At 38.4% G+C, this 60,948-nt stretch overlaps 1 pseudogene; it reads right to left on the bottom strand.

Moving 5' to 3' along the window:
• Window positions 1-811: 811 nt before the first annotated feature.
• LOC116584672 lies at window positions 812-32,860 on the bottom strand (annotated as a pseudogene).
• Window positions 32,861-60,948: the final 28,088 nt, after the last annotated feature.

Here is a 60,948-nt window from a genome sequence, read left to right as displayed (position 1 = left end):
AAACTGAGGGTTGCTGGAAGGAGGGGGTTTGGGAGAAGGGGGTGGGATTATGGACATTGGGGAGGGTATGTGCTTTGGTGAGTGCTGTGAAGTGTGTAAACCTGGTGATTCACAGACCTGTACCCCTGGGGATAGAGTATTACGCCTCCATCAGAAAGGATGAATACCCAACTTTTGTAGCAACATGGACGGGACTGGAAGAGATTATGCTGAGTGAAATAAGTCAAGCAGAGAGAGTCAACTATCATATGGTTTCACTTATTTGTGGAGCATAACAAATAGCATGGAGGACATGGGGACTTAGAGTGGAGAAGGGAGTTGGGGGAAATTGGAAGGGGAGGTGAACCATGAGAGACTATGGACTCTGAAAAACAATCTGAGGGTTTTGAAGGGACAGGGGGTGGGAGGTTGGGGTACCAGGTGGTGGGTATTATAGAGGGCACGGATTGCATAGAGCACGGGGTGTGGTGCAAAAATAATGAATACTGTTATGCTGGAAATAAAAAAAAAAAAAAAAGATTTTCCAAGTTTAAAACATGCACTTTTTATTAAAATAAATACAAATTTGACTAGAAAACTGGTAGACGTGCTTCTCTGAGGTATGTGCTATTTGCATATTTATGGGCAAAATAAATTTGAAGAAGTAATAAAGTATTAAAAATTTAAAAAAAAAAAAAAGAAAGTAGCATTTACTTTGTTGGAAATTTAAAAAAATTAAAATCTGCTAATTTTATAAAATATTTGAAACTAATTTTGTTTTCATAATTAAATGATGTTTACCTTTTTTAAAGTTCTAATTATCATTCTTGCTGTTAAAAAAAATCAAAGTGATATCAACCTTTAGGGATAACCTTTGGGCTATTTAAAATAACGTTTGGAAAACTGAACATTTTTAATTGCCAGCATTATGCTTTGTTCTTGGTAGAATCATCTTTGTTTCTTCTTTTAATATCCCAATTATAAACCCCGGCCATACTTACTTCTGTGGTAGTTAATTGATCTTGAAGAAAGTCAAGGTCTTCCTCAAGAGAATCAAGATTCTTCATGGTAGTCAATAAATTCTTTCCCAACAACGTCTCATCTTAATCAATATCACAATATCACATTCAAGCATTACATTAACCCCCAACCACAGACACATTTTATGAGTAGGAGGTTTGCAATACAAGTTATCCACTAGTAAGAATCTGGTCTCCAGTGCACTGGTGGGCTCTTTTTTTTTTCTCCTACACATATTTTAGAATTTCAAAGTCTGCTTAATTTCAGGAATCTGACCTTTCAGCCTCCTTTTCTTTTGAGCAAGTTTGAGTTCCATAAACTTATACTTCTGGTACTGTTCATCCAGCTTCTTTTGTACTGCTTCTGCAGTCTCATTCTCAGGCTGTTTCATGAAGGAATCCACATCTCCCACAAACATGGCCTCAGCAGTCCCTAGGTGGAGCTGCTTTCGGTTCCCTGCCGCCACTTCTCCTGAGCCATGGCTATCCTTGGCGGCCACCATCTTGGGGAAGCATTAACCATGTATTTTTTCACTTGAAGCCACCTGTTCCAGTCACAAAGGGAAAATTAAAATATTCCTAATTTTAGCATATTTTCTATACAATATGTTTGATAAAATGTTTTGTCATGTCACTTGTTTTAAATGTTTCATCAAGGGGCACCTGGGTGGCTCTGCCTTATGCCCAGGTCATGATCTTGGGGTCCTGAGATCGAGCCCCACATCCGGCTCTCTGCTCAGCAGGGCGCCTGCTTCCCCCTCTCTCTCTGCCTGCCTTTCTGCCTACTTGTCATCTCTGTCTGTCAAATAAATAAAATCTTTAAAAAAAAATAATAAACGTTTCATCAAAATCTTAGAGCTGCAGGTTAAACTTGCTTATAGAAAATGTCCGCTTTGAACCTGATTACAAGGTTATGTTTCATTGTTACCCCAAGTTAGCCAAATCAGATTGATTTTCTGTTAAAGAAGTAACAAGTCTTACATTTTTTAAATTCAAATGAATGTGTTCAAATGCATATTGAGGGGTAACACCACTGAAAAATAAATCATAAAGAAGTATTAAAAAGTAGGGGCACCTGGGTGGCTCAGTAAGTTAAAGCCTCTGCCTTCGCTCGGGTCATGATCCCAGGGTCCTGGGATTGAGCCCCGCATCAGGCTCTCTGCTCAGCAGGGAGCCTGCTTCCCCCTCTCTCTCTGTCTGCCTCTCTGTCTACTTGTGATCTCTGTCTGTCAAATAAATTAAAAAATTTTTTTAAAAAGTATTAAAAAGTAAAGACATTAAGATTAAAGTCATATAGTCTAATATAATTTTTTTTCATTTTCATAATAAGCTAAAGCCAAGGAATAAGTTTTATGCTAGCTTTCAATATTAAACTTAGAATAATATAACGTAGTGGTTAACCCAAATTATAAGTTATTTATATTATATAAATCATGGAGCAAAATTAGAAAAAGAGAGAGAAACATGGCATATGTTCTATACTGGGCTCCCAGAAAGCAGAACCAAAGGCAGAGGTTTAAGAGCAAATGCTGGGTCTGGAAATAAAGGAGAAGAAAAGCAGAGATGGAAATGAAGATGTTACAAAAGTTGGCTAGCTCTGATCAGTTGCTGTAAGAAATGTGCCTTGACCCCTAGGGTTTATAGCAGCATTATCTACAATAACCAAAATATGGATAAAACCCAAATGTCCACTGACTGTTGAATGGATAAAGAAGATGTGATATGTATATGTAATATGTAATGGAATATTACTCAGCCATAAAAAGTAATGAAATTTTGCCATTTACAATGATGTGGATGCAGCTAAAGAGTATTAAGCTAAGTGAAATAAGTCAAGCAGAGAAACACAAATACCATATGATTTCACACATATGTGGAATTTAAGAAACAAAACAAATGAACATGGAGGAAAAGAAGAGAGGAAAACCAAGGAACAGACTCTTACCTATAGTGAACGAACTGATGGTTACCAGAGGGGAGATCGGTTGGGGGATGAGTGAAATAAGTGATGGGGATTAAGGAGGGCACTTGTAATGAACACCAGTGTTGTATGTAATTGTTGAATCACTAAATTCTACACCTGAAACTAATAGGACACAGTATGTTACCTGACTGGAATTTAAATAAAAACTTGAAAAAAAAAAAAAGAAGAAAAGAAAGAAAGAAATGCTCTTAGGGGCCATCCATCTGGAGGAGAAATGGGGAATAATTTTTCTTTCTTGCCAGGTAGTGAAAACTAAGATTTTATTGTGGATCTTCCAGATTCTAAATTCCAGTTTGCCACAAGTAAGTAAGTGCCTGGGGGCAGGATTTTCAGAATGGTGAAGTGATGAAGTAAGGAGCTGAGCAGACCCTCTCCTCAGTCAAACAATGTTTTAATTGGTGAAAATTATGAAAGTCAATCATTCAAAGTCTGGAAATTGTACTAAGGACACAGACCAAATGAGCAAATATTCTTTCAAGAAGTTATGGTAAATCATGGGTAAGAACAGTGAGCAACTGGGACACCTGAACCATGATCCACTCTTTTACATACTCCTTCAGTTCCACATTATGGAAGTTCTACCTCTTGGTTGGAATTTGCAACCAAGAATGAGCTTCCTCTCCCCCCCAGCTCCCAGTCTGGGGCTATGATGACAACAAGAAGGGTAGGCTGGTGGTGTTTCATCTTCTTCAGGTCCATGTTACAGGAGCTCTATTACTGAAATAGTAGCACATGGGGTCTCTCTTGTTATACACAGCTTCTCCTCAAGACAGAACCCTACCCTTAGGTATGGCAAGCTGAAAAAACTAAGGTTCCATCCCCATCCCCACCTAGCTGGAAGGGAGGAGGTTCCAGGCTGGGAGAAGCAAGCTGAGAAGACCAGGGTCTGCCCTGACCCCAGTGAGTAGCCACTGGCAGTGGGTAAAGGATGAGCAGTTTCTTGCCAGAGATCTAGTATAGTGGCACATGGGTTCTATCCAGGAGGAAAGGCAGCCACAAGGACAAAGGGCTCCAGCAATGCCTAAAAGGCCTGCCTTTATTTGGAACATAGAGTGGAGGACTCTATGCTTAAGAATGTTATTGAAAATAACATAACATAACATAACATAACATAACATAACATAACATAACTGAGATCTTGGTGGAGAACAATTAAGAAAAGGCTATTGTTCTCATACACAATTGGATAGCAGGCAGGAGTTTAATGGAAAGAACCAGGGAAAGAGGCAGTCAAGAAAGCCTTCTTGAGATCATAGACATCTCTGGGGTCAGAAAGATGTGTACATATGCTAGGCTGCAACTACTGAGAAGCAACCAAAGCAAGACATGGGGCAGACTTGAAATCATTCTCCAAGTTGCACACAGCTTATCAACACAGAGTTGATCCAGATGCTGGAATTATCAGCTATCAAATTTTGAATAACTGTGATTAACATCTCAAGGGGTCTAATGGAAACAGTAGACAACATTAAAGAAAATGTGGGTCTATAAAAAGAGAGTGTGAAGTCTAAGAAAAAATCAAAAGGAAACTCAAGAAATCCAAAATTCAGAAATGAAGAAAGCCTTTCATGGTCCATCAGTAAAGTACAGGTAACCAAAGAAAGAATCAGTGAGCTTAAAGATATATAAATACAAACTTCGCAAATTGAAATGCAAAGAGAAAAAAAAGTAAAAACAGGCAAATAAAACAAAACATCCAAGAACTGTGGAACAATTATGGCAGCATTACTTAAAATAGCTAATTTATGTAATTTATAATAGCTAAAATATGTAAGCAACCCAAGTGTTAATCAATAGATAAGTGGATACAGAAACCTTGAAATATGGGATATATGTTTGCATATATATATATATACACACACACAGAAATATATTGTACATTACATATAACATGTGTATATATGTACACATATACACACACAAATATACACAATATATATTTATGAGTAGTATATATAATAAATGTATATTTAATATATATTTATATTATATTTTATTTATATTATTTATATAACATTTAAATAATATAAATTTATTATATTATAAATATTTACATTTATAATTTATAAATATTTAAATATATTTATAAATATAAATATATATAGATATAAAATTATAATTTATAAATTATATTTATAATTTATATTACAATATAAATCATATTATATTATAAATAATACAAATATATATAAATAATATATATTTGTATAATATATAAATAATATAAATAAAATATTATATAAATATATATTATTTATATATTATATAAATATATATAATAAATATATATAATATATAATAAATATATATAATATGTGTGTGTGTACATATATATGTATATACACATATATTACTCAGCCATAAAAAAGAATCAAATCTTGCAACAATATGGTTGGAGCTAGAGGGTACTATGCTAAGTGAAATAAATCTGACAGAGAAAGACAAATACCATGTGATTTCACTCATATATGGAATCTAAAAAACAAAAGGAACAAACAAAAAACCCCAAAACAGAAATAGACTCATTTTTGGTGAGTAAATATGCAAACTAAAATTATAAATCTCCTAAATTTGACATAAGTTTTCTATGATTTCTTTTTATAAGAATTCAAATTCTGACTGACCAGGAAGGTGAGCAACAGTAAAAGATGCCCAACCTCTTCACTTAAATGTCATAGGAAAAATATATTTCAGTTAAGGTACATATAGTCAATGTTATTATTCTGGGGCTAAAATTTTTCTCTGTTCCAATCAAGTTTAAATGTTGGACATCCTGCCTTTGAATTACTGTTCTAAAATTGCTTAAATTTCTCAGCAATAAGTATAATACTCAATAGCAATTTTTATGATACCTCCTTAATAATGTCAAGGTCACAAATCAAAGTGTCAGCATTTTCATTAGGACAAAATATTGTAATTTATTTACCTATTACTTTATGCCAAGGATATAATTCTCCAATATAAACACTTTTGTTAAACTATAATCATATTTTCTTTTCCATAAATTCCCACTTCAATAACATGTAACTGAATTATTCCCCATTCACACAGCTGTTACAAGCAGCCCACTGCTACTTTTTTCTCCAAGCTATAATGGTAATTCTTATAAAAAAAAAAAACCACCAATTATAACATGACTCATCTCAGATTATATAAGCTAATTGTGTCCCTAGCAGCGGACACAAATATTGGTTGATACTGAAATCAGGTTATGTGCTCTCAGGTCCAAAAATGCCTTGCAAGTCCCTCTCTCTTGTGTTAAGAAAGGTATCAGATTTGAGAAGAATTTGAATGAAAGAAAAACTTTAAAAGTATGTAAATATGGAGGTTATACATGATTTTAGTGTCTTTGAAGAGCATGTTTTTAATATTCAGAAAAAGAAAGCTAGAGTGGTGACCCCGAACAGTGTAGACATGAAGAACAGAATTGGGTATGGAATTTCCCATGGAACAGACACACACAGTTGGTGTGGTTGTATTTTTTTTTAAAGACTTTATTTATTTATTTATTTGAGACACTGGGGATGGGGGGCGGTGAAGCACACAAATGGGAGGGGAGAGGAGCTGAGGGAGGAGAAAAGCAGGCTCCACACTCAGCTCAGAGCCCTACACAGGGCTCCATCCCACAACTGTGAGATCATGACCTGAGCAGAAACCATGAGTCAGAGGCTCAACCAACTGAGTCACTCAGGCACCCCCACACACACTGTTTTGTTTTGTTTTGTTTTGTTTTTTAAAGATTTTATTTGTTTATTTGACAGAGAGATAGAGAGCACAAGTAAGCAGTGCAGCAGGCAGAGTGAGAGGGAGAAGCAGGCTCTCTGATGAGCAGGGAGCCCGATGTGGGACTTGATCCCAGGACCCTGGGATCATGACCTGAGCCGAACTCCACACACAGTAGTTTTAAAGTGTTTTACAAACAGGAACCTACTATAAAAATTAGTGATGTAGATTTCTTTTTTTTTTTACAGTGTGTAAATGCTATTCTATACCTTCAGTAACCGATTTCAGCTAGAACTGTAACAGAAAATAGGACACCATTAACAAAACCAGCAAGAACTAGGAAATAAGTAAAGAATGTATGAACCTTAACGAATAAAAAATTTAAGAATATAAATGATCTGAGTAAGTGAAGAGATAGCTATGCTCATAATTCAGTTTAGCCATATGAATTTTAGTGAATATATAAATATTCAGTGCAATCCCTCCCAATAAATTAAATTCAAATATAAATAACTGGACAAACTCATAAATTTCATACTGATGCTAGAAGCCTAAATACCTAAATCAATTTAAATAAACAAAAGGAAAGCACTGGGGCATGTCTTACTAGCTATTAAGACTAAATTAAAGCTTTACTAGTAAAAACAGTATGAGGCAGAGCAGGAACAAATAAGCCAGTGAAACAGAACAGATTGTGTGTGTGTGTGTGTGCGCGTGTGTGTGTGTGTGTGTGTGTGTAAATTGATATGTGAAACTCATACCCCAAAACAATGGAAAAGTGAAAGCACTTATTATCAGGTGCATTAGAATAATTAATTTAGTAGATAAAGAAATATACAACTCTATCCTTATCTTATCCTTATAAATAATAGACTATAAGTAAGCAATAGCACTAATGGAAGAAAATATAGGGGAATATATTTGTGGTATACGGTTGCAGACAATCTTCCTAAACAGGATCCTAAAGGCAAACAGTAAGGTGAAAAATAGATGTTGACTGCATTAAAATTAAAGAAAAAATTAACATTTACGGTAAGACACAACAAGTAGTATTAGTAGACAGGTGACTAAGAAAAGTATTTGCATTATTTAAAACCAATGAACCATTAATACCAAAAACAAAACAAAGGGATGAAAAAACAAAGTGAAGGTATAACTGAAATGGGGGATAGGAGGGCACCCAAGTGGCTCTGTTGGTTAAGCATCTGCCTTCGGCTCAGGTCATGATCCCAGGGTCCTGGGATGGAGCCCCACTTTGGGCTCTCTGTGTGTGTGTGTCAAATAAATAAAAAATCTTTTAATAAGGGGGGGATATAATTGAAAAATGGGCATAGGACACGAATAAGCATTCTCAGAAGAAAAAACCCAATACATACTAAAAGTTTCCCAAATTCACTAGCAACCAGAGAAGTAGAAATTTTAACAATGTCATGTTAATCTCTCATGTTACTTAAATTATAAAAATGAATAAATCCAAAGTTTGGTAAGTAATGGTATACTGCTGGTGGGGGTTCCATTCTGGAAACTATGAGCATGCCCAAAATAGTTAGATTTAGATCGCTTAGACCTCTAAGACCCACTGACCCTATCCTAATATATCCCAGAGAAATCTTTTTACAGTCCTTGATGAGCTATTTTGGAAGATAGAGTGACATTGTCAGGGATCAGGGCGAGCTGGAGGCTAGAGAAACGGGTGTATAAAATATGATGCGTACCTTGTACTAATTCACACCAAATAGAGGTTACGTTTATGTACGGTAACTTGATAGGTATCAAAAATAAGAAAAAGTTAAGGAAAGAAGGGGATTTATACCAAATGCATAGCACTGCATCTAGTACCACATACTTTACAATGATAAATGCATAGTTAGGAACATTTATCCTTGTATTTGTTTTTAACTAGAAAGGGAACCTAAGGTAAGAGAAAAGTATGAGTAAGGATATGGACAGATATTGATAATGCACTAAAAGCTAAGGAGTAAGACTAAACCAACTCTCCTCTTGGCACCTGAAAAGGGAAGAAAATTCAATAAATACTACAAAAGCACAAGTAGACATAGGGATAGTTCATTCTTTGTTTTTTTTTTTTTTAAGATTTTTTTTTTTCTATGACAGAGAGAGAGAGCACAAATAGGCAGAGAGGCAGACAGAGAGAGGGGGAAGAAGGCTCCCTGCTGAGCAGGGACCCTGAGACCAAGACCTGCGCTGAAGGCAGAGGCTCAACCCACTGAGCTACCCAGACGCATCAGGCATAGTTCATTCTTTTTTTTTTTTAAAGAATTATTTATTTATTTATTTATTTGACAGACGGAGATCACAAATAGGCAGAGAAGCAGGCAGAGAGAGAGAGGAGGAAGCAGGCTCCCTGCTGAGCAGAGAGCCCGATGCGGGGCTCCATCCCAGCATCCTGGGATCCCAACCTGAGCTGAAGGCAGAGGCTTTTTTTTTTTTAATTAAATTTATTTATTTTCAGCATAACAGTATTCATTATTTTTTCACCACACCCAGTGCTCCATGCACTCTGTGCCCTCTATAATACCCACGACCTGGTATCCCGACCTCCCACCCCCCGCCACTTCAAACCCCTCAGATTGTTTTTCAGAGTCCATAGTCTCTCATGATTCACCCCCCCTTCCAATTTCCCCCAACTCCCTTCTCCTCTCTAACTCCCCATGTCCTCCATGCTATTTGTTATGCTCCACAAATAAGTGAAACCATATGATAATTGACTCTCTCTGCTTGACTTATTTCACTCAGCATAATCTCTTCCAGTCCCATCCATGTTGCTACAAAAGTTGGGTATTCATCCTTTCTGATGGAGATGTAATACTCCATAGTGTATATGGAGCACATCTTCCTTATCCATTCGTCCATTGAAGGGCATCTTGGTTCTTTCCACAGTTTGGCAACTGTGCTGCTATAAACATTGGGGTAGAGATGGCCCTTCTTTTCACTACATCTGTATCTTTGGGGTAAATACCCAGGAGTGCAATGGCAGAGGCTTTAACCCACTGAGCCACCCAGGCGCCCCAGGCATAGTTCGTTCTTATGTATAAGAGTTACACTGCTCATCTGATAAAAATACTTTTGGGTTGTTCTGTGAGCTCCAGCAGGCCTATATGGACAACCGCATAAGAAAATTACTTTGTTTAAAAAAATGCAACTTGGCTTCCTAGTACCATTTTTGTAAATACTATCCTGGGTGATTCTTCTCACACTGAGTTGCACAGTTTTCAAAAGAGAATCCCGTTTTTTGCTCAAGATCTCTGAAAAACAAGCTGCTCTAGTACCATCTTTGGTAGAGGGAATCTAAATCCAGTTCTTGACCTAGCTGAGGGTATTGTATGTGGGTTACATGAGCCAGATAAGGATTGTACTGAATGACCTGCAAGGCTCCTTCCAACTCTAACCATCCCACGGTTTTGCTCTTCCTCCTGTGAGTTTCTGACTCTACTGTATTGATTTATGCTCCAGTGAGAAAAATAATAAATTAAAAGAAACAACTCAGTTGGATGTTTTCCTCTGAATAAAACTAAAATTATTTAAATCAGACATTCTTTAGACAGCAGTGAAAGAGTTTGCAAAAACCATAATTAAGATACATGGGTGTGAGACAAAAGTGATGAATTTTTTCAGTCCTGAGAACAAGTGGAGCTCTTATTTTCAAAATCTCTTCCTGCCTAATGGTGGCCTCTTCTTGTTAAAGAAAAAAATACAACTTTTATCCCTCTCGTTTTATTTTTAATACCTTCACTAGCACGACAAACTATGATTCCACTTAGAACCCTGTGTTTCAAGAACGATTACATAGAGAACTATAGTATATGTGGAAACATTTGCCTTGCAAAGGTCTGCCTCATCTCTGATTAGCAATGTGATGCCAGAGGTGAAAGGAAAGGAAGCAGAAACAGTAAAGCAAAAGAAAAAGAGGAAGAACATATGATGTTAGAACTCTGCAACCCAGAGCGCTGAAGACCGGTGGATCTCTTTTCTCATTTCAACGAGGAGAACTCTGGCATCCTTTGTCATCCCACCTATAAATATGAACGTTAGGAAAAGTATCTCAAGACAGGGTCCCAGCTCAAATTTGAAAGGAAACTCATCAAGAACAAGGAACGCTGAGCTATTGGTATGTGCTACGTGTATCCCAAAGACCTGGCTGACAGATCTTTTTTCTCTGCATTGGTATGGAAAGTTATTCCGTACAACACCAAAGGAATACGGTTGAGCCAGTGTGTAAATATGTAAGAATATTTCTCCCAAGAAAAGCGCAGAAAACAAATGAGATAGTTGCTGGGGTGAGTTTTTAATTTTCCTAAAAAGGAGTCTGTCTCTTCATAAACCGGTAGCAGAGCAGAAAATACTAACAGCGATGACAGCAATACAAAGAGTGGAGTCCATGGCTGTCCCAAGAATAGGCAAACACAGAGGCTTACCTGTTGACTGCACAATGGTTTGCTGAGAAAGAGATGTTGATAATGAGAAAATGTTGATTCAACAGGAAGAAAGTAACATAGATGCTAAATGTTCCATACTTTCTTTCCTGTTTGGAGAAAGCTTTACATGTTTACAAAACTTAATTCTATAGTTAACAAGGGCTTAGTAAATGCTGGCTTTTCAATAACTTGTCTCCAATATCCAGTTCATGCACTGCCCACATCTCAGTGATGAAGTTTTAGAATGTAAGTGAGATTCAGTGGGGTGAAGTCCCAAGCTGACGACCAAGAAATAATTCTTGAGACGTCTTTGGTGCAAAATGGTGGTTTATTAAAGCATGGGGACAGGACCCGTGGGTAGAAAGAGCTGCTGCTCTGGGGTTGTGAGGAGTGGTCCATTATCTACTTGCAAGTAGGGAGGAGGTCAGGGATAGCGTAAGTCTCTAAGGAATTTTGGAAGCAAGGTTTCCAGGACCTTGAGGGGCTAGCTGTTGTTGGGAAAAAGGTCATTTATTATGATCTAATAAAGCCTTAGTCAGGAGACTCTTCAGATGTATATCGGTGGGGCATATGCTTGGGGATGATTGCCAGCATGAATCTTGGAGGGTTCAGAGATAAAGGAAGTTTCCAAAGGAATTTTTGTATGTCAAAGTAGACTTACAGGATCTTGGTTGGGGCGTGGGGGAAAGGGGTCAGGCTAGGATTGCCTTTTGCCCTTCGCAAAGAATTAAGGTGGACAGTCGAGTCCCTAGAGGAATGTCACTCTGCCTGTCTCAAGGACTTGTCAGTGGGCTCTAGGTAGTAAGGAAATTTAATAACTTTTCTTCTGGTTTTGTTTCCCACATCATCAGGGCTTATCTTTGGGGTTCATGAGAGAAAGAACTTGCTACCAGATCTTCTGGTGGCATTATGATTGGAACTGTGACTTTCTTAGAGAAAAGCCAAGAGGCAAACTGAAGTCCCAAGGTGACCTTAGTTCAGGGCTCTTTCCCAGGGACATGCAGCAGGTTTATATGTTTGAAAGTGTCTGTGTATCATTTCCCTGCAATCACATAAACAGGTAGCAGAGCAGAAAATACTAACAGCGATGACAGCATAAAACTTCTTCACTCTCTTTTCTTTCCCTCTTCCCTCCATTATCCCCATTCTCCTGACCTAAACTTCACATTCTGCCTGAGAAGATGGTTTAAGTTTGGGGGAGAGTCTTCATAAAATCATTTCTGCACAACACTTTCCTTCTAGCTACGGAAAGTTCTATTGTACCACATATGCAGCTTCTCCAAGTCTATCTCTTTATCTTCCCAGCATTCACTGGGACAGTCATAAGCTTTTCCTCCGTGTCAAACATATGTTTTGCAGCCTTGTCTATATTATGCACTGCTGTTCCTAATTTTTTTTTGTCTTTTAAAACCACTTTATTTTGTGTATCAGTAACAATCAGTTTTGCAAAAAAATCAGTTTTGCAGTGTGTTTGAATATACGACATTACTTTTGAAAACTTTGTGCCCCCCCAAAAGGTCTATTTTTAAATAAATTCAAACTTATAGAGAAGTTGAATAGTAAAACTAGTACTCCTTTATCTTGCAACCTGATGTACCCATCATTAACATTATGGCCCTTTATCTCACAGGATACTTCATTCGTAAATACTTCAGTAAGTCCTAATGAATAAGTACATTCTGCTACATAATCACAATACCATTATTATACCTAAGAGGCATAACACTAACATAGTATTTTTATCTAGTATGCCATCCAATACTCAGTTTTCTCCAATTGTCCCCAAAATGTGCCTTCTACTTGTTTTTTGTTTTGCTTTTGCTTTTGTTTTTGATCCAATGTCCAATCAAGGGTCACATATTGCACTTGGTTGTCATAACTCTTCAAACGTCTTTAATATAGAAGAGCTCCCTGACTTTTTAGTTTGCTTTCAATGACTGGCATTTTGGAAAGCTTGTTTTATTGTGGTTTGTCCCATAATCTGACTATTTCCTTGTGGGCTTTTTGTTTTTGTTTTTGTTTTTTTACATTTTATTTATTTATTTGACCAAGAGTGAGAACACAAGCTGAGAGACAGAGGGAGGAGAAGCAGTCTCCCGGCTGAGCAAGGAGACGGATGTAGGGCTCAATCCCACAGCCCTGGGGTCATGACTTGAGAAGATGGCAGACCGTTAACAGACTGAGCCACTCAGGAGTCCCTCCTTGGGTTTAGTTTCAACAAGAATCTATGCAAGCTATGCAAGAGCCTAGCCTAGGTACTGTCATATCTTTCTAAGTACATCACAAATAGAAGCAAAAAAATACCTGTTGCATTTGTTATAAAGCTAAGTTTCATCTCTTGGTTATAATAGTGTCCACCATATTTGTCCATTATAAAACTCTATCTTTTCTCCTTGTAATGAATAATTAATCTGTGGTATGACATTTGAAAACTCAGTGAATATCCTGTTCTCTATAGGTTGTTGCATTCATGAATGATCTCCACCTATGTGTCAAATGATTGCAAATGGTGATTTTCTTATCATTTCTACTGCATCTCTTATTCTTTTGTAGATAAGGGATATCCCTTCTCTCTCCTCCCTCCTACTTTTTTTAAAAAAAGAACTTTACAGACTTATAACTGTCTTTTTATTTGATGTGTCATAATTCATTAACATCATTATTTAACTTGATGCCCAGAGAATCCCAAGTTTTTGGTGGGAACTCCTTTAAGTGGGATCCTGTGAGCTTTTGAGCACTTTTTTTGCTTTGCTAGTAATGAAAATATATTCTAGGCTTGCCTTGTACTTTTCCTGTCCCAGATCTGGAATCCATCTCCCTAAGGAGCCCTGCTTTCTTTTAATGGAGTTCGGTATTTTAAAAACCAAGATTTAGGAACGAGATGTACTCATTGCTACTGAAGTACTATTGCTTCCAGGTCAGTGCAGTGGCTAGTGATTGGAAATTAACATATCATACTGACACTCATGCCTGTTGTGCCAGTACTTAGGTGGGCACTGACAAAGACTGGTGGACATTAAATGGTGAAATCATTTGGTCTACTTGGTTGTCCTCAAAATGATATTATTTTTCCTATTATTTTACCACTAAAAATCACAATACTGAAATCAAGGTAAAAGTCAGCAATACAGCAGAATGTAAATATGCACAGAGGTCACTAGACTGACTAGGGACAAGTGCTGAGTTTGATGAGGCCCCTGTAACTCCAGTGGGAACGCGACCCCTCTGCCAGGAACACGCAGACTCCTATGGAGGACATAGTGGGAGCTCTCTGGTGGGATTAAGATATGATATGAAAATCCTCACACCTGTGTGCACCTCCATAGGTCCATCCACATGCCTCTATCCCAGACCTCCTTGTCACTGATCTTGGCCAAGCCATTGCCCATAAGACCTTTCCCCATTAAGATAAGCTTTTCCTGATTACTGCCAAGGCCACTCCTGAATGAGGCTATAGTGCAGCTGACTTACTTGTCACCTTGCTCCCACAATATAGAGCTGACTCATCTACAAACCAAGGTCAGACTTTTTCCTCCTCCTTCACCTAAGAGAGGGCATGAGTGTAACAGGAGTGTGTATCATGGGAGTTACCTGTACCTGCAGCTTGCTTTGTGCCCTCTGGCCCTCATCGTGCCCAAACCTGGATGTACCACTTCTGTCTTATGAGAGATTATTGCTGGCTATTCAATCTTACAAGAAGTCTGTGAGTTCTCATGAAATATACTTCCTTTCTCATAATAGGGCATATAAGATACAGTAATTTGTCTTTTCCTTTGGAGGGGCTATCCCAACACAACCCTGACTACTGAAACTTCAAATATTTTACAGATGTAACATGTTCCTGAAACTCTATAGGGTTTATCTTCCACCCTCTGCAACACACAGGTGTCTTACTAAGGCCTCCAACACACGAACCAGTTCTTGTTTATGTGGCTTTATCAATATAAGGTCATCAATGTAATGAATTAGTGTGATATTCTGTGGACTGTCTAGATGGTCTGGATGGCTTCAGGCTATATTATGACAGAGGATAAGAAAGCTAACAGAGATCTGGGACAAAACTGCTCCATGCCATTCTTTTTCCTGACTGGCATAGAAAGGAATATATTCATTAACTCAGTGACTGCATCCCACATATATGAGGCCATATTAATCTTTTCTAGCAAAGATAGTGCATCTGACCTGGTGGCTGTGAGCAGGGGTGCTAGTTGGTTGAGTTAATGGTTATTCTCTAGGATTCACCCAGTTTCTTCAGGTGCCAGACTAGTGAATTAAATGGCTGGAGCCTACCACTGCCGCATCTTTTAGAGTCTTAAGTGCAGCACTAATTTCTGCTGCCCCGAGGAGGCATTTCTGTATTGTATACCCATTATCTTGGTAGGGGCTTCTGGGGAGGTAGTCTAGAGGCTTCCATTTGGTCTTGTCTACTGTTACTTTACTGACCAAGAAGCCAATGTGAAGGTTATACCAACCACGAAGATATCAATCTCAATTCAGGGATGGGAGATATGAACAATGGGTATGAACATGGACTTGGAGAACCCAGTGTAAGCCCGGTCTTGTCTCACCTAGACACTGGATCCATCACTACTTAAATGTCTAGATATTTCCTTTACCTCGGTGCATAATTACCCATATAAACGGCCATAAGTCTTCTTGCGGAAGGACTAGGAAAATCACCAACCCTGTTTACTTATCATGGTGTTGCAGAGTTCTTCCTTTCAGGGATCCTGCCACTTTTTAAGTCAAAGAATTTTTCCTTTGAAAGTTGTCTCAGGTACAGAACTGGGTAAGAGATCACACCACTCACCCCTCGGTCATCTATCTCATTCCTTCTGCCAGTATAAGCTAAATAGTTCCCATGTTGGCTGCCAATCCACTTTATCCCTGGGGAAGTTGTATATCACTAATAATCTCTGTAACTTTGTGTGGTTCTGACTCCACTGGCTTCCCCTCTGACCTTGGGGGTCATTACAATAATTACTATCTCCTGGCTTCTGGCACTTACACGCCACCCCAAACCTTCTATTATTTTGGGATTCTATCATCCCCCTTTCTCTCAGTAAGCCAAGTTCTGTAACAGACTCTCCTCTATCAGCCCTGACCCCATTAGAAATTTTAATTGATGCTGGTGTTCCTCTTACCAGTTTGTTCTCCTAGCCTGTAAATGGTATACCTTCTGGGCCTCCCTGTGGAACATAATCTTCTGTGGGGTCTTCTCATTGTAGTAGTATATCCATTCAAGCATACTCCCTTTCCTGAGCTTTTTAATCCCTTGCTCTGCCGTCTACCACAGCAACATCAGCATTCTAATTTTGCTCAGTGTGTGCCATGATGTGGGTATCATGTGGGCAGCCCATTTCCATGCCTCGAGGATTCATTCCAGGAAGAAGGTCACACCATCTTCTGGAGTCTATGCAAGGCTAATAAATATTGTAACTTGATACAGTCAGTAAACTCTTCCCTTGACCCCGTCAGCGCAGACTTCCTCAGCTCCCAATACCTGTTAGCACAATCTTGAGGTTGCTCTAGGATAAGGTTTCTTTTCTCCCTTATTAGGCCCAGCTCATTCCTAGCTGTGTGTTTGGATTTTGGTTTTTGGTTTTATTTGTTTGTTTTTTCTGGAACTCTGACTATTTAACCCAAATAGAAGGGAAGAAAGGAGAAGGGAAATGTGGAGGCAAATTTTGAGGCAGGCATTTGTTGCCTTATAGGAAAGAGGCCTCTGTGATTACCGTCTGGACTGGCTGGAGTACTCACTTTCAGTAGGGAGGAGTGGAGCACTCCCACAGGCTCAGAAGGTTCAGGGGACTCTGGGGAGTCAAAATCTTCAGATGCATCCATCCAGCATCTCCATCCCTGAATCAGCTGCCCAGTTTTTCTCCCCCAGCGTACTGAGCTTAGCATAACTAACCTGATATTGTTGCACTTTAACTTGATCCTCAACTTCCTCTGCTCTCCTAGTAAAGGGGATGAGCTTATTTGTATATAAACAAAGAGAGAGGCCTTTTGATTTCCAGAACCCCCCTCCTTTTTAAAAAGATTTATTTATTTACCCCAGCAAGGGAATGAAAGGGTGGGGGCAGAGGGAGAGAATCTCTAGCAGGCTCCACACTCAGCTCAGAGCCCCATGTGAGGCTTGATCCTACCACCCATAAGATCATGACATGAGCTGAAACCAAGAGTCCGATGCCTAACCCACTGAGCCACCGAGGCACCCCAAGACGCCTTTTTAATTGTCTACTAACTGGCCCTCAGCTGCTCACTGTCTTTTTGCAAGGCATCAGTGCAGTTTGGCAATGCTGTCATTTCCTGTGTACTTCTCAGACAGGAGTTACAGAGCACCAATTAGTGCATTTCCCTCCACTGGTTTACCCTTCCAACTCACCACCAGTGAGCAATTGGACCATCACCTTGTGCCAGCGGCTGCTGTGCTCCACCTGCCACCAGTGAAGGGGTCCTTATTAGCAGCCAGGTTATGAGTAATCCAGCTCTTGGCTGCAGCTACGGCAGGCAGGGTTCTTTAGAAACATGCCGAGCTGGAGTTTGGGGTGCAAGGTGTTTATTAGAGATCAATATCTGCAAGAGAAGAGAAACAGGGTTTGGGAAAAGGGAGAAGACAGACTGTGATATAGGCCAAACAACGCTTCAGCCAACCTGGCAGGAGTTCTGGAATATTATCCAGCATTGCACCTTTCTGCCCCTGCTTTGCTCAGTCACAGGATGTGGTTGGCCCAGGAAGGGTGTGACTTTGCCTGAGGCGGTTCATCTGCAGCTGAGGCAAGCCCTCAGGGAGCTGACCGTGGCAGTCTGGCTGCTGTCTGCATTTCTCAGTGCAGGGCAACCCTTAACAGAGGATCTGGGTAGCAGATTTCAATATCTATCCCATTGTTTTAATTTTATGCTTGGAATTATTGAAAAATATTTAAATAGCATAAGTGTCAAAGTTATGTGACAAGCTATATGCAAGGAAGTCTCATTCCTATCTCAATCTCTTCCATTCCATAGGAAAACATTTTTCTAGTTCCTGCTATTTTTTGCCTGCATTTTTTTGCAAAAACAAGCAAATGTGTGTGTGCTCGCTCATCCACATACACACAAACACACTCTTATTTCCCCTTCCTTCTTACTTAGAAATTAGCAGTTTATTTATATTATTTTCCCCTTGCTTTTCATTTAACAAAATATCCTATAAATCATTCCATATCAGTATAAGGAAATCTTCCTTTAAAAAAAAAAAAGCTGCTCAGAACTCTACCGTGTGCATGTACTGGAGTGTCCTAACTGATATCCTATGGATAAGCTTTTTTTTTTTTTTGCTTCCAACATTTTGCTATTACAAATAATGCTACAAAGGAGAATTCTTTGTGTTTTTCATATTTATAAAGGTACAACTTTGGGGTAAATTCCTTGAATTGGGGCTGCTTGATCAAGCACCAGAGATATTTGAAAGTCCTTGTTTTCACATAGCCTTACCACAAAGTACATAGTCAGTTCTTGGAATATTTTGGTTTTTTTTCTATTGTAATTTTGAAGTAGTGATGGGTAAGCATTATTTTGAGTTATCTACAGCAACTATAATAAAATATAAAAGTACCTGTGACTTCTTTAAGATTTTACTTATTTATTTGAGAGAGAGAGTGAGAGGGAGAGAGCATGAGCACTGGAGAGGAAGTAGAGGGAGAGGGAGAAGTAGACTCTGCACTAAGCAGAGAACCTGATAGAGGACTCGATCCCAGGACCCTGGGATCATGACCTGAACCAAAGGCAGACACTTAACCAACTGAGCTACCCAGACACTCATATCTGTGATTTCTATTGGAGATAAATTCATATGCACAGCTGATGCTTTTCTGGCTTGTTGTCTATATTAATAACTAAAGAAATTAATAGTTCCAGTTAGAGATACTAAAATAAAATGTATTTTCCCATCCATGTAGATGAATCCCAAATTAAGAATCCCAGTTTGCAAAACAATCATTATTATGAGTTTATGCTTCAGATTTTGGGGTCCCTCACCATCATTATTTTTTTTTAATCTATGAAGTGCCTAATTGTATCTAGTGTTTTGCATGACTGATGTGACAGTTACATAGACTCAGTCCCTGATTTCCTGGAATTTAGAACGTAAGACAGTTGGATATGGACATAGAACAGAATAAGGTCATTAAACCAATGCATGAATCAGTAAGTCATCCATCCAAAGATAGGTGTCTTTTAGGAGGATGGAATAAGAATACATGTTAGGGTCCTATGGGACAGGTTCTCATTCGGATTGCATAAGGATCAGGAAGCAGTTGGGAGTGGGAGGAAGTAGTCAGACTTATCTAAGAACAGAGCAATGTCCTTTCTCTTTCCAAATGAACCTACTGTTTTGGCAGATCGGACTGAAGAGAATGCATTAATCACACACTGCCCTTTTCTTAACACACCAGGGTATCTAAGATTCTCTTGGATTTGCACAGTCTTGCCATTTGAGAAGAGACTGGAACCCCAGAGTGCCATCATCCAGCTACAATTTCCATACACGGAGTGCCCTCCCTCCAAATAGTATCAGAATTCCAGGAACTCTCTCTAGATTTCCCTTCACATCTTTTCTCTGCACAAGATACCTTTCCTGTTACCTAGAAGTGATTCATTCACTGAGTGCCTCCTACGTGCCTGGAACAATTCTAGACAATGGGGATTCATCACTGAACAACCAAAAATGCCTCTGGTAACAGGTGGAAGGTAGGCATTAAGGAGATAAGCAGAATGGTGAAAACCAGCAAACTAGTGAAAACCAAAAGGATACTATGGCACTCTGCAGACTAGTGAACATCTGTGATACACAAAGAGTATTCATTGCTCTTATCTCCCAGGCTATGCTCTGATAAAAGTACTACAATCCATGGTGGTGGTCTGAAGCAGTTATGAACTGTCGGTGATTCAGACCTGCCCTAAATAAGGCCATTTCCATCTTGGCCCAACTGCTAAGTGCCAAGAATCCTGAGATAGAGCTGATACTGGTTGGTTTGTACTCGTGTGATGAAGGATTGTTAAATATGTTGAAAAATGTTCGTAAAAAGTTGGTAAATAGCTAGCTAAAGTCCTGAGCCTCCTGCAATCCTCAGGGTCTCCCCGCAGTCCAGTGACCAAATGATTAATACCTGGTTTGTCAGGCAGCCTAGATGCCCCCACTTCTGCAGTTGGGCTGGAGTCCCTGCTAACTGATCAAGTTGTATGCCATATTAACCATCAAATATATTTAATATCACCTCAAACCAAAATTATATGTCAATGGAGGCCACAGGGAAAATGATAGGCTAAAGTCCAAAAATGTGTTGAAGGAATGACAGCTTTGCTGTGAACCTCCTTCTGGTCAGGAGAAAAAGCATCAAGAGGACCTCAGGAGTATTTAGAGGCTCTCATCTTCTCAGAGCTAGAAATTTAGCTTGTAAGTAGCTGACCAGTATGAGATATTAAGTAATTGGCATACTGAGGGTATATTTGTAATTACTTAATTGCCTTTCTTGTTGATAACTTAAAGGGACACTTTGGGTAGCCACTGGGAAACTCACCTGCAGATGGAGTCTAGCTCATGCCTGATTTCATCCTTGCACTCTACTCCTACAGAAGTCCTGGTTATTCAGTCCAGAGAAGATTTTCCAGTGGTTTATGGCAAGTGTAACCTTTTCAGGCTAGTTCCTCAGCTTTCTTTTTCTTTCTTTTAAAAAGTTATTTTATTTGGGACGCCTGGGTGGCTCAGTTGGTTGGACGACTGCCTTAGGCTCAGGTCATGATCCCGGAGTCCCGGGATCGAGTCCCGCATCATGCTCCCAGCTCCATGGGGAGTCTGCTTCTCCCTCTGACCTTCTCCTCACTCATGCTCTCTCTCACTGTCTCTCTCTCAAATAAATAAATAAAATCTTTAAAAAAAAGTTATTTTATTTGAATGTTAATAACTTGATTTTTTAAAGATTTTATTAGAGAGAGAGGGAGAAAGCGTGAGCAGGGAGAGGGTCAGAGGGAGAGAGAGAAGCAGACTCTCCACTGAGCAGGGGCTGAGACGTGGGGCTCGATCCCAGAACCCTGAGATCGTGACCTGAGCCAAAGTCAGATGCTTAAGCAACTGAGTGACCAGGCACTCCAATAATTTAATTCTGTTTAAAAGATTTACAGACACATGGCTTTAAAAGTCAAGTTTCTTTATAAGGCCAAAAATGGAAAATAGCAGCATCACTCTCCTTAATCTTGATTCCTTCTCCTCAGTGTACTTGATTTTGTGTCTTAGCTATAGTATCTGGTTGTTTGTGCCCATATTTCTAAATAACATGCATATTCAGCTGCTATGTGAGTTTTTAGTTTTAGATACTGTCTATGGGCTTCTGATTACGGAAATGAGGATCAGTTCTCTTATATCTATGCCCCCCCGCTACTATCTTTCTAATATAGTTACATGATTTAAAAAAGCATTTTATTATGGAAAATTTCAAACAATCCACAAAAAGGATATTACTAAATGAACCCTGGTGTACCCATGACCCACCACCAACCATTAACCTGTGGCTAGTCCTGCTTCATCCATCCGCCACCTACTTCCCCCACAATCTCATACTATTTTGAAGCAAATCCAAGGATCTAGTTTTATCACTGTTTCTTACTAGATCAATATTCAGTGTTAACATTATTTTTTTAAAGATTTTATTTATTTATTTGACAGAGATCACAAGTAGGCAGAGAGAGATGGGGAGGCAGGGCTCCCTGCTGAGCAGAGAGCCCGACACGGGGCTCCATCCCAGGACCCCGAGATCATGACCTGAACTGAAGGCAGAGGCTTTAACCCAGTGAGACACCGAGGTGCCCCCAGTGTTAAAATTATTTTAACCATGATATTTGCAATTGAACTATATGGTAGACTATGATTACCTTTCTTTTATAATTTTATATCTTTTCTAAAGATTTTAATTTACTTATTTATTTATTTGAGAGAGCAAGAGAGAGGGGAGTATGAGGGGGGAGAGGCAGAGAGAGAGCAAGAAGCAGACTCCCCACTGAGTGGGGAGTCTGATGTGGGACTTGATCCCAGGACTCTGAGATCATGACCTGAGCTGAATGCTGATGCTTAACCGACTGAGCCACCCAGCCACCTTATATAACTTTATGTTACCTGGTTAATAATTAACTTAATTTCCACTTGCTTTTTTATGTGTCTATCACCAATTTATCCCCCCAAATCTCTATACATATATCCATATGTATAAACATTCTCCACTCTTTGGAGTCCTCACTCCTGGAATCCTCCATCCTCCTACCCTATCCTCCATGAGCTGATGGCTGTCTAGGTCTGCTGCATGGCTTTATCCTGGGATCTTCTTTTATCCTTATCCTGGGAATTCATCCCAGTGTTCTCCTATACTGGATACATTGTTTTCTAATCCCTATGCTTTCCACGTGCTTGGTTTATTTTCTTTTTTGGTATAGTATAGTATAGTATAGTATATGCCATAGAGTCTTCCTTAAAAAGGTATAACAAGTGAATACTTTTTGAGATCACACATTTCTGAAAATTGCCATTTTAATTTCATAGTTACTTTTTTCTATTGGCAAGATTTAATTTTTTTAATTAAATTTTTAAATTAATTCAATCTAAAGTTTCTCTCACTTCTCCTTAATATAGATAATATTTCCAAATACAGGGTTTCCAGATGCTATATTTCATGAGATTTTATGTTATGTTCACATTGTTCATTTAACTGAATGTTTGTTTCCAATATTAAAAATTTTAAAAATTAAATTATTTGAACTAAATCATGTATTCCCTCCTGGAATTCTGATAAGGAGAATATATTCCAATACACATAAATTTCATTTTCCCTACCCCATGTAAACTCACTGATTCTCTAACCCCTTCATCTTAATGTCCTGTTTACCTGAGTGAAGTGACCCTATTCCTCTGTAGGACCCACCCATGGCCTCTGTAGTTTTGTTGTTTTGGTTGACCAGCTTCCTAAAATCATTCCTATTTAGGAGGAATCCAATGGCAGGTGAGAAACTGCCTAATTTCTTTTTATAAAAACTTTTTTTATAAAAAAAATTATTTAATAAAAAAGTGGAGAATGTTTATAATTTCTTTTTATAAAAAATCTACCCAAAGGAGGGGTAGATATTTCTCTCTTCATTGTCCTGGCAGCCAGAGCCTGGACAGCTGACTTGAAAGTGTCTAATTGGATGCTTCTGTCTAGAACTCTGGATCACAAAGAATTGACCTGAAGGTTGAGGGTCAGTAAAAGAGTTCCGGGTGGCTGTTGTGGAGTCTAGAAGCCAGTGTCTGGTGGAAGGTACTGAGAGGCAGTGGTGTCAGAGGTGAAGTCCCAAGTGGCCATGAATGAAGCTGATCTTGGCCTTGTCTTACCATGTTTAGGACCAGTCCGATCCTGTTGTTCAGCTTTCTCATGACACTATTAGCATCTCTTACCTGTTTCAATAATTTATTTTTACTGTTTAAGTTAACTGGAGTTCATTTCTGATGCAATGAAAATTTTAAGTATGTTTCTAATTTTAGAACTTCTCTCAATCACCACAAAGATATTGTGGTTCAAAAGCCTGTGAAGAATAATTGAGTGCAAGAAGATATTCTGAAGGCAGGATTCTTGACAAGATTTCTATCACACTGGTGTAGAAATAATGTAACAAAACTCTTCTCCTAAGATACAAGTGATATCTGGGACATTCTGCAATCCAGGTGCAAACTAAACTGGCATCAGAATAGAAAGAGAATCTTTACTGTGTTAGTGCACGGCAGCTCCCACTTCTGGAGAAAAAGGAAAATAAAGTCATAAAATTAATGTGGATTTTTTTTTTCCTAATCATAGTGGTAGTTTGTTAAAATAAAAACTGGATTGAAATGATTTTTTAAAAGATTTTACTTATTTATTTGAGAGAGAGAGAGAGAGAGAGCATGAGAGGGGAGAAGGTCAGAGGGAGAAGCAGACTCCCCATGGAGCTGGGAGCCCGATGTGAGACTCGATTCTGGGACTCTGGGATCATGACCTGAGCCGAAGGCAGTTGCTTAACCAATTGAGCCACCCAGGTGGCCCCTGAAATGATTTTTATATATTGCAAACATGAAATACTGTATCAGATACGTTTGGTTGGGCTATCTATCTATCTATATAACAACTTCTTCTTTGATTGATATATTTTGGGTGTTGTGGCTGATTAACAGTTATCCTACAATAATGTTTACTTCCTCCTTCCAAATGGATAGAATTCATCAGTGCCCTTGGCCACCCAGAATAAAGACTGCATTTCCCAGACTCCCCTGTGTGGCCATGTGACTAGGTTCTGGCCAACTGGATATAAACAAAGAGTTACTTAGAATCTTCCAAGAATGTTCCTTAAAGGACAGCTGGCATGCTGTTCACCTCAACTTCTCTATTTCTTTTTTCAGTCTGCAGCCTGGAATGTAGATGTGGTGGTGGACATCTTGGACCAGGAGGACAAGGATCATACCCTGAAAATAGCATCCTGGTCAGCTGAAAGGAACAGAACCACTGCTGGGTAGATTGGTCTGCAAAAGTGAACCCTACTATTCTACTCCTTGAATCCATTAGCTTGCAATGTGACTGAAGCTATACTCATCAATAAGTTCAGTGTAGTACCTAAAGGAGTTAAAAAAACCCCAGCAAACAAAATGTAAAACCAGCAGAAGAAAGGAAATAGTAAAGATTAGAACAGAAATTGATGATATATGAAGAAAATAAAACAAAACAAAAACAAGAGACCATGCCAATGACACAGATGCTGGTTCTTTGAAAAGATAACAAAATTGGGGGCACCTGGTGGCTCAGTCAGTTAAACATCCGACTGTTGATCTCAGCGCAGGTCTTGATTTCTGGGTAGTGAATGTAAGTCCCCTGTTTAAAAAAAATGAACAAATAAAAGAAAAAGAAAAGATTGGCAAAATTGATAAACCTCTAACCAGACTTATAATAGAGAGAGAGAGAGAAGACTCAAATAAACAAAATCACCAATGAAAGAGAATAACCAACACCACAAAAATATAAGCAATTGTAAGAAAATGTTATGAAAATTATATGCCAACAAATTAGACAACCTAGAAGAAATGGATAAATTCCTAGACACATATAACTTCCCAAACTGAGGCAGGAAGAAATGGGAAATTTGAACAAGCCAATTACCAACAAGGATATTGAATTGGTAATTAAAAAGCTTCCAACAAACAAAAGTCCAGAACCAGATGGCTGCACAGGCAAATTCTACCAATCATTTAAAGAAGAGTTAATACCCATTCTACTAAATTATTTAAAAAAATAGAAGGAAAGCCTCCAAATTCATTCTATGAGGTCAGCATTACCCTGATAGCAAAACCAGATAAAGACACCAGTGAAAACGAGAACTATAGGCCAATATCTCTGATGAACATAGATGTAAAAATCTTCAACAAAATACTAGCAAGCAGAATCCAACTATATGTTAAAAAAATCATTTACCACAATCAAGTGGGACTTATTCCCAGGATGCAAGGGTGGTTCAATATTTGTAGGTAAATCAACATGACACATAATATCGCATCAATAAGAGGAAAAAAACTGTATGATAATCTTGATAGATGCAAATCATTTGACAAAGTACAACATCAATTCATGACAAAAACCCTCAACAAAGTAGGCTTAAATGGAACATGACTCAACATAATAAAGCCATATATGAAAAACCCACATGAACATCATATTCAATGAGGAAAACTGAAAGCTTTTCCCCTAAGGTCAGGAAGAGGACAAGGATGTCCACTCTCACCACTTTTATTCAAAAGAGTACTGGAAGTCATAGCTGCAGCAATCAGACAAGAAAGAAATAATAGGCATCCAAATTGGTAAGAAAGAAGTAAAACTTTCACTATTTGCAGGTGACATAGAAAACCTGAAAGACTCCACCAAAAAACTACTAGAACTGGTGAATGAATTCAGTAAAATCACAGGATACAAAACCAATGTGCAGAAATCTGCTGCATTTCTACACACTAATAATGAAGCATCAGAAAGAGAAATTAAGAAAACAATCCCTTTTAGGGCACATGCACCCGAATGTTTATAGCAGCAATGTCTACAATAGCCAAACTATGGAAAAAACCTAGATGTCCAACAACAGATGAATGGATCAAGAAGATGTGGTACATATACACAATGGAATACTATGCAGCCATCAAAAGAAATGAAATCCTGCCATTTGCCATGACGAGGATGAAACTAGAGGGTATCATGCTTAGTGAAATAAGTCAGTCGGAGAAGGACAACTATCATATGATCTCCCGGATATGAGGAAGTGGAGATGCAATGTGGGGGGTAGGGGGGTAGGAGAAGAATAAATGAAACAAGATGGGATCGGGAGGGAGATAAACCATAAGTGACTCTTAATCTCACAAAACAAACTGAGGGTTGCTGGGGGGAGGGGAGTTGGGAGAGGAGAGTGGGGTTATGGACATTGGGGAGGGTATATGCTATGGAGAGTGCTGTGAAGTGTGTAAACCTGGCGATTCGCAGACCTGTACCCCTGGGGATAAAAATACATTATATGTTTATAAAAAAATAAAAATAAATAAATATTTGAAAAAAGAAAACAATCCCTTTTACAATTGTACTGAACAGAGTAAGATACCTAGTAATAAATCTAACCAAAGAAATGAAAGACCTATACTCTGAAAACTATAAAATACTGATGAAAGAAATTGAAGATGACTCAAAGAAATGCAAAGAATTCCATGTTCACAGATTAGAAAAACAAATATTGTTAAAATGTCTATTTTCCTAAAGCTACCTACAGATTAATACAATTCCTATCAAAATACCAATAGCATTTTTCACAGAACTAGAACAAAAAAAAAATCCTAAAATTTTATGGAACCACAAAAGATCTCGAATAACCAAAGCAATCTTGAAAAAGAAAAACCTCAAGGCACCACAATTTCAGGCTTCATGTTATATTACAAAGCTATAGTAATCAAAACAGTATGGTACTAGCACAAAAACTGACACATAGATCAATAGAACAGAAATAGGAAAACCAGAAATAAACCCACATTTATATGGTCAGTCACTCTTTGACAAAGCGGGAAAGAGTATCTAATGGGAAAATGTCTCTTCAACAAATGGTGCTGGGAAAACTGGACAGCAACATGCAAAAAATGGAACTGAGCCATTTTCTTTCACCATACACAAAAACAAATTTAAAATGGATTAAAGACCTAAGTGTGAGACCTAAAACCATAAAAATCCTAGAACAGAACACAAGCAGTAATTTATCTAACATTGGCCATAGCAACATTTTTCTAGATCTGCCTCTTGAGACAAGGGAAATAAAAGCAAAAATAAGCTATTGGGACATCAAAATAAAAAGCTTCTGCGCAGTGAAGGAAACAATCAACAAAACTAAAAAGCCACTGATGGAATGGGAGAAGATAATTACAAATGACATATCCAACAAAGGGTTAGTATCCAAAATATATAAATAACTTATAAAACTCAACTCCCCCCCAAATAAATAATCCAATTAAAAATGGGCAGAAGAAGGCGCCTTGGGTGGACCTGTCATTAAGTGTCTGCCTTTGGTCAGGTCAGGAACTTGGGTTCCTCAGGTGGAGCCCCATGTTGGGCTCTCTGTTCAGCAGAGAGCCTGCTTCTTCCTCTCCCTCTGCCTGCTGCTCTCCCTCTCTCTGTAAAATAAGTAAATAAAACATAAAAAAAACCCTAAAATGATAGAAACTCACACATGTTGGAATGGGTAAAATCAGCAACACAAGAAACAGTAAGTGCTGATGAGAATGTAGAGAAAGGGGAACCCTGTTACATGGTTGATGGGAATGCAAATTGGTGCAGCCAGTGGGGGAAACAGTATGGAGGTTCCTCAAAGAGTTAGAAATAGAATTACCATATGATCCAATAATTGCACTACTGGGTATTTACCCAAAGAATACAAAAACATGAATTCAAAGGGATATGTGCATCCCTTTGTTTCTAGCAACATTATCTACAATAGCCAAATTATAGAAGCATCCCAAGTATCCATCGAGAGATGTGTGGATAAAGATTACATAATCCTTATATAATAATATATAATTATTACATATTATGATAATATATATGTAATAGAATATTACTCAGCCATTAAAAAGAATGAAATGTTGCCATTTGCAATGACATGGATAGAGCTAGAGAGTATATCTAATTCTAAATGAAATCAGCCAGCCAGAGGAAGACAAATACCTTGTGATTTTCTCATGTGGAATTTAAGAAACAAACAAACAAAAGACCAAGGGAAAATAGAGAGATAAACCAAGAAACAGACTCTTAAATACAGAGAAGAAACAGATGTTTACCAGAAGGGAGGTGGGTGGGGAGATGGGTACAATAGGCGATGGGGATTAGGAGTGCACTTGTGATGAGCACTGGGTAATGTATAAAATTGTTGAGTCACTACTGTGCATCTGAAACTAATATAACACTGTATGTTAACTATACTGGAATTTGAAGTAAAATTAAATTAAAAAAAAAAGAAGTGGAGTATATTTTCCACATACCTTATATCTGGGCTGGCCTTCTGAGTAGCTCTGGTCAATAGAATGCAGAAGTGACTCCGTGCCAGTTTCATGCCTGAATCTCAAACACCCTTGCATGCTTCTACTTTCTCCCTTGGACCCCTGCTTCCACCATGAGCACAAACTCAGGCTAGCCTGCTGGAGAAGGGAGACTACGAGGAGGAAAGCTGAGGGGGTCTAGCCAATAGCCTTCCAAACTCCAGAAGCAGAGTGACCTAGCCATCACACAGCTGCATGTAAACAGATGAAGGAGCCCAGGTGAAACCAGCCTGAAGTGCTGTTTGCAGGCTCTTAAACTAAAGAAATGGCTGTTTTAAACCATTACATTCTGGGGAGCTTATGCTATTCTAGGAAGATATACATATTTCTGATTGCTCTTGCCTGTGCATGGGAACAGTCCTGGACTACTTTACTTCAGGCTGAGAGACAATGTGAAACAGATCTGAGGCAGCCTAATTGGCACAGCTGAGGTCCCAGATATATGGGAAATCATCCTGCCAACAACAAATCCTACCTGTGGCTGCATACCCACTAACAGGAGATCCTAAAGTCCAGCTGAGACTGCAGAACAAATCAGATGACCCTCAGAATCATTGCCAAATGTTTTTTGTTTTACGACACAGAGTGGGAATAAATATTTTGTACCTAGTCTAGGATTGCTCACCTTTCAGTTTTTTTTTTTTTTAAAGATTTTATTTATTTATTTGACAGAGAGAAATCACAAGTAGATGGAGAGGCAGGCAGAGAGAGAGAGAGGGAAGCAGGCTCTCTGCCGAGCAGAGAGCCCGATGCGGGACCCGATCCCAGGACCCTGAGATCATGACCTGAGCCGAAGGCAGCGGCTTAAACCACTGAGCCACCCAGGCGCCCCCACCTTTCAGTTTTTATGGGAGTGATTTCCTTTCTTATTTAAGTCTCAGTTATTTGGGATCTCCCTACAACCAAACCTATTATTAACTGATATAGTTGTCCATCTTTCCAGCATGAGCCAAAGTCTTAAATTATGATTAGTTCTAAATTAATCATTGGGTTATATTTGTCTTGCCAGTGATTGGTTTAACAGTAGTCATATGACCCAGTTCCTAAAGAAAGGAATGTAGGGGGCTCCTGGGAAATGTTTCCTCCTCTTAGAAAGAGATGCATGGGAAGAGATGGCCACATTATCCAGCAGAGTTTGACATATCTACTCATGATTCCTGGGACATGGTAGCCATCTTACAAACTTGAGGGGAGCTGGCTTCTAAGCAAAAGCTGATATTCTGAGGATAGTATAATGGAAAGATTTTGGGTCTTTGATAATGTGATTGAGCCACTTTTTAAAAATATTTATTTATTCTAGAGAAAGAGAGAGAGCATGAGCAGGGGAGGGACAGAGACACCCAGATGACTGAGCCACCCAAGAACCCAATGATTGAACCACTTGATAACTTCCCTTAACTCTGGACTATTGGTTGTATAAGATAATACATATCTCTAAGGCTTGAGCAGGTTGAAATGAGTTTCCCATTAATTCCAGCTGAAAGCATCCCAAATGATACAAAAATTTTCTGATTATTTAATATGTTACCAGCTGGAGAAGGTCTTTAAGTCAGTGAACAAAATGTGTAGTCATTGCCCTCTAGGACTTTACAATCTAGACATTATGATAATAAAACAGATTGAGTGTAATAAATTACTCATTAGTTACTCAATTAGAAGTTATTCCTTCAATATCAAAAGGGAGTTCTGGGTCACTATTGAATTTGTTAAATATGACTTTAAAAAAAATTTCCCCCCAGAGGAATCTGATCCTTATGTAAAATAATCTCTTTTGAGCATACATAAGATTAAGTGCTACTTATAGGCTTACACTTTTTATTTTCATTCTTTGTTCAATTCAGAGTAATCTTGCCTTAGTGGCTCTACACTTGAAAAGTAATATAATGATGATATAATATGATTTGTTAATCACCCATAGACATACCAAGTCACAAATTACTCTGAACTTAAAACGTTAGTCTAGAAATAAATGCCTTATTTTTAGATTGGGGACTGAATTAGGATTACTCATCTTCCTCATCCAGTTTTACGTACTCAAGTGATTTTGAGGTGGACTTGGTAACCTTGGCCGAGTAGTTCTTGGAGACTGATAGAAGCAGGAGGACTTTTGGTTGCACTGAGAGGGATTTGTGAGCACCAGGAGATGGGGCAAGTTGTGGCAAAACTTACTTCGGGATTCAAACTTTAAACTTCTTCCATGGGTTCACTATTTCAGCCCCAGAGGTTTTTCTGTGGCAGTTAAGCGCTCTGCTCATGAGACGTTTGTGTTCTCTGTGGTTTTTAAAAGTTGTTTCTCAAAGACATCCTTTTTTCTTCCAGTTTTTAATAGCCGTTCACATGCTGTGTCCATTGTGTACATCACAACAGGAACTGTTGCTTCAATTCCTCACAGTTTGAAGTATTTTTATGTTGTTAGTTCCCTGCTGTGATTTGTTTCTAATTCTCAGGAATATCCATTTTCAGTTCCATCTTTTGAAGCCCTTGTTGCATTCTGGCAAAAATGGAGTGAGACACGGGGGCAAGTGAGGACTCAGACCTGTGCACGTCACTCAGTAACAGCTCTGTCAACCAGTGTAGGCAGTTCTCATCCAGGACAGACTCATAGAATCAAGGAATGTCAGCGGGAGAGATCAAATGACTTCAGGATGAAGATGGATTCCGGGGGGAGGAGGGTGAAAGCAGTAAGTGACGCTACTATTAAATATGGAGATTGGCTCTAACACTCTGATTTTGTCTGCCTGTCAGATAGTCACATGTCAGGTCTGGTACAGGATGGATCCTGAGGAGAGGGTAGGATTATTAGGGGGTTGGTAGGAAGTCATGTTAACTTTGTGTTCACATGCTTTCAGCATGTGCAAAGTTCAGTTTGTGTGTGCACAAATGAAATGGCTTTATAGATTGTATCATCTAGCTTTAACTTGTCTTCATAAAACAGACAGGTGTCCTCAAGAATATTCCTGTAAGAAAATCTCAGAGCAAAGGTAGAAACAATACACTAATACAACTAAATGAAAGGAAAATGGCACAGATAAATCTTTTATTCATAGCACAAGCTTTCTTGGGCCACTTTAAGAGGTTAAATAATTACATCTAATCATACCTGACTACCATTTACTTAAAATTTTTTTTATCCGTCTTGCAAAGAAAAGGTGATGTTTGAAAAAACTGAATGAGAAAATGATTCTTTTCAAGTGAGAATTTTGAAAACATATGAAGAAGTGTTGTCATTGTTATATCATCTTTATAACCAAAAATGGTATGACTGTCTCCTCCTTAAAAATCTTGTAACTGACCACTTAAAAACTTGAAAACAAAACCTTCTAAGTGAAGCTTAAATATTTTCCAAATGAATAGTTTTTCAATGAGTTTTGTGCTACTTCTTAAAGACATAAAAATTGGAAAGCTGGGAAATGATCAGAGGAAGGATTATTAAAACTGAGCTACTTCGGGGCTGGCTCAGTTCATGGAGCATGAAACTCTTGATCTTGGGGTCATGAGTTTAAGCCCCATTTTGGGCATAGAACTTACTTAAAAACAAACACATACACACACAAACCCAAAAATTGAGTTTCTTTGAACCTGACTCCCCCATAGGGTGTGGACAAGCTATAGTTTCTACTTGTCTATTACTCAAAAGCTGTTGAACACATAAACATTGCAAAAGAGAACTGATTTCAGAGCAGTTAAGTTTAAAAGTTTGACACTGAGTTAGAAAAATAATTGAATTTATTCTAAAATGACATAACCTTTTAGCTAAAAATGGAGGTTTCTTGGCTCTGCCCTCATACCGTGAAGGATGATGACACATAATCAGAACTGAGATTGTTCTCCTGACCCAGGAGATTGCTGCCCATCCCTGAACTCTTTATGTCTTTATGTCTTTTACATACATTAAGGACAGTTAGTATTAAAACGGAAAGTGCTCTCTTTTTTCACATCTTGCCTTTATTAATGGCCTCATTTAGGCACACTTGTGATTCTAAAAACTTGGGAATTAGCCAAGTCTAGTTTTTATTTCCATCTGCGTTGAATCCACCCCAGGGGACGCTAACTTCGTTGGAATAGTCTAAGGAGGAGCCACTTATTTAAATAATTATTCACAGAATTTTGTTTTTAGATTTTCTTTCTTTTTTAAAAAAAAATTTATTTATTTTTTAAACTTCTTTTCAGTGTTCCAGAATTCATTGTTTATGCAACACACCCAGTGTTCCATGCAATACGTGCCCTCCATAATACCCACCACCAGGCTCACCCAACCTCCCACCCCCCAACCCTCCAAAACCCTCAGATTGTTTTTCAGAGTCCACAGTCTCTCATGGTTCATCTCTACCTCTATTAGCAACCATGATGGTTAATTTTATGTCAGCTTGAATGTGCTGTGGAATGCTCAGATACTTGGTTAAACTTTATTTCTGTGTGTAAGTGAGGGTGTTTCTGAATGAGATTCACATTTGAATCAGTAGACCTGGTAAAGTAGATTGCCCTCTCCAATGTGGACAGGCCTCATCCAATCTGTAGAAGGCCAGAACAGAATAAAATGCTGAAAAAGAAAGAATTCTTTCTTTCTTCCTCTCTTCAAGCTGGGAGATCCATCTTCTTTTGCTTTTGGACTTGGACTAGAACTTATACCATAAGCTCTTTTTGGTCTCCAGTTTGTTGACTACAGATCTTTGATTTCTCAGTCTCCATAATCATGTGAGCCAATTCCTTAAAATAAATCCATTTTATCTATCTCTCTCTTTCTCACTCTCTCTTTCTCTCTCTACCTACCTCCCTATTTACTCACCTCCTATTGATCCTATTTCTCTGGAGGACCCAGACTAATATAGCAACTTTTGAAGTAGAGACATTTATTAAGTATTATCTATAATAGAAGCAACAGGATACTTGGAGGTAAGAAAGACACATACTAGAGGTGATGAAATAATGAAAATGAACTGATGACTTTCTTTACCTGGGCTGGGATATCCAGGAGAAAAAAGTTCTGACTTCCTGGTTTTCTGGTTTGTCCTCCAGAATGACCTTTGATGTCCCATATAAAATTGCAGTAAACTTGCCTTCATTCATTCAACAAATACTTAGAGCATGCTTACTATGTTCCAGGCAATGTTCTAGGCACCAGTATATATATATATATCTGGGTCAGAATTCTTCAGGAGCACATGAGAATTTTTTTTTTTTTTACACCAGTCCTAGGCTAAGGATGAGCAGGGGCTATACAGAACAACAAAAGGGTTGGATGGATATTGGCTATGACCAACATCCTAGATTATCCCCACCCACCCACACTGGTTTTTCTACATAGCACTTGCTAGTCTTTAACTTTCTGCCAAGATTCCTATACTTATGCTATTTAAGGTTATTAAAAATTCAATTTACCCATTCTGAGCTGGTCCTAATCTTTTTTTAAATTCACCTATTAGAAAACAGTTTCTCTCATTAATAGAGAGCACAAAGCCATCCAAAGTTTGATCAGGGAAGCATTAAAAATGAGATCTTTGTTTCTTCTCCCAAGTGTTTATATCCCCAATGGTTTCTTCTTCTTCTTCTTCTTCTTTTTTTTTTTTAAGATTTTATTTACTTATTTGACAGAGACAGAGCACTAGTGGGGGGAGCAGCAGGCAGAGGGAGAGGGAGAAGCAGGTTCACCAAGCAAGGAGTGTGTGCATAACTTGATCCCAGGACCCTGGAACCATGAAATGAGCTGAAGGCAGATGCTTAATGACTGAGCCACCCAGGCACCTCTGGTTTCTTCCTTAATACCACCCTTACTACTGTTAAATCACTACAACTCTTTGGACAGTTTTTTTTGTTTTTGTTTTTGTTTTTTTGTTTTGTTTTGTTTTTTTGTATGGCTTCCCTCTATCCTGACTTCTCACCTATCTATTCAAATTTGGTGATGCAAGGTCCTCAGAGTGGCTATCAGGTGCTCTGCCTAACTTTTATCTAGGTTCTACTCCTCTCACTTTGGCTCTGGCAGTTCAAACCTTCCACAGCCTCCTAAATCCATCCACTTAGGTTCAATTTCCAGCCCTATGTCACAACAGATTGACAGGTCCTCTCAGGCTAAGGTTTCGATCTTGGCCCATCTTTGGAGCTTTTGCTGGGGACTCTTTCAGGTGATTCTTTCTCCCTCAGAGAATTGATCTTGAAAAATATATATTCATCACGTGTTCACTGTGGCAGCCATCAGTATGTCAACCTCAAATCCCCTGTTGCAGAGAAAAATTGAGGTGCCTTCTCCCTGGATCAACCCCAAGGCCCACTCCCTGCTTTCAGGCTGCTCCCAGTCAGGGACTGACCATGGCATACTGAAGCCAGCCCATTCTTGCAAGATGGGAAACTCCTTTAACAGGGGACTTTGCTTGAGGATTTCCCCTTGGCTTGGGAAAAACTTCTGAGAAATGCACCGAAGTTTGAGACTCTTCCTAGCTAATCCCTTCTCCTCCCTCTACTTCACCGAGATCAGACCTGCACAATCTGAAGGCTCTCCCCACCTTCTGCAACTCCCTCCCTTCTACCTTTCACAGGCATTTCCTCCAAATAAGCTTCTTGCATATCTAATCCTGACTCAACATCTGTTTTCTGAAAAGCCTAACACACTCATAACATACCCATCCATTTGTTTATTCTGATCTGTAAAGGACTTGAGGTGTTAACATGTTCAATCATCATTAACATGGAATATGCACAATTCGATTCTCCCATCTGCAACAATGCTTCTATGTTATCCTTGGGCACATTTTATTCCTTATGGCCATTGTCTAAAATCATTTCCACTCCTCAAAAAATCTCTGAATCCTTCTCTTCCCTTTACTCTGACTACACAGACTGAATCAGGCTATTTAGCTTGACATCAGCCTCCTCTTCACTTCAAGACTTCTCTAGAATTATATCCATTACTCTCTTCTATATTCCAGGTTCCAGTATTCTGCTTTCCAAAGATGACCTCTTACATTCTTGATCTTACCCTCTTTAATGTACCTTAGAGCAAAGCAATTGTCAGGTCCTCCATCCTAAGAAAATCCTCTTGCTCCTGCTTCATCCAAAGTACTTGCTATCTTCCTTAATACTTGCAGATGTTCTAAGTGCAGACTATATTCGCTGTTGTCCCTTTCTTACCTTATCTTACTCCCTATATATTGGTTCCTATCCACACTGATCTCTTCTTTTTTTTAAAGATTTTTTTTTTAATTTAATTGAGAGTGAGAGAGAGACTGAGAGAGATTGAGAGAGTGCATGAGTAGGAGGGAGGGGCAGAGGGAAAAGCAGGCTCTCTGAGAGAGCCTGATACTATCCACACTGATCTCTTAAGATCATTCTCTTAAAGATGACACTCACTTCCTAACTGTCAAGTTTATGGCCTCATCTCATCTTTCATATTATTCAGTCTCAGAATTTGACTCCATTTACTACTGCTTCTTTTTTGAAATGTCTTTTATCTAGGTTTTGATGATGGATCAAAAAGCCGTCTTTGATATTCTCACTTTCTGTAGGGTCTTTTCCTTGGTCTACCACTGACATTTTAATTATAAGCATACCCTAAAACTGGTCCACGTCTATTTTGGTTTTGCACTCCTGCTAAATGAGCTCATTTATTTGTAAAGCCTCAGTCTTTGACAATTCCCCAGTCTATTCCTTTACAATTGTTTCTTTCCTGAACTCTATGTCTCTATTTTTTTCTTAAGAAAAAAAAAAATGCTTTACTGAGTGAAAATAGACAACAAATTCCAGAGTGCATGGTTTTCAGGCCACTCCATCACCCTACTAGCAATAAGAACACAGACCACTCAGTCACCACACATTCTCCTACCTCAGAGAAGAAGTGTCTCCGTTAACACCTGATCTGAATGCTGCTAGGGGAAAGGGGAGGAAGAAGGAGTGTCGGGAAATTCCATCCTTTCACTCTTTCTTTCCTTCCTGGCCTATTGTAGTAGAATATAATTGTCCCAGGATGCAGAACTCTTAGTTGGGGACAAAAAAATGGCAGAAAATTTTCTATTTCTTTTTCTTGGATATTTTCTTGGAAACTTGAGCTCAGAGAGTCTAAACCTAAACTTATCTTCATTTGCAACCTCATCTCTGCTTCTGCCTGAAGTACCAATATCTTCTTAGTTACCCAGACCCAAACCTCTGTCCCCCCCACTTTTTATAAAGATTTCATTTTTATTTATCTGACAGACAGAGATCACAAGTAGGTAGGGAGAGAGGAGGAAGCAGGCTCCTGGCCGAGCAGGGAGCATGATGCGGGGCTTGATCCCAGGACCCTGGGATCATCTCCTCCCCTTTTTAAGATTTTATTTATTCATTTGACGGAGAGATAGAAAGCACAGTAAGCAGAGTGGCAGGCAGAGGGAGAGAGGGAAACAGGCTCTCCGCTGAGCAGGGGCCCGATGCGGGGCTCAGTCCCAGGACCCTGGAATCATGACCTGAGCCAAAGGCAGCCACTTAACCAATTGAGACACCCAGGTGCCCCCCCAAACCTCTGTTCCTTTAACTCTACACCCAATTTCTCAATCCTAGTGATTCTTCCTCCCCAGGGACTTTAAGATCCATTTTATCCTTCCCATACCCAAAACTCTCACTTCTCTTTTCTCTACCTCCTATCTCACATTTCTAAAGCGCTCTTTATAGTGCTGCCAGAATCATAAACACTGTTCAGGTAACCTTACTGCTCACCACAGAAATTTGCACTGGGTCTCCCCCTAGCCAAAACGGGAACAATTTATATGTCAAAATAAATAATGATATGAACAACTTATAATTCATTGAATGAGTTCATATTTATTCTAATATAAATAGGTAGATAAATGTGCAAGGAAGAAAAATCTCTTCCATACAGTAATAAATGTAGAAGAAGTAATAAAATTGAAAACTCACCATATGGCACCTCTCATAGTAATAACTATTTCAGGTGAGAAATTACTGGTGAGAGTTTGATGAGAAAGAGGATATTACATGGTCTCCAGATAAGATATGTATCAACAAAGGGAAAATTGATAGTGGAAAAACCCAGTAGATACTACCTTACCAAGAGTTGAACGTTAGCATTACCCACAATCAAATAAGTAGACATCATGTATCTCCTGATATAATGCACTTAGAAAGGGCCAGGCATCACTCTGTAATATTCCTGCCCCCAAAAAACATAGTGTGAATCTAATCATGAGGAAAATCAGAATCTACAAACTGATGTTCTTCAAAATAAATGGCATGGACTCTTCCAAAGTGTCAAGGTTATTAGACTGGAGATTCCAGATTAAGGAGACTAAAGAGAGAAAAAACAAATGATAATTTATGCTCCTAGAGTGAATCTTAAATCAGATTTATTTTTCTTTTCCTATAAAGGGTATTTGTAAGGCAACTGGTAGATTTGAATGAGCTCCATAAATCAAAGTTAATTTCCTGGCTTAACTGTATCAAAGTTAATTTCCTGATTTTGATGACTGTGCTGTGGTTATGTGGAGAATGCCCTTGGTTTTAGGAAATAGACACTGAAGTATTTATTGATAAAGGAGCATCATGTCTACAACTTATTCTCAAGTGGTTCAAAAAACACAATTATATCTATTCATTTATCTATTTGTACAAAAATGGATAAAACACATGTAAAATGTTAACTTGTGAAGAATCTGGGTGAAGAATATAGGGAAATTTGTTTTTATAGGATTATTACAACTCTTCTGTAAATCTTAAATCCTTTCAAATGAAAACTTAAAACCTTCAGGGGCAGGATAAATTACAAAATGCTTTGTGTTAGCATTAGGAAGTCTCCATGACCTGGTGCAAATTTTAATAAAGACAAGTTAAACAATCTCTGCTGTACCCATATTCTCTACTTTTAAGTAATTACTGCCTTGGAAGAGGTTTCTCTGACTGATAGCTTAATAGAGAATCAGTCCTAATGTATTTCCAGTAGGTGTAGTAATGATGGTCATGATGATGATGAAATAAGTCACCTTATATCTATACCTTAAAGACTTCCTTATTGTAGTATAAATGTGTGTTTTGCCTTTTCTCTTGATAAATTTGTTAATAACTATAATATACATAAGAAATCACAGCCTAATAACTAACTTATCTTAGTACTCAATGTAATATTTGGGAAAGGAATTAATGCCCTATTTACAACTGCTGACAGAGTTTAATTCTTGGCTCTCAGCATTAACACAAAGAAGGGAGAATGGGCCTTACACCAAAATTTAGGCTGTTTCAAAAATTAACTGGATTTTGGAATATGATTATATATTTATATTTGGATACAGATATGATTAATTTTTAGAATTAATACAAAAACAGAAAATAATGAATACCATGGGCCAACCCAGTAATATTTGGGAAACTGCCCAAATTGGCCATCTTGCTCCTGATTAAATCTTCTGGGTAACTTATCTCCCGCTGAGAATAGAGGATTCTCTTCCAGGCTATTTTAAGTTTACCTACCGTTAACAAACCTATTCTGAAACAGAAGAGGTTAGCATATGAGTTTCTAAAGCTTTCTCTATATAGATGGTAATTAGAGCAGATACTGTCAGTAAATATTCAAAAAAAATTTTAAGGAGAAACCACCTATAAGGGGTATAATAGGAGGGTGGTGTTTTTCTCCAGCTGATGTTGTTTTGATTTTCCTTAGTCTCAAGAGCACCAAGGGGTATAATACTTTTGGTAAGTATTATGGCTGGACTCAGGCTAAGAATAAGTCTCTTCATGGTGCTGTTGGAAGAGACAAGTATCCTGCAGGTGACACACTTCAGCTTTGAGGAGAGCTTGAGACAGCGAAGTGGAAGCTGTCTGATTAGTGGTGAGGAGGAGGTGCTCATGTCAGCTGTGTTCGAGAGGATGCATCTGTGGATTTTGCACTTATCATGCTTCCATAATTGAAGCTTTTTACAATTGAATTGAAGCTAAGAAGCCTGGGAGTCCCCAAAAGATTTAAAACACACAAATATATATACTTTTTGTGTCTGAAAATTAAAGAAATACCTAATCAGTAAGCCTCTTTTCTCTTTCTTTCTTTCTTTTTTCTTTTTTGAGATAGTAAAAGGATCTGGATTCAAGATGCAAAATATTGGCCCTATAAGCTCTGTAATTTTGGGCAAGTCATTTAACCTTTTAGAGAAGAGATCAACAAATATTTCTGTAAAGAACCAGTTAGTAAATCTTTTCAGCTTTGTAGGATGCACATTCTGATGCAAATACTCAACTGTGCTGTTGTGGTATCAAAGCGGCCACAGGACAATATTTAATAATAAATAAGCATGGTTGTCTTCCAATAAAACTTTGGTAACAAACACTGAAATTTGAATTTCATATCATTTTCACATGTCATATAATATTTCCTATGAAATATTTTTCCCTCTCTCCACTTTTTTAGAGGTCGAATGGGCTTTATTAAGCAGGCAGCATCCCATTTAGCAAGTAGAGGGGAGCTCCCACAAACTTTCCACTTCTCAAGTAGAATCACCTATTAGAGGAGGAAGATAGCTAATGCTAAATACTAATTATATGCCAGGTTAAGTTCTTTAAAGTGCTCATCCATTTAACCCTCAAAATAACCCTATGAAATAGATACTGTTTTTCAGATGACAAAACTGAAGCATGGAAGAGTTAAATAGTCTTGTCAAGGTCTTAATCTGGGAAACAGGAGAACCAGTATTCAAACCCGGTTTACCACCATGGAAGTTTCCCAGTTTAACCTGGATGCCTGCTCTGGTGTCCACATCACTGAATTTGACTCAGGGCAGTAAAGGCATGGAGCCAGCCCATCTGCAGTCAACAGGCGGATCATAGCATGTGCTTGATGGTGTATCCATATACATGAAGAGAGTGTTTGGGCCAGTAAGGCACCGCCTCTAGGCTTTGGTGTTCAATCAACACAGTGTATGTACTTCTCCCAGGTGTAGGTCCATATACAGATACATACCTGCCTTTTATAAAAACTTGGGTGAAACAAAAGGAGCCAACCTTCATCACCGAATTAGCTGGGTGTGAGTCACAATGTCTCCAGGTCTAAGTCTGGATATTTATGGAATGCTTTCTGTGTATATATATGTACATATACATATGTGTATAAACCCAGGCATGCATATATATATATACACAAAAAAATACACATATACATACATATATATGTATATTTTTGTGTATATATGTGTATGCACACACATAAACATCATAAGTCTTGACTTTAAGAAATCTAGGTAAGTAGTAAAACCAATATATAAATATCTATAATATAAAGCAGTATACCAAAAGTGCTATATGAATTCAGAAGAATAAAAGGAAATTAACCCGTGTTTAGTTACCAACTACTCTATGTCAGATGTTTTTACATAAGCAATTATCTAATTTAATCTTATAACAACCCCATTAGGTAGGTGTTTTCCCCATTAGATTTATGACAAAACTGGGACTGAAGACAATTAAGCTTAATGGAAAATAAGCTCAAGTCCTTGATCAACATTCAAATACCATGTTATTTCTAGCTGAACTCTTATGATACATTTCATGGTGAAAATAGCACTTCAGCTAGCTTTGGAAAGAAGGAAAGAAAGCTAGGGCTTTATAAGGAACAGAAAGAAAAACAGAAGAGATAGACATTTCTGGAGTAAAACAAAAGCAGGATAGAGGTAGAAAACCAAATAGTGTGACCACAAAAAATAGCAGACACATTAGCTAAAAATGTCAATAGAGGAAGAAGTTATGGAGGGCCTCAAATGTCAAATTAAGAAGTTTGTAGCTGATAAAGACATATTTTATAGTGATAGCTAAACATATGCCCTCTCCTGTAGGAATCTTCAGATGAATAGCCCTTGTTAGGTGGACAACAGATAGAGTTGTCTCTTATCACTTATCCTTACTAGAACCAAGTTTTAAGAGAGAGAGTGCTATAGTAATAAGTCAGAGGGGTCTTGAACTGTAAACTGGGGCTGTCCCTGGCAAACCAGGAAGTAGGGTTACCTCAGGAATGAGACTACATGACCCAGTCTCTGGCTATACTTGACTCCCATCTCAAGTATAAGCAGTTCTGGGGTCTCTGTTTGAGGGTCAAGGGAGAAAAATCATATGAAAATTGTATATATACATGAAATGAAAATCCATATATGTATTATGTATATATTTAAAATATATATATATACCCACATATATATACATAGAAGCTTAAGCAACTGAGCCACCTAGGCATCCATATATATATTCATATATTCATATATATCCATATATATGAATACATCCATATATATTCATATATACGAATGTATACATTTGTATATACGAATGTATACATTTATATACATTCATATATATATTCATTCTATTATATATATATTTTATATTCATATATGTGTGTGTGTGTGTGTGTGTGTGTATATATTCTAACAAATTAAGAAGAGATATAATGGAGATCAAGTTTTACTGTGGAAGTCCAGTAATTATGAAAGTGCAAGGCTCCCTAGTAAAACCAGATTAGGTACTCCCTTGGATCTGAAGCTAAAACTGAGCTTTCCCCTAGATTGAAGATGATTAACTGCTTAGGAAGGATAGGTCTGATTATCTCAGATTCAGGCAAAAAACTGGAACGAAAAAGTGTAGGTCTAGCCAGGTGCATTGGTTTGCTTGTGACGAGGTTCAGGACATATTACCCTGAAATATGGCACCTTGGCAAATTGAATATTTTTCAAACTGAATGAATTTGAGAAATAGCACATATAGGAAGGACTTTCTGACCTTCTCCCAAAGTGGGTCATAAAAACTTTGTGTAAGAGGTGCCCTCCTATACCCAGAAAAAAAGGGCATCTTTATGTTTGAAGACACAGAGGGACACAGAGAAGAATCTAAATGAACAGGGCTTGCTGCTTTCCCTAGTTAATGATACTTTGTTCAAACCCTTGTCCTATCACATCTTTCTACAACTTTTCACTTTCCATCATACCCAGCACAAAAATACTGAGATTCAACCACTTCCTTGGGTCTTCATTTTCTTTTTTTAAATCTTTATTTTCTTACATATTTTACTTACTTATTTGAGATAGAGACAGAGAAAGTACAAGCCAGGGGTGGGGGATGGTGTTGAAAGAGAGGGAGAAGCAGAATCCCCACTGAGCAGGGAGACTGACATGGGGCTTGATTCCAGAACCATGAGATCATGACCTGACCCAAAGTCAGACATGTAACCAATAGCCACCCAGGCATCCTGTGTCTTCATTTTCTTATGAAGACTACTGTGTCATATAAAACCTATATTAAATTTGTATGTTTTTTCTCTTGTGAATGGTGTCTTTTGTTAGGAGTCCCACCCAAGATCTTAGAAAGGAAAATGAAAAAGGTATTTTCCTCCCCTACACCTACTTCATGGATATTGTCTATATAAGGTAGCCTGGATTCTTAAGCGCAGTTGGGAGAGAAGGAGGAGAAGAGAGGCAAGAAGGAAGGGGAGGACAAAGGGAGGAGAAGAGGAAAGAAGAGGCAGAAGAGGGGAGGGTTAGAGAAAAGACAGTGGATGTGGAGGGGACAAAGAGGGATGGGAGAGAAAGAATCAAGGTGCAGAGTGTTTGGGGAGTAAATGATCCTTCCTACTGATAAGATGGCCCAAAGAAGCCAAGTGCTTTATAGTCTCACTGATGTCATACATCTTTGGACACCCACCCAACAACAAAAGACAGCTAAAGAATAGAGAAAACTAGAAGTATTGATTCCTATACTCTCCCACCTCTGGAGACAAATAGAGACCTATCCTAAAGAATGCAAGAAGGGGAAATTTAGGAAAATATTCTTTCTAAAAGTTAGTGACAAATGATGAATAGGTTGTGTAATCTTTTTTTTTTTTCAAGGACTTTGAAATTATGGAACTGAGACTCTGTTGCAGACAGCGGGGTTCCCTGAACTTGGGAAGTCAGGCAGAATTGGTCCTGGCATGGTACAGTTACAAGCAATAGAATAAGCAAAGGAAACCAGGTGGTGGGGGCAGTTTGGGAGACACTGTGGCTGATGCATAAAGACAAGGAGGGAAACCAGGAGGGAGAGAAAAATAGGAGAGCAGCTCAATTTGAGAGATGCCTTAACTCACTTCTAAGAGTCTTAGCTCATGGACTCTTTCCAGATTCCTATATACACATTCCTTTTAGCCTTTATTACCAAAATATTGGTACATTATTTAGCAGAGGAACAACTGAAGCTTCAAAGCAGAGGAGTGGCACAAGTAGTTGTTTGTGGGATTAATCATTATATTATCATTAACTCATTATACCCAACTGAATGGGTTGGATAACAGAGAGACTGGAAGTGTAGACACCATTTAAAAGTTTAGCTTAGGTGTGAAGACTGAGACCTAAACTAGGTCTTTACCTATTATGACTTAGAGAGGAAATGATTAGATATGCTAAAAAGAAATTTGGTTTCACACATACTGGGATTTGGATACATAGAAAGAAAGGAGTCAATGATTTATTAGTGATTTGAACACAGATAACTACAGAATAACAGAATCAGAAACACCAAAAAGACAATTCACTGTGAGGAGGTAGTGCAGGATTTCAGTTTTATTTAACCATTATGAGCTTGAAATGCCAGTGGAACATCCATCCATTTTTGGTATTTGGTCTCTAGAGAGAAATGGAGTATGAAGCTTCGCTATTTACTAAGGTGGTAGTTGACTATGGGGCAAAGATTGCAAACTAGCAGCTTGCCCCAGTAGTCTTAATTCAAAGGACAGTGGAGGGTTTTTTGGCAAAAAACATCAAATTAAATTAAAAATTTAAAAAATTTAAAAAATAGGGGTGCCTGGGTTACTTAGTGGGTTAAAGCCTCTACCTTTGGCAAAGGTCATGATCCCAGGGTCATGGGATCAAGCCCTGCATTGGGCTCTCTCAGCAGGGATCCTCTTCTACCTCTCTCTCTTTGCCTGCCTCTCTGCCTACTTGTGGTCTCTGTATGTCAAATAAATAAATAAAATCTTAAAAAAATTAAAAAGTGTTTTTGAATTTTGAGTTTTAATGGTTTTTGTAGGACATGACCTTTATAGTAGGTCCCAGGCCACATAACTTCCTGTTATCTTATACCTGGTTCTATTAAAACACTGGTTTCTGAAAACAAGGGAGAAAGTATAATCAAGTGTATTGGTTAAGAGAGTGAGCTCTGGCCCCAGATTATGTGCCCTGGAATCTCTACCCAGTCATCAGGAACAGTATGGCCTCCTGTAAGTTATTTAACCTATTTTAAAAGTAGGCTCCATGCCCAAAGTGGAGCTTGAACTCATGACTCTGAGATCAAGAGTAGCATGCTCTACTAACTGAGCCAGCCAGGTGTCCTGTTATTTAACTTCTAAGGGAAGGTACTAGGAACACTTGCCTGGCTCATAGTAAGTGCTCAATGAGATATTAGCTATTCTCACTTTTAAAGTTTGTTCCACAAATCAAGGAAGGGAATCTTGGATTTTTTTTTCTTGTTTACTATATTCCCTATGTACCATTTATCACCATGATTTATTCATTCCATAATTGAAAGCCTGTACCTCCCACTCTCCTTCACCCATTTGGCCCAACCCTCACCCCTCCCCTCTGAAAAGCATCAGTTTGTTCTCTGTATTTATGGATCTATTTTTGCTTTTTGTTTATTTATTAGATTCTAGATATAAATGAAATCATGTATTATTTATCTTTCTCTATCTGATCATTTTACTTAGCATTATATCCTTTAGGTCTATCCATGTTGTTGCAAATGATAAGATCTCATTTTTTTTCATATTTTATTTTATTTTTATTATGATAAGTGTGCTCTTTAATCTCCATCTCCTATTTTTCCCATCCCCTGACCTATCCCTTTCTAGAAAGTTCCCTTTCTAAAAACCATCAGTTTGTTTTCTATAGTTAAGAGTCTGTTTCTTGGTGTCTCTCTCTCTTTTTCCTTTGCTTGCTTTGTTTGCTCTCTTTCATGGATTGTTGGCCTCCTTTACTTGGATCCCTTTCTCTTTATTTTTTGCATATCTGTTTTGTATTTGTGGCTCCCATTAGGTTTGTATAGAACATCTTCTGCATGTAACAGTACACATTAAGTTGATGATTTAAGTTTAAGCCATTCTTTACTTTTCTCCCTCCCATGTTTTAGGCATATTCTTTCATCTTATGAATTCCTTGAATGATTTTTACAGAAATATTTTTACTGATTGTGTGGTTTTTTTTTTTTTCCCTTTTCATACTCTCACTTTTGGCCTTCCTTTCCACTCACAGAATACCCTTTAATATTTCTTGTAGGACTGGTTTAGTGATCATGAATTCCTTCAGATTTTGTTTGTCTGAGAAATCCTTGTATCTCCTTCTATTCTGAATGATAAGCTTGCTCGATAGAGTATTCTTGGCTGCAGATTTTTTCCCTTTCTGTACTTTGAATATGTCATGTACTCTCTTCCGGCCTGCAAAGTTTCTGCTGAAAAATCCACTGATAGCTTTATGCGTTTTCCCTTATATGTAACTATCTTCTTTAGCTGCTTTTAAAATTTTTTCTTTATCAGTAACTTTTGCCATTTTAATTAAAATGCATCTTGGTGTGGATCTCCTTGGGTTGAGATTTTGGTGGGACTTCTGCAGCCTGGATCTGGATATCTGTTTCCTGCCCCAGATTAGGGAAGTTTCAGCTATTTCTTCAAATACATTTTCTGCCCACTTATTTCTTTCTTCTTCTTCTGAGAACCCTATAATGTGGATGTTATTATGCTTGATGGGAAGGTCTTGTTCTTTTTATAGCTGGATAATATTCTATCACACACACACACACACACACACACACACCACTTCTTTATCCATTCATCTGGTTGCTTCCATATCTTGACTATAATAATTAATACTACAAGAAACATAGTGGTGCATATATCTTTTCAAATCAGTGTCTTTTTTTCTTTGGGTAAATACTCAATAGTGGAATTATTGGACCATATGATAACTCCATATGAGGAAACTCCATACTGTTTTCCACAGTTGCTGCACCAATTTACTTTCCCACCAACAGTGTACAAGGGTTCCTTTTTCTCCACATTCTCACCTAGACTTGTTATTTTTTTTTTTTTTTGACAAGGTATTTCTTGAGGTTGACAGACAGAGAGGTTCATCAGAAATGGTAAGGAAGGGACACATGGGTGGCTCAGTCAGTTAAGCATCTGCCATCAGCCTAGGTCATGATCACAGGGTCCTGGATCAAGTCCTGCCTCATGCTCAGCATGCTTCTCCCTCTGCCTACTACTCTCCTTGCTTGTATTCTCATGCTCTCTTTCTCTTTCTGGCAAATAAGTTAATAAAATCTTAAAAAAAAAAAAGTAGTGGCAAGGAGGAGGCTAGGATCCATGCAGAATGGAGAAGTGGGTAGGCAAACAGACAGGGTTATCAGAGTTCATATGGTGGTAGGACATTGAAAAGCTCATATTTAATGACCCATGTCAATGAGAAAAAATATTTTATTTTACCCTCTTTGATTTACATTGGGGGGCTATAAATTAAACTGACAAATAATTAATGAAAGACAAAATTTAATCACCTATGTATGGAAGTTCACAGATTCACAGAAAAATGTGTATCAAGGGGATGATTAGAATTTGGGGGCTTAAAGGTCATCATGACCTGTTGCTATTTGCAATAACCTGGATAGAACTAGAGGATATAATGCTAAGTAAAATGGTCAGATAGAGAAAGATAAATACCACATGATTTCATTTATATCTAGAATCTAAAAAATAAAGAAAAAGCAAAAATATATCCATAAATACAGAGAACAAACTGATTCTTGTCAGAGGGGAGGAGTGAGGGTTGGGCCAAGTAAGAAGAAAGAAGAGAGAAGAGAAACCAAATGATATTTAGGAATAATGAATGGACCATTAGAAGAATAGATAGGAGATAGTAATAGTTTTAAGGTAATGTGTATTTAGATGTGGTGTGTGACTTCTCTCTAGTTTAAAAAGTCAGTTTTCCCTTAGCCTGGGAAGCTCCTAGGAAGGGGATTTAGAACAATTGTGTTCTTTTGGGAGACTCTGCTTTTAGGCAGGTAAGGAAACTCAGAAAAAAAGCCTATTTCAAGTACCTTCTGCACAAAATAATTTTTATGTCACAATGACATATTCTAGACCACTTCATTTACATTTTATGAAGAAAACATTTTTTAGGGGCGCCTGGGTGGCTCAGTGGGTTAAAGCCTCTGCCTTTGGCTTAGGTCATGATCCCAGGGTCCCGGGATCAAACCCCGCATGGGGCTCTCTGCTTAGTGGGGGGTCTGCTTCCTTCTCTCTCTGTCTCTGCCAGCCTCTCTGCCTACTTGTGATCTCTGTCTGTCAAATAAATAAATAAAATCTTTGAAAAAAAAAAAAGAAAAAGAAAACAGTTAAAAAAAAAACTCTGGATAATGATAAAAAAAGAAAACTAAGGGCTTTAACATTTTCAGCAGTTAATATGAAAAGTTAACTAGTTACTAGATGATCTCTAAATTGTATTCTAGAGCTGTTGCAACAATACTAGTGGCTAAGTGAACATGTCATGCCATGATTCTGCCTTTATTCTATGTAAGTTTCCATTGATAAAAAAGCCATGCCATGATAGGGAGTAGATGCCTGATCAAGAAGACAGAGAGACAGAAGAAGAGTTATTAATGTTCAAGAGAAAGGGACATGGACTCCAGAGTGTAAAACTATATCAGCCACAAGCTAGAAAGCTATTAATAAGTAAAACCAAACTCAGAAAGCAGTAACAAGGAAACTGCAGTGAAGGAGCCAGGAAAGTTTTCTCAAGAGAAGGAAAAAGATTTGAGAGTTCTCTTTTCGAGACAACATTTCAAGTATTCTGTTTAGCCCTTTCTTATTGTCACTAATTTTTTTATTTCAAAATTTGTGGCCTCCAGGCTGAATTATAGGGTAAAAAAGATCTCATTTAAATATTCATTATCCTCCATAGATTCTGCCTCTCAGCCAGTTAACTTTTCAGCTAATTCCCAACCTTTATTTATGAGAGGTTTTTTTTGTTTTGTTTTGTTTTAACAAAATAATCCAACTAGATGTTCTCCTCTTCTGCTTTGCCTTGCAAGAGTTCTATATTTGACTGTTCTGGTTGTTGATTTCCTTTACCCATCTCATGCCTTCTATGCTCTCGTGTGCTCTCTCGTGACACATCTCAAACACAGAGCTCTCCTGTTTCCTTTCTCCTCCCCCTTATATCTTCCTGTTCTGCCCAGTACACAACAGAGCTGCTTACTCCTCCCTTTTTCTTTGTCAATTCCCTATTCTCACAATGGCAGTTATCCAAAAAATCCTTTACAGCCTGCCACTGTATTTATACATTTGACTGCAAGCAAGCTAAACAAAGAATTAACTCTACAAGAGCTGAGGCCACAGATGTAAGAAAGGGCAGTTCAGAGAGTATAAGAAATTGAATCCAAATCTTTGATTCAGTTTGAAGGCATCTAGTAAATTATACTTAAAATATCAAATGCATGCCCTGCCAAGATGCTGACAGAGGTGGAAGGCTGGGTGCAATATTTCTGCCACCATCAACATCACTGAACATTCAAGAGGTCCATTTAGCTTAGTCCTTTTCCCCAACTCTGTTGACCTTGGACAAGAGGCTATTTCTCCAGGGCTGCAAGCTTCCCCATCCAGTGATGAGAAGTGGACTCTTGAGAAAAGTAACCAAACACATTCACAACGTCAATGATCTCAGCATGAGTCTTTTCCCTTGGGTGTAACTTTTCAAGCAGTTCACATTTTTCTCATGGTTTTAGGAAACAAACAGATTCAATCATGTTTATTTCCTGGGTAATATTCCAGCATCTTGGGAAATGGGAAGGAGGAAATGTAGGACTTTGTTCAATGTGGTTATAACTTTCAGAACAGGAAAATAAAGAATAAGTTCTTCCTAAGCTGATATGCCACTTTGGTAAGATAGTCAAGTGAACTTCAACTGGCTTAAGAAGTATTATTTTTATACTATATATTGTCAGGGATATTCCGCGAATACCTTACATTCCGTTTAAGAAATGTTTTATATGAAAATTTAAGATTCCTTTTTCTGTTGGGGGAAAAATTAAACAGTAATAAATATCTGAAAATCAGTTCTCTGCTTTCTTTTCTCACTATTTCTGATTACCTGTCAAGGTCAACCTCTGATGTAACATTGATTTCACGTAGTGGGGGAAAAATAAAATCAAACAGATTAATTAACTCGTGCTTTACGGAGTTAGTGCTGTTTAGACAGCCAATCCTAATTCATTCAAACAAAAGACCACTGTAAAAAACTCATGACACAGAAGTCAATATAGAGAATGTCGATAATTGTATGAACAGAAGATTAAGTGGAAAATGAGTTAGTGAGAGCAGAGAGACAATGCAAGGACGAGGCATGCAGATCATTTAAGCCAGTTCTTCATGCTGTTACAACTCAGTCTGTGGCAAAAATTCAATTTCTTTTGGTTGGTTGATATTTGTTAACCCTTATTATTTCTTAGAAATGTCAATGTATTTTGGATGTAAGACTCTGAAGGAATATATATTCTTTCTACTTCATCTCATTAGTATGAGAAAGATTCCTGTTAAAGCAATATTCAAGTTTTTCCAAAATAACAACTTGATCTTCTTTATATGACAGGAAAAGTATGGATGGAGGAATGCAAATCAGGTGTGTCCTGGGCCAGAGGCAGCTACTGTATTTTCTCATTTCCCAGCTGGGTTGTATAAAAAGTAGCATAAATGAAGACAAACTGCAAAGAGCCGGCATACTCATTCATGCACGCATATTCATTCATTTTTTTTTTTTCAGTAAGAACAGTAGCTGTGACATTGGGACATTTGCAGATGCAGAATCCCTTGAGTGGCAGCTAGAGAGCAGTACTCCATCTGCAGAGAACTATCTCATCCCTGGCACATGATATAGTCACACAATCTCATCCTGCTGAGCTTCTCTTTGGTTGTAGCTGAACCCCACGCTTGAGGAATTACAAACCAAACTCAGAAGGTGTTTTCTTTCTTTCTTTCTTTCTTTCTTTCTTTCTTTCTTTTTTTTAAGATTTTATCTATTTATTTGACAGACAGAGACCACAAGTAGGCAGAGAGGCAGGTGGAGAGAGAGGGAAGCGGGCTTCCCACTGAGCAGAGAGCCCGATGTGGGGCTCGATCCCAGGACCCTCGGATCATGACCTGAGCTGAAGGCAGAGGCTTTAACCCACTGAGCCACCCAGGTGCCTCAGAAGGTGTTTTCTAATAATGGAAAAGATGGGTCTTTTAAAATGTAAATGTAATAAAATAAAGCAGATTACCCCAAATCCTCATTCTTTATAGTCAAACCACACATGAATTTTAAGTTTTGAGCCTTTTTAATACTTGAAGTGATGAAATAGTTCTACACATGTAGTACATATTCCTATCTCCTCATTGACAGAATTAGGGCATCTCTAAGATGGACTTGAAATGATCCAATCTAATCTCCTCACTTACAAATTAAGAAGTCAGGATTCAGACTTCAACTAACAAAGCAGCTCTAGTCTGCTCCTGCTCCGCGTCAGCAGTGTGAGATTCCCACGTAAGTCCTGGAAAATAGGGATTCTGACTTTTCCACCATACCTCCCAGAAACCAACTATTGCTGCTATAACCAACTCCCGTAAAATCACTGGCTTAAAACAACACAAGTTTATTACCTCATAGTTCTGTAGGTCAGAAGTCTGAAGTACATCTCACTGGGCTAAAATCAAGGTATTCATAAGACTGCTCCTTCTGGAAGCTCAAGGGGAGGATCCATATCCCTGCCTTTTCTAGCTTCTAGAGACTACTTGCTTTTGTTGGCTTGTGGCTCTTTTCTGACTTCGAAGCCAGCAACCTCAGTCTAAGTCCTCAAGCTGCTCTGTCACTGGCTGTGGTTCTCCACTTCCTCTCCCTACTCCTATTTCCCCCTTTTAAGGACCCTTGTGATTACATTAGGATCACCTGGATAACCTATGGTACTTTCCCTATTTTAAAGTCCATTTAAAGTCCTTCATTTCCCCTTTCTCTTTCTTCCTTCCTTTCTTTTTTTTTTTTTTTTAAAGATTTTATTATTTATTATTTATTTGACAGAGAGAGAGAGACACAGTGAGTGAGAGCAGGAACACCAGCAGGGGGAGTGGGAGCAGAGCAGGGAGACCAATGCCTGGCTCAATCCCAAAACCCTGAGATCATGACCCGAGCTGAAGGCAGACACTTAACAACAGAGCCATCCAGGCAACCCTTCATTCCCCCTTTCATGCAACCTAACATATTCATAAGTTCTAGGGATTTAGAATGTGGACATCTTTACCGGGCATTCTGCCTGCTACACCTATGAACATTAATTTCATGTTCAGAAAAACTTTTATTACTACAAAATCGGAATTTTCGTTTTGGAAAGTTTTTACTTCCTTTGGATCTTCTAAGCTCATGTGACATGCTTCCTGGAAATTTTTACTACTGAATGGAAGGGAAGACGCTGAAATGAATACCAGTTCTTGATTCTAACTGAAACAGGATAATGATAGCAGTTTGCCTGTAGGAGATCTTGTAGCTTTAGATATCCCTGTGAGGAAACAGGATGTTATTCACCCCCTTTGATAAGTGACAGAACTCAACACAAACATTTCCAAAGTGTGCTAAATAAAACTCTGCAAAGGAATTCAACACATATTTCTATAAACTCCAGTGTGTATGTGTGGGTACTGAAATAATGGGTTATCTATGATGTGCCATTTATACTAAATTCAAAAGCAATATTAAAAAGTTTAGAATTGAGGCTCCTTGCATTTTTTTCCTTCTCAGCATCCACTGTATGAGGTAAAATGATGACGGGTCCTTCACCAAGGTTAAGTGTGACCGAAGCGTGAAGCACTGATGTCTTAATACAGCAGCCTCTTCAGACTGGCCCATTAGTACTAATATCTTGGCAGGGAGCTTCGGGTCAGCACATTTAAACTCCAGGGGCCTTAAGAACTTTCTGAGATGAAAGAGAAAGTACGTAGGAGTGGAGCAACATAAGAGAAACGAAAAAGATGAGAAAAACATCTAGGTCAATTCAGGCCAAATCTGAAGACTTGGAGCCTTGTGAATATTTCATTCCGGGTCATGATTGTTGGCGGACTTGTATTTTGTACATTTTAAAATGTGTTACCTTTTATAGAGTTGAGCATATAGTTTAAAAATTGTTTTCAATGAACTTTGCTCCTTTTGCTCAGATCTGGAACAGGCAAGGAGTTTCGTTACCAGGGAGAAGTTGGGTCCAAAGGCATCAACCGGCCCTACTCTTAGCCAGCCTCGCCCAGCAGGACTGCCTGTGGTCTGCCCTTGGTAGGAAGGTGAGCAGCGACAAAGGAGGGGAGAGAGGAAAGGGCATTCAGTAACCCAGGCATTTCAGTCCCAAGTCAGCCCTGTTGTAGCTAAGCAGTCCAGTACTGAAGTGAGCCTTGCTTAGCCACGGCAGGCCTGCCGTGTTCTTAGTCTAAGTCTCCATTCATGTTCTCTGCTAACAATGGTTCTAGTCTTTTTGTCCTGCACCTAGGACTTTGTCTTGCTTAATTTTCCGTTCACTTCTGCTCTAAACAAGCCCGTGCCTACCCATCCCTTACCCTGCAGGGCCCTAGGGGCCTAGTCCTAAAACTCTGTTGTAAGACCAGAATAATTCGACCTTTCCCCAGAGCTGCCCTCCACCAATGCTCTTGTCAGGACTTCCCTGTCACCTCTGTGACATTTTAAAACAACATACAGACAAGCACAGAGAATATTCTTAACACAATGGTTCTCAGACCTTAGTGGTCACCCAGGATCACCTGAGGACTTATTGAAACATATATTGTTGAGTTTTGTTTCTAGAGGTTCTGGTTCAGTAGGTTTTGGGTGGAGCCTAAGAATTTGCATTTCTAATACATTTCCAGGTGATGTCAAAGCTGCTGGTCTGGGGACCATACTTTAAGAACCACTGGTTTATTATATACACAGGCATCCAACACCCAGATTTAACAAATATTCTTATTTTGTTGTGTTTGCTTTAGATCTCCCTCTCTCTCCTTTTTTTAGTAAGAAATGAAATGTTCTAGATTCAGTTGATGACCTCCCCCTCTTTCTTCCCCATTTCTTCTTTTTCCTGATGATAACTAGTGCCTGCCAGGACTGTATTCTCTGACTACAGTGCCCTGGCACATGGCTGAGTTTCCTGCCACTTGAAGTTGGATCTGCTTCCCTTTTTGCAGCTTGACTCCTGAATTTCCATCTTGCAGTATCTCTCATTCTATCCCATCTGCTACTCTTAGTTTTTCTGTCCCCATTGGGTCACAGGATGTAGCAGAATATACATGAAACTTTCATTAGGAGAAACTGAATTAGGTTTTTACTATGAGGAATATAGAGTTTACTAGGCAGAAGGTGTTCGCTCTATTAATTAAGTTTAGGTGGGGAGAACAAAGATCAGTAATGGGGGCCCTGTGGGACTCTCCCTAAGTAGACAAAATAGATGAAACTCAGGCATAGCAATTTAGAAGATCAAAAACCTTGATACTTAACAGCAGATTCACCCCAGACTGTGGTGAATACTTCCACAACAATACTTTCCACTGAGGACATCAAATAACAATCTTATGAATTAAGGGTTCTCAGCTGCACTCAGCCAGGACCATAAAGATCAGGTTTTACATGGGTTAAACACAGGAGTTTTCTTATTTGGTTCTCCTAAGACTACAAATGTATGCCTACATGGAAGTTTAAAATCACACAAAATTAAAAAGATCTAAATGGCCAAAGGTACTCATAACTGCCCAGGAATTCTTTTTTCATTCTTTAATCATTTGCTTCTTATTGATAAAACTGACATGAGTTGATTCATGTATCATTTGGCCCTGGCAAAGTTAATGCACACCCTTTGCACATAAGTGCAAAGAACGGCCTTCTCTGGGTCCTCTTCTCATTGTCTGTCCTCTACCCATTCTCTTTGTAATATCTTCGCTGAACTTTCTGGTGAGCATTGGCGCCCCTCCTCTGGTCTTTCCCTTTACTTACATGATCTGGTTGGCACAGTCCCTGTCAGCTACTGGGGCTGGGTTAAAATTTCTCTCCACTATGTCTTCTCCTTTTCTTTATTAAAACAGATTTTAACCTAGTTCTCATCAAACCTCCATCCAGCACAGCTCTGTCTGGTCTGAGAGGTTGTTCAAGTTGGCTTACTTACCAGCGAAGTTCCCCACCTTTCCCATGACTCTCCAGGTTACCAGGAAATGATGCCATCTGTCATATATGCTAGACGGACATCTAAATGCTGCAGGAATTTAAACGGGGGAAAAGTTAATTTTGATCTAACACTCAATTATTTTAATTAGTATAAAATCTAATACAAACAGTATGTTTATTTAATCATTCATAGATTAGCATAATATTTATGGTCTGAATTTATACTGTGGACATCAAACAGTTCTATTATTACCCTGTCAGATAAAAAAAAAAGATCAAAGCTGCAGATTAAACATCAAAAACTCAAAATTAATCTAAACATACACAGACACACACACACACAGACACACACACTATCTCTGTCTTAGGGGTAACGAAATTCTTGTAAGAAAAACTGTCATAGAGAAGATTAAAGTCAGTTATTTGAAATTGAACATTTCAGATTTTTCCCTTATTCTATTACTACTGCTATCATTATTTTCCTATGACAAAATATTGCATTTTGTCATTTTGTTGATATAAGAGGTCAAACCTCTGGGAAGAAGAAGAACAGAGTATAGAATTTTCTATGTAAGTGGGAATTTAAATCTTCTTCAAAATGATGAAAATATTTTAGGCTGGTTTGAAGAAAGAAATGCTGGAAATTCAGTTTTTGAAAAAACTGTCATACGTGAGAGTTTTTCTCCTTTTTAAATCTGGGGTCCGAGCCATATAGAGAGTTAGGAATTCAAAACTCAGTGACAAAAAGGAATGCCAATATTTGTTTACAATGACACTGTTTCCCTCTGCATTGCATCAGGTTATTAATATCAGTGTTTTTTTCAATGAGATAAGCTTACCAAGTGACCATCCATCCTGAGTGAGTTATCATAAATAAAACATAGGTGCAAATGACTGCTGTAAACACAGACACCCATAAAACATCCAATGCTGGGGAAATGCGAAATGCTCAAGTGGTTAGACTGGCAATCTTTTGATGTAGGCATCTCAAGCCATAGGCTAATGGAATTTAATTTAATATACTTTACTGCCATGCAGAGTTAAGCATATATTGCTACAATCAATAAACTGCAAAGTGTTGCCTGAGGGACAGGCTTGAAAGTCGGTGTCTTCATATTATGTTACATTCACTAATGAGAAACAGCTTTGTTGCCATCACGACTGAGATCATCTCTTTCTTTCTTTTTTACTCCCCAGAGTGAAATAAGGGCATTTCTCAAATTTTAATCAAACATTTCTCGCAGTTTGAGAAATATATTTATGTTTGAAATCCCTGTTTATAAAATAGGAAATTTCTAGGGGCAAGTGGGTGGCTCCGTTGGTTAAGCATCTGTCTTCAGCTCAGGTCACGATATCAGGGTCCTGGGATGGAGTCCCGCATGGGGCTCCCTGCTCAGCAAGAAGTTTGCTACTCCCTCTCCCACTGCCCCTCCCCTGGCTTATATTCTCTCTCTTGCTCACTCACTCACTCTCTCAAATAAATAAATAAAATCTTCAAAAATAGAATAGGAAATCTCTAATTCAGCTCATCATCTGGCACTAGGTCATTTCTCGTAAGTGTTCCACGGGCTTCCGATTGCTCTCTCCTCCTTCCTCTACTCAACCCTCCTATCCTCCTCAATTCCTAATTTCAACTGGTTTATTAAGACATCTGATTCCCATTTGTTTAGTATATTGTGTTTTTTGTTTGGTTTAAAGATTTTATTTATCTGTTTGAGAGAATATGAGTGGGAGGAAGGGCAAAGAGAAAGGGAAAGGGAGAAACAGACTCCATGCTGAGTGTAGAGCCTGACTTAGGGCTCAATCCCGTGACCCTGAGATCATGACCTGAGCCAAAGTTAGATGCTTAACGGACTGAACCATGCAGGCATCCCTGTTTGGTATATTGTAAATGTACCATTTGATAACATGAAAGAATGTGTGTTTGTACTTCTGACTTTTTTTTTCATTTTGCTGATTTTGTATACTCTAACAAAAACTTACTTTATCGAAGTCAATATCTGGAGTTAACCAGCACATATCACACTGTAAAACCTGTCCTTGGATAGTCAACAAGAAGCATGAACATATATACTAGACTGGAAACTTGTGTATGTATAGAGATAGATCACTGCTGCCCAGAAAGGCATTACTAACTCTTGAAAGTAGCTGGGAGAAAGGGAAGCAGGGATGGAAACATTTAGGGAGAGGCAGTACCACCATGAACAAAAGGTTCTGACTTTATGTCTATGGGAAGAATGATGGGCAGCCAGAATGACTAGACCTTTAGGCATGTGGACAAGAGGGGTGGGCATCGTCTGCCCAAACACTTTGGAACCAGATCACAGAAGTCTGAGCAGGTGAGACTGGAGTTGGTAGCAATGAGAAACCATGGGAGTTTGGCAAAGGCCAGTGACACAAAGTGGTGCTTAAGAAGATTAATCTTGTGGCAGATTGTTTCAAGACCTCATTCTGAGATTTAATAACAGGCAAGAGATTCTGTTAGAATTAGCCTATCCTTCTTTCTCCTCACATCCGGTCCTTATTGGAGGTGATGAGCAGTTGGTTAATACCTTCTGAAAATAACCCCTTCCCAGGCTTGAAGAGGAAGTCTCATTTAAAATTATAGAATATGAACTGAGGCATAAAGGTGCCATAATTTAGTCAACCCCTCTGGAGAGGAAGTAGGCACTTGCCCATCTAGTCAGTGGTGGCCCCAGAAATCCTAGTGCCTAAACATTTGTTCTTTCTCTTACTTTGAGACTTTAGTGGCTCAAACCACCTCCTCTCAGAGTCTCTCCCAGGTACATTTTCTCTCCCATTTCTCTGAATCAATGGCCTTGGCTTTCAGCTGGAGGACCTTTGAATTCTCCAGGCTGGAGTGTCACTCTTCTCTAGGATTCCTTCTGCCTTGTTTTCTTCTGGAAAACCTTTCTTCTGAGTTAAATCATCCCTACTCCAGAAGACTTCCCTGAATAAGCCTGATTAAATCTGATTATTCCTGTATTTCGTGTCCTCTCAGTTCTTCATAATGAAAGTATTTTCACTTTTCTGGCTTTTCAAGGAAATGATCTGTTCTATACCAGGAACAATTTTGAAGACCTAAACTCATTTCTTTAACTGCCAATGGTTAATCACCTAAATTGCTTTTTTCCTCCAAATTGTTTTTCAAAGGTAAATTTTGTATACTGATATATTACTTATTTGTTCTGCCCTTTGTCACCTATTCTACTGAATGTAAGTTAACTTGTTCTTGATGCCAAGACACTGTCATTAAAAAGCATTAATCTTTCTGTCTAACCTGCTCCTCCCATAGTCTTTCCCATTTCATTTATTGACAATCCTGTACTTAGAGTTGCCCAACAAAATATGTGGAGTCATCCTTCACTCCTCCGTCTCACACATCCCACATCCATCCTAATAGTAAATTCTTCTGGCACCACCTCCAACATAAAACCAGAATCTGAACTCTTCTTACAGAACCTACTCTTTCTATCCAGGTCCAAGTCTCCATCATCTCTTACCTGGATGGTTTCAATAACGTCCATGGTACTACCCTAGACCCTTCCTACTCACAGTCAGCTCTCAATATGGCAGGCAAAGTGATTTTGTCAAAAGGAGTGAGTTCATGGTCAGATGGTAGCTATACTTACTGTTGGGGATCACTTCATAATGTATATAAATGTTGATTCACTATGTTGTATACCTGAAACTAACCTAATATTATATGTCAACTATTTCAATTAAAAAAAAAAAAAGGAACACAGGGAGTTGGTTAGTTCATATCACTCCCCTTCTCAAAGCCTTGCAAAGCCTTCCTCGTTCTCAAGAATAAAAGCCAAAGTCCTGACAATATTCTGAACTGTGGCTATGTAAGATGGTTCTGATGAAGGGCATGCATTGTCTAACTTGTGTTTTCATTTATCCAGAGACTGTTTTACCTGTTCAGGATTTAAGGCTGTGTCCCAGAGTTAAGATCATTAGATAAGTGGTGGCTTGATAGGACATAACTGTGTATTATTTGCACTTGCTGTATTGCTTTGTAGAAATGCTTGTTATTTTGTTTCTCACTTTCTCCCTCTGCAGCTGGACTGTTCTTCATGGAAACCTTTACTCCCCCCCAACCCCCATATTGCTCTTCACACAGTGAATGCTGGCTTACCGCCTCTGCTTACAAACAGACCTCACACTTTGGAAAAGTAAAAATGAACAACAGAATCAATGATTCAGTGGACTGAAAGATGCCTGTCATAATCAGTTTCATGCATCAGAGAAGCTGTTTACTCTTTTCATTTTCCACCATTTCCTCTTCATTGGCACCACAGCTCATCTCATTTCCAGGTTTGTTATTGGTAGTAGTATTGGTGCTTCCAGGACCAGGAACTTGAATTACCAGCGGTCTTGCTGTACCAATGTGGAAGGATCACTCCTGTGCAAGCTGATTTCCCACTGCTTAACACCACAGTCATCGCCAGCCTATGAACCAGATCATGGCAGATTTACAAATGTGAAGTCCATACACACTATTAGTTTGGTGTATTCTTGCAGTGAAAGAGGGCTAACTTGTATAAAAACTACATAAAAACCTCCAAAAAACCAAACACCTAAGGGTGTGAGTCTCTGTGTGTGTGTGTGTGTGTGTGTGTGTGTGTGAGAGAGAGAGAAAGAGAGTGAGAGAGAGACAGAGACAGAGACAGGAGGGGGAGGGAGAGAAGAGAGCCCTGTGGTACAATGGAAAAGCCTAACACTGGAAGTGAGAAATTCTAGTTTTTAATCTTGACAGTGAAATATACTTGCTGTATCATCTATAGCATATCCCAGTCTCTTTGCCCTCCATTCATCGACTATAGAAATCAATGAAGTGGACCACATCAGTGATAGGAAATATGTGTGTGATTCCCACATTCATGCTCACAATAGGTACACATTATCTACTAAGCAAAGATTTGTCATTTTAATCGTTGTTAACCTAACACTCCATAAGTCACTATTAAACAATTAAAGATGGAATACGAGATAGAAACTATTTACTTTTAATAACCTTTAAGGCCTTAACTCTGTTATTCTCTATTGTCATAGGACTGATAGTTTCCCATGTTAGTTACCAAGATTTATTTAAGATAAACAAATTACTTCAAAATTTATTGCCTACCAAATATATAATAGTATTAATAATAAATGTTCTTTGTTGAGTATCCATTATGTGTCCATTCACAGATTTTTAGTGCATCCATAAATCTGTTACATACATTTGGTCATCAGAACAAACCTTTTAAGATGGGCATTTATATCTTCTGTAGGAAATCAAAACTCAAGAGACGCTCAGTAACCTGCTCATGATTACACTTCTAAAAATTAAAGCATTTTCAAATTTATCATTTCTTACTTAGAAGATTGGCAACTTGACAACACACCGTATTGGCCAGGCACTAGGAAAAAAGAAACTTGTTTTCACTGCTGGTGGGAACGCAAAATGTTATAATCCCTACCAGGAAAGGTCTGGCAACATCTTACAAAACTATGTAGGCATTCGTTTTCAGGCCCAGAAATTTCACTCCTTGGACTGTATGCTTAATATACTTCCACAGATTCAAAACTACATGTGCATGAGTTTATTCGTTGTGGCGTTATTTGTAGTAGCAAAACATTGTGACAACCTAAGTGTCGTCTGTAAAAGACTGGTTCAATAGACAATAGAGTGATAGTAGCTATAAAAGGAATGACAAAAATCTCTACAAAGTGAGGTGGAATCATTTCCAGGATATAATGTTAAGTGAAAAAAGCGAAAGCAAAAAAAAATGCATATAGCATGCAACCTTTTGTGCAGAAAGGTGAGCTAAGAATATACATCGATGTCTATCTGTCAATCATCTCTCCATCTCTCCATCTGTCTCTTCTCAACTATATACCTAACTATGGTGGGGACAAGGTGGAGGGCATCTGGGGAGACTTACCTGAGTATACCTTTTTATATAGTTTTGACCTGTGAAATACATCAATGTTCTAAATTTTC

Source organism: Mustela erminea, chromosome 2 (assembly GCF_009829155.1).
Source record: "Mustela erminea isolate mMusErm1 chromosome 2, mMusErm1.Pri, whole genome shotgun sequence".
Lineage (NCBI taxonomy): Eukaryota > Metazoa > Chordata > Mammalia > Carnivora > Mustelidae > Mustela > Mustela erminea.
The sequence above is the reverse complement of the archived record's forward strand: the minus strand, read 5'-3'. Positions and strand labels throughout refer to the sequence as shown.